The sequence below is a fragment of the Stegostoma tigrinum genome, chromosome 18 (genome assembly GCF_030684315.1).
Source record: "Stegostoma tigrinum isolate sSteTig4 chromosome 18, sSteTig4.hap1, whole genome shotgun sequence".
Lineage (NCBI taxonomy): Eukaryota > Metazoa > Chordata > Chondrichthyes > Orectolobiformes > Stegostomatidae > Stegostoma > Stegostoma tigrinum.
Genome location: NC_081371.1, coordinates 57,070,209 through 57,131,156, shown reverse-complemented (window position 1 = coordinate 57,131,156; position 60,948 = coordinate 57,070,209). Strand labels below are relative to the sequence as shown.

Genomic DNA, 60,948 nt, shown 5'->3' with positions numbered 1-60,948 from the left:
TTGGGTAAGAATAATGGTCCTCAATCAGCACGTGGACCAAAGGAAAGCTGTAACTCGCAAACAGAGTGGGAGGAAAATGTGCCCATCTCCCCAGAATGGTTGGAAAGGCTGGTGGGTTCTCTATCTCCATCAGGCATTGAAGAGACCTTGGAATCTGAGATGGACATTGCGGATCTGGCTGCCTCGATGGCTTTGCCGCTTGAAGAGAATGAATCTCTTCCAAGATGCCCCAGGTGCAAGAGACGAACTACTCTGTGTTACACACCATCATTATCCGAGGCAGAATCAGAGGAACCTGACTCTGTGCTAAAACGCCCCAGGAGGAGCTACAAGATAAAGAATCGACCTATGTCCATGGGCCCGCAGGGGGAGGGACATGGCGATTGTAAGGAGGTCATCCAGGAGGCCTTCAGAATGAGTTCCCTGATTGGAGCAGAAACAAGTTATGTTTTAACAGTGGGATAACGTGTGGCAATTTCCATAAAAGATGCTTCGGTGACAAATGGAGGTGACTATGACTGACATGAAATAAAGACAAATCTCAAAAGGCATAGATGGAATAATTGTTTCAGAGTATCTTTTTATTTACAATATTTACAGTACAATCAGTGTTTCATTGAAACAAGAATGTTGCATTGGCAATAATGGACTCTCTTTGTTAACAACCAAAGTCCCTCCATCCACATTGTCAGCCTTTCACAGTTAACGGCTTAGAAATATACATACAAAAGGTGACTTTTACATAATTCAGGGAAAACTTTTAACAGTGTCTGAAAATGCAACATACATGAATACATTCTAACCACATTAACTAAAAGAATAGGCTAAAAGCAGCAGACATGCTTTAAGCTTGCTGCACTGCATGTTTGCACTGATACAAATTTTTAAGGTGAATTATACAAGCAATAATCAATGCTAAAGCTAAAGCTCTGGTGTTTTTTTCAAGCATGAACTTCAGTAGTAGCCACAGTTCATCCATATGCATTTTGTAACATTTTTCCCCAAAGATATCTTATCAATTGGCCAGTGTTTCACTTTACAAAAGGGCATGTTTCGGGTTGTCTGTAACAGCAAATCCCTCAATTATTGATTTTCATTCGGTACAATTTACTCAAATCTCTTCCATCAGATATGGTTTCAACACAACTGAGGTTCTGTTTGACAGCAGCGACCAGTATTCCAGAACTTGCAATTGCTCAGTCACTTATTACAGTTCCACTGTGCCAGTTCATTCACCATTTTGGCATGATCACACTGTTTTAGCACTTGACATTGTATTAGATAAGTTTACGTGAGCAATGCACTGAAACAGAGCTCCTTCCACCAGTGGTCAGCTGAAGTTCTTCAAACAGCCTTTGTTGTAGCTTTTGCTGACTTGATGATAAAGAGTCCATTAACTGTTCACACAAGGACTTCATGGAACCATAACACCTCTTAAATATTGGCAATATATGTACACATTATCCAAGATTATATACATTTATATTTACATGGTCATAAATATGTTAAATTACACTGATATCCTCCAGGTCTATAAATATTCCATGACAAAAAGCAAATTAAAAAAAACATATCATCGTCAATTAAACTGTCATAGGAAGCACAATGTGTAACTTTTCTTTCAAGTAACCAGGGTGACAGCAGGATAACACTACAACACTGGGAGGCAGAAAATCAGTAAGGTTTTATAAACAAATACTGAAATACAATGCTATTTTTAATGTAGTTTCATGTTTTAGGTCCTCTTTCTGACTTCTACAGTTGCCATTTTTTCTCTACATGGTTGTCCTTTATCAGTGACAGTGTTAAAACTTCAGTAATGGTGATAGACAGCAGAGGAATTTTTTTTTTCCTTTATTCATCCATGAGCATTGCTGGCTAGGGCAGCATTAATTGCCCATTCCTGATTTGCCAAGGGTGCAGTTAAGAGTCAGCCACATTGCTGCAGGTCTGGAGTCACATGCAAGCCAGACCCAGTAAGGATGTCTCTAAATGGACATTATTGAATCACATGGGTTTTTCCTGACAATCGAATCATAGTCATCATTAGATTCTTAATTCCAGGTGTAAATTGAATTCACATTCCACCATCTGATGTGGTAGGATTTGAAACTGGTCACCAGAATGTTATCTGGGTCTCTAAATTAGCAGTCCAGCAATAATAGCACTAGGCCATTGCCTCCTCCCAAAGGGACAGAGAGTGAATAGTTAAGTGATTTGTTTACAGCTTCAGTGTTGATAAAGGTACCATATTCATTACAATAACACAATTTTAGTTCCCAACAATTGTTTGGTTTCAGACATGTGATATAGAAGGGACAATGTAGTGGTGGTTTGTCTGCTCATGCATTGTCATGAGTGCATTTTGTAGTGCCTATATTGAATGCTGCATAAAGTGTACTGCTGAGGCTTATTAGCACAATACAAAATGGCACACCACAAATACAGACCCTTCTCCCACGTGTCCAGCAACTGCTGACAGCAAGCTGGAAAGTTAGTCAGAACAGATTAATCTTTATGTAATTGAATAAATACCTGGCAGATCTGAATAAGGTCTGCAACTGTAATGAACATATAGTATGAAATGCATTTGAAAAATGCAAAATCAATTTCAGTCACTTTGTTAATTTAGACTCTAGATGCTAATTTTCTCATACTTATACACCTTGTAGCACTGTAACAAACAGCATTGTTAAACAAGAGTCCAGCTTCACAGAAATACTCTGAACATGCTAAATTTTCAACAAGGCACAATAACATGCTTAACTCTATACATTGTTTTCTCAAGCTCCAATTGTCTGTGCCTTGCGAATTAAGGGATGTTCAAGCACTTCATTCAGATAAGCTGGGCTGTTTCAGAGTAAGAATTTTCTGTTATCTTACCTAAATCTGTCAATGTGTTATTTTTATAAATATTACATTCTGAACCGAAGTAAACAACTCTCAATTAAAGATTCAGATTACTGTCGTAAAATTGAACTAGTCAATGAACTATACCCACATATAGCCTTTTCTTAAAAAAGGTGAAAAATATTATTATATGTTTACGTGCTACTTTTTAAACCTACGAATATACAGTGAAACATTCAGGCACAGCTACAGGAATTTAGATACTGTATCTTCAAATATGGGTTCTGTAATATTTTGTTCTGCCAAGCTTATGGCCTTATAAATACATATTATACACCAATTTAGTCCTATTTGGGTCCCACATTACTCAATAATGACATTTTATAAATAACCTACTCTTTGGAAAATGATTCCTATCTCTTAGGAAGACAGCACATGTGAAGTCTGCCTTCCTGATTTTGTTGGAATTTTTGAAGGGCGAGAAATAAATATGGTACTTTGGGAGAAGAATTTGTAGAACGCCTCTTCTTCCTTTGAGTTGAGTACGTGGTTTACTTCTGTAGCAGCTTAGTGCCCATCACTGGTTGGTGCATGGTGGGCCCAGTCAAGAATGATGAGTGTCATGCTTCCAAACATAACAAATATGCCACTGATGAGGAAAATTAATGCCTAGAAAAGAAAAGAACTATTTAAATACAGTATTTGCTTTCATGTAATCTATGTAGTTAAAATAAAGCTGTCAAGAAGTTATCACCAGGTGAGATTTTACCTCCATCAACACCCACCTACTCATGCAAAGTTAAAAATTAAATCCATGAATACTTTTGTGATTAAATATTATTATTCAAGTGTGCTGCACTATTGTTCCTGAAATCTTTAGAAGTGGCTTTACATTGCAATGACAAAACATATTGCGTGAAATTAAGATAATAAAAAAAAGAGTTGCTGGAAAAGCTCAGCAGGTCTGGCAGCATTTGTGAAGGAGAAAACAGAGTTAATGTTTCGGGTCCATTGTTCTGAGGAAGGGTCACTCAGATGCTGCCAGACCTGCTGAGCTTTTCCAGCAACTTTGTTTTTGTTCCTGATTTACAGCATTCACAGGTTTTTTTGGTTTTTATTGGGTGAAATTAAATTTGGCAGGGCAATAAGGTGGTCATGATTGGCCTGCCAATACCAAGCTCACTGCATTTTCCCTTACTTCTCTCAACTTCTTGGATAATGTAAGACCAATTTAAGATATCCCTCAGAAGAAATATCACTTGCTGCTAATATGCAATGGTGAAAAAAGGCAGTAAAAATTTAAGGACATCAGGAAATCCAACACGGAAAATGCTGGAGAAACTCAGCAGGTGTGGCATCATCTGTGAAGAAAAAGCAGAGTTAACGTTTCAAGTTCTTCAGAACACAGGACTCATACCATTAATTCTGTTTATCTCTCCAGAGAATGGCAGACCTGCTGAGTTTCTCCAGCACTTTATTTTTGTTTCAGATCTCCTGCAGTTCTTTGTTTTATATCAGGGAATCTACTTATCTCAGATGTTTGCTTTTATCAAACAAATTAGTTCAATGCACTCTCATCGTCAATTTGGTACATACCCCAATCTTCTGCATTGACTTCATAGGTTCTTTCTTTACAAGTTTGAGGTAAAACGCAGAAGGCAGAATGAAAATTAACATAGAAGCAGCAGAGGAGCCTGGAAAAAAAAGGGAGAACAAATTTAGAGTGGATGAACCAACATTGTTCAATTAAACAGTAAGTGCAAATGAATGGTAGTAAAAGACATTTAGTTTCATTTGTGCACATACCTATGAACCCAAAGATATCCCGAATGGTAGGAACAGAGATCACCAGGCAATTAATGGAACCCAGAATTATAAAAGTGATTATAGTGTGACGTATCCAACTAAATTCTTTGCTTGAAAATAGCAGCTGCTGAACAGAGGTACGAATCTGTGGGAAAAGGTTACCATTATTTCAATATTCTTGTATCCCACAAAATGTTTAACAAAACACCTAAAAGTGAAAAGGCTTGATTTTATGTCAGTCAACAAATGATAAGTAAATAAACAATGTCAAAACAAGCTTTCAAAACCAGTGCTACACTATTGCTAAAAATCAGTCATAGATTTAAGTGATTGCTTTAATGTGACTCAGAAAATTAGTTTGGGAATATCAAATGTGTTGGTGTTGACTTCGTAATACATTGTGCAAAGTCTGATAGTAAATCTATAACTTCATTTAAACTGCAAGAATAAGTGGTATCAAAATCCGCATTGATGCAGCAAGTGTTTCTGTTCTTAGGTCATGTTTGGGAGATACGAATAGGGCAGGTAAGTTCAAAATATAGTTCATTCAATTTGTGATGTAATGTTTCACCAAAATAAAATACAAGGTTAATGAACAAACTACCATCCTGAAGCAGAATGTAATATCCCATAAACTTTGTTGTAGCAATGGGATCCAAAGGAGTGAGAGGAAATCTGAACAGTTTGCGATGATGTTAGTCAAATACATGCTGACATCAATTGCATCAGTTACAACAGCAGCATATTTGAACTGCAACTTGCTCTATTTGAATCTCAGTCTTGTCTGCTTAACTTTAAAGGCATCAGAAAAGCATATGCAAAATGATTTTTAAAATGTACAAATATTTATGACATGAACTTGAATCAGGAGTCAACAGCAGACTTATGCTGATGGCAGACATAAGTGAAAGCACTAGGCCATACTCGAGAAGATTTATGTTCACTGAATGTACTTACTGGAAATAGAACAACTGGTACTGTCAGAATGACAGCTACGAGCACGGCCAGCCGAACAATAAGGAGGACAACATCAAATCTGTACACTTTTGAGTAAGTATGAAGCAATTCTGGCTCAACATTTTCTGCAAAAGCAAACACAAACATATTAGTTTTTGTTTTGTCTGATTTACTTTGCTTGGAAATATGCAATGAACAATAAAATGCTTCATGGCAAATTCAGAAACTGGCTAAAATTTTGCTGTGAGTCTGTCTCCTTTAATTACTAGCAATAAAACTGGACTCTAACTCTGGCTATAACATTTTGTCAAATCACTTCTTGTTATGACATATTTGATCTTTCATAACAAATAGCCATGTTATCACATCCATATGAAGAATTACTGTCAAGATTTGAAATTAGACAACTATACACAATAATTCATAGCATTCAAGCTTGAACTGCCTGCAAATTTATTTTTTATAATCTATTTTACTGATTCCATGGCTCGCTAGCATTATCAGGGCCACCACTTTGGACTAAAGTTTAAAACAAACAGACTTCCTAATCATGCATTTAGTGCAGTAAACAGTATCTCATTTTACTAGTAAAAGAGGTAACGACTCAAAATCCATCAAAAAGCAACGGAGAAATCCAACAGAAAAATTTACATTAATTTTGGCCTAAGCAAAACTTAGTACATGGTTTTAGACTGCATAAAATGTTAGCATGCACTGCCTGAAGCTCTGGAGAAGAAAAGGTTATTATTGAAATTTGTATGTCGAAGTAAAGGATAAAAGGATAAAGATTTTTACGTAGAACTTACCATTGAAGGTCAAGTAACCAAAGAGAGCAGCCGTCAGGTACATAACAAAAATAAACAGAAATGAAACATTGGAAACTCTCTGCATTTTCTTGCGGGACCGGCTAGAAGAGAAAAAGAATTTTATTTTGATTTCTTTGTTCACCAGAGTGATGCATTACCCCTTAGCAGAGCGTAAGTTTACTTTGTCAGAAAGCTGCATTTAAAGGATTCACTGAAGTTAATTTTTAAAAACTTAAAAGTAAATGACATGCACTTCAAGCTACTATTTCAAAATGTGACACTGAATATCTTATCTTGGAAATCACAAAGTGTTATATTTTCAGCAATCTCATGCTGAGTGTTAAGGATGTTAAGAACAGAAAGATATTTCACTCTGGGAACCCAGTGTTAGAAATAAACATTGCAGCATTTCGTATAACATGCGCCAAATACACAGAAAGATTTTTTTTAACCTGTCCCTTGATGTGTTTCAATGTCAACCACTAAACAGTCACTATCTGAATTTTCAATTCAATACATATACACGACTCTCTTTAAGTGGCTGTCCATTTCTCCAAACCTATGGGAAACTTTAATATATGCAGCCCAGGAACTGGATCAGACTAATTGGATCTGAGCATCTACTCTTAACAGACTGACTGGAACCCAAACTTATTTAATGCAGGGCATTTCCAGTGAGCCCAGAAAGGTGACTATAATCCTGGACTGAACATAAATCCAATAAAAGAACAGTCCTTACTCTTTCAGTTCTTCATAGATGGGAAGGACAGCAGGATGGCACACAAATGCAAATGTCAGAATTGGTACAGCATAGACAGTCTGAAAGACAAAAGGAGAACAGTTGGGTCAGTCACACATCAGCAAAAATAGAAAATACTCAATGTAATTTTTTTTGTGAATAGACTTCAGTAAAATAACTGCATTATAACATTGTATACACAAAAATAGAAATTGCTGGAAGAAGGTCAGCAGATCTGGCAGTATCTGTGGAAAGAAATCAGAGTTAATGTTTCATGTCCGGTGACCATTCTTCAGAACTGATTAGTAGCTGGGCAAAGATTTTTTTATTATAAAGGCGTAGGGTGGTGGGGGGATGGAGGGGGTGGAGGGGGAAAGAGGTTAAAGAGCAAGTGGTAGGTGGACATAGAGCCCATAGAGAAAAGGACAGTTGGTCAGACAAAGGAGTGGATAATGGTCAGCCATGGAGAAGGAATAGCTGCTAATGGGGACTATTAGTGCCAACAATGGGTTGAGTGTTAAAGCAGACCATGTGTCTACAAGGCCTGGTATGTGGAGTATGGGGTATGGACATGGGAGAAGGTACCTCAAACCCTAAAACTGTTGAACTCAATGCTGAGTCCAGAAGGCTGTTAAGCTCCCAAGTGGAAAATGAGGCACTGGTTCTTCCAGCTTGTGCTGAGCTGCATTTGGGCATTGCAGCAAGCCTGAGATCGAGATGTTGGCTAGGGAACATGGTGCTGTGTTGAACCGGCAGACAACTGGAAGCTCAGGGTCATTTTTTGTGCAAACAAAAAGGGTTGAAACGTTAACTTTGATTAGATTACTCTCCACAAATGCTGTCTGAGCTGCTCACTTCTTCCAGCAATTTTTTTTAAAATTTCTGACTTCCAGTTCTTTTACGTTGTTTTTCGTGAAATCTTATGACAGCATCACAAATACATACAAATATCTCGAGTTATAAATTGATAGACTCCAACATTTCAATCCATTAAATCAGTGTGAAATGACATATTATAAAATTTACTCCTATTTACCTGTGAATTGAAGATGAAATACTTTGGTTTGCAGGTTCCCTCATCTGTTGCATTGTATATGAAAGCAGCATCGGATCCACTTGTAACTGTTTTATATGCAGCTGTTGCTGCCATCATTAAGGTAGCATTCAAAGTTGCATTCTCGACTTGCTCCAGATCAGGCAAAGGACAAGGGATATGAGTGCTTTTGTGAATCACCTGCAAGTTTTCGTAAAGTGAAATTTGGGGTTAAAAAATACAAACGAGTGGCTACACTGCAGCATGTGATCAACAGAAAACATATTTACTGCTGGTCAAAAAAAAAACACGTTTCCTTCCTTAAAAGCTGTTTTAATTCCCCTGTCTCCCCAGGGTCAGTGAGTGCATAGCTAACATGATGTGATGCGAATCAGGAAGGTTTGGGTTCAACGCATGCTCTGCATTTAAATGAACTTCAGTGCTGGGGGCGGGGGGGCACACAGCAGTATGCCATCATTTCATTTCTGACCTTGATAGCTTTTAGTGGGGGAGGTCATAACATCAGCCACAGTTCCTGTTCTTGAATGCAACCAGAAATTCCAGCCCAACGAGTGCAAGGTAGACATTTTATGAAAACACAAATGTAATGGTTGCTATATCTAACATCTCTGACTCTCATGATCCAGGTTCATGGATGAAGAGTAGCCATCTATCTGAGACTAGATGTTAACACCCGCATGGCCCCATGTTAATGCAATAGGCTAGAACTAAGGTAGGAAAACAAACTGAATACATTAAATAGCTGAAGTCCACATAATATTTCCACATAACAGTCTCCCTTAATCTCTTATTATTGGGAGAGATTTCCCCATGTATAAAAGCACTACATTTGAAAGGGTTCAGAAAAGATTTACAAAGATGTTGCCAGGGCTGGAGGGTTTGAACTATAGTGAAAGGCTAGGCTAATTTCCCTGGAGCGTAGGAGGTGGAGGGTTGACCTTATAGAGGTTTGTAAAATCAGGAGGGGCATGGATAGGGTGAATAGCCAAAGTTCTATTTCCCAGAGGAGTCTAAAACTAGAGGGCATGGTTTTAAAGGTGAGGGTAAAATATGAAAGGCAACTGACAGGCAACTATGTGAAAAAGTTGCCAATGTGCAAGAATGGAATGAGCTGCCAACAGAAGTGGTATAGGTGGGTACAATTACAATATTTAAAAGCTAACTGGATGGGTATATGAGCAAGAAATGTGTACAGGGATATGGGCCAAATGCAGGCAGATGCGACTGGATTAATTTAAGATATTTGGTCAGCATGGATGAGTTGGAAAGAAGGGGTTGTTCCTGTGACCCTCAACATGAGGCTTTTGGTAGGGGAGATTCCTGTTTCAAATATTTGTCTCTGTTGCATCACAGAGAAGGAAACCCCAGGAATGCCACATCTGTGGATATCATGATGGGACTCAGCTTTGATTACCTCCACACAGTATTAATCTATAATCACCAACTTGCAGATAAAAGTCAGCTTGAACAGGACATAAAAAGGGGCCAGCTAGGATGAAGAGGAATCAGTGTAACATGGAGAAATTAGGAGTTAAAATCTTATTTCTGCTACACTGCAAACAAAGTAAATGCTATCCAACTTATGGTTGAAGGAAGATTCAAAATCCATAAACCCTCTGCAAAACTGACTCTGGCTTTCAATATTTTGCTCAGTTTGTGTTGCCTTTTCTAACAATATTAAGTCAATTTCATACTTACAACGATTAGAAAGAACAACATGCAAAGAAGTGACAGTCCACTGGTATAGCCCAGATAACCTGTAAAAGAAGAAAGATTATTATGATTCAAAGTCAATAATAAGTTTATGAACAGAAAAACAAGCAACAGAGTAACCTAGATAATAAAATGTGAGGCTGGATGAACACAGCAGGCCAACCAGCATCTCAGGAGCACAAAAGCTGACGTTTCGGGCCTAGACCCTTCATCAGAGAGTGGGATGGGGAGAGGGAACTGGAATAAATAGGGAGAGAGGGGGAGGCGGACCGAAGATGGAGAGTAAAGAAGATAGGTGGAGAGAGTGTAGGAGGGGAGGTAGGGAGGGGATAGGTCAGTCCAGGGAAGACGGACAGGTCAAGGAGGTGGGATGAGGTTAGTAGGTAGCTGGGGGTGCGGCTTGGGGTGGGAGGAAGGGATGGGTGAGAGGAAGAACCGGTTAGGGAGGCAGAGACAGGTTGGACTGGTTTTGGGATGCAGTGGGTGGGGGGGAAGAGCTGGGCTGGTTGTGTGGTGCAGTGGGGGGAGGGGACGAACTGGGCTGGTTTAGGAATGCAGTAGGGGAAGGGGAGATTTTGAAACTGGTGAAGTCCACATTGATACCATATGGCTGCAGGGTTCCCAGGCGGAATATGAGTTGCTGTTCCTGCAATCTTCGGGTGGCATCATTGTGGCAGTGCAGGAGGCCCATGATGGACATGTCATCTAAAGAATGGGAGGGGGAGTGGAAATGGTTTGCGACTGGGAGGTGCAGTTGTTTGTTGCGAACTGAGAGGAGGTGTTCTGCAAAGCGGTCCCCAAGCCTCCGCTTGGTTTCCCCAATGTAGAGGAAGCCGCACCGGGTACAGTGGATGCAGTATACCACATTGGCAGATGTGCAGGTGAACCTCTGCTTAATGTGGAATGTCATCTTGGGGCCTGGGATGGGGGTGAGGGAGGAGGTGTGGGGACAAGTGTAGCATTTCCTGCGGTTGCAGGGGAAGGTGCCGGGTGTGGTGGGGTTGGAGGACAGTGTGGAGCGAACAAGGGAGTCACGGAGAGAGTGGTCTCTCCGGAAAGCAGACAGGGGAGGGGATGGAAAAATGTCTTGGATGGTGGGGTCGGATTGTAAATGGCAGAAGTGTCGGAGGATAATGCGTCGTATCCGGAGGTTGGTAGGGTGGTGTGTGAGAACGAGGGGGATCCTCTTAGGGCTGTTGTGGCGGGGGCGGGGTGTGAGGGATGTGTTGCGGGAAATACGGGAGACGCGGTCAAGGGCGTTCTCGATCACTGTGGGGGGAAAGTTGCGGTCCTTAAAGAACTTGGACATGTGGGATGTGCGGGAGTGGAATGTCTTATCGTGGGAGCAGATGCGGCGGAGGCGGAGGAATTGGGAATAGGGGATGGAATTTTTGCAGGAGGGTGGGTGGGAGGAGGTGTATTCTAGGTAGCTGTGGGAGTCGGTGGGCTTGAAATGGACATCAGTTACAAGCTGGTTGCCTGAGATGGAGACTGAGAGGTCCAGGAAGGTGAGGGATGTGCTGGAGATGGCCCAGGTGAACTGAAGGTTGGGGTGGAAGGTGTTGGTGAAGTGGATGAACTGTTCGAGCTCCTCTGGGGAGCAAGAGGCAGCGCCGATACAGTCATCAATGGGCGGCGCCGATACACCTTCCTCAACAGAGTAACCTATTCAGGCACACGATCCTGTTCTCTGTTATTCTCTAATTAATGATTTAATAATTGTGCACAGTATGTATAGCAAAATTGGGAATATATTATTTATTCCCTGAGTGATGAACAGATGAAAGTATGCCAGAAGAAGCTGACTGATTATTAATAGCACTGCTGGATGTAGAATGTGCAATTACGTTCATATAGCATTTGGTATGCACACAACAACTGCCTTTTGTCAAGTTCAAAATGGAACAACCAACAGGATAGGTCTAGGACCAGGTGAATATGATGCGAAGCAAAAACAGAAATTGTTGGAAAACCTCAGCAGGTCTGGCAGCATCTATGAAGAGAAATCAGAGTTAATGTTTCAGGTCCAGTGTTCCGAGGAAGGGTCACTGGACCCAAAATGTTAACTCTGTTTTTCCTTCACGGATGCTGCCAGAGCTGCTGAGCTTTTCCAGCAACTTTATTAAAACTAACAAAAACAATGTTAATCATTATTTTGTGCACAACTTAGCACATAGAATTAAGTGAAAACATGTGAATTAAAGAATGCCAAACAAAATCTTAAGATGACGACTTTGGAAATTCCTAAATAATTTATGTAAAAAGAAAAAAAAATCAGACAGCTAAATATAAATAAGGTAATGATTGTCATAAATCAGGGCTGTTCTGCTATTATATTAATTAGATTTCCAGTGCAAATATTTACCTAGGTTCTTCAGAAGAGACAGTGGAAGAATTATGATTAAAGACACCATAAGGACCAAGTAGTTGCCATTCAGATACCAGTGTCTGAAAAAGAAAACAAACAAATTGCTATAAGTACTATTATGAATGCAATCACCAAAATTTTACTTAACAAATTTTAAGTGTTCATCCACACTAAAAGCAAATGTTGCATGATTTCAATAAATCCAGAATTTAAAAAAAGCTAATTGAAAGTCCATTATGTAATTTAAATTTCAATATTATTGCATTGCAGCTTTATTTAGTCTTCTCTCCCCTTTAAGGGAAATATCACAAGACACTGAAGTGGAACTGGTTAGAACCGGTTAGGGCTTATTCAAAAACAAAAACATGAAAATGGGAGCAGATAATACCGGTTCAAAACATTCATTCACCACATGCCACCTGAGGCCAAGTGGAACTGGAAACAGTTTGTAACTATTGTCAATCTGGCTGAAAGACACTGCATCAATTTTTCTTAAACAGGAAGATAGATAGCTGAAGTTTACAAATCTTATTCGCCTCAATAGTGATATGTTAAGTTGTGATTGAAGTGTATTCAACTATTTACGAAAATGTAATCAGAAATTTGTGATATTTGTTCAAAAGTAAACCCTGAGATACATTTGAATTGACACAAGTTGTTCTACAAGGCACCTTATGAATTTGGAGTGCCATGGCTTTCCTTGCTAGGTCATTAATTGTTTCACAAATCAGAGTGTCCCACTTTTCATTTTGCTGCCAGTTGTTTTTCAACTGCATATTGTCTCATCATTGTTAAAGAGGCTCTCTTTCATGAAGAAAGGGGAAACTGTAATTACAAGTGGCAATGCCATGTTATTATTCCTAATACCATTCTTATGGCTTGAAATAAACGGAATGACATTTTGATCTTAAGCATACGCTGGGGAGTATAGATTATTCACCAATTTATTTAACCTGCAACTCTATACGTATTCATGTGAACATGTTTCTGGAGGATTTACGTCAACTGATTTGTCACTGTGGCATGATACATCAGTTGACTCAAAAGTGAATCAAATATTTATTTGTAGAATTCATTTAAGTAAAAGCCAATACTGTGAAATGAAAATATTTTGTTACATGGTGAACAAAATGCAAAAGTAATTCTTCTGTTTGCTAAAACGTTGCTATGCCAACCTTTACTGTAAAAACATTCATATTTTAAGAAAGAATTTACACCATTTAGCCTAAAGCTAAACATAAGCCAATTTTCTAACATTACATTATTGCTTTTAAAGTAATTAGGTGATACCAAATAAAAGTGTTGGAAATTTCAGGAAGGCAACTCCATAATGGGATTTCCCATTCATTGATTTACGTTTCCATTATATGGTTACACATTCCGTTAATCATCTGCAAGCTTCAAATTATTGTATGTTTCTAATATGATTGACATTATACATTTCCATTGCAAAATCACTTCCATTTGGCAAAACAATGGGCCAATTTTTCAGTTACTAGTTTACTGACTGCACCAGCTATTCATTACACCTGCAATTGCTCATTGACGTTTATTTTGCATTGATACTTGAGATTGAGTTTGGCATAGCACCCTCTCTATTGCAGCTGTTTCTATGTTGAAATAAAGAACTGCGTATCTCCTTAAACAGGTCAAAATATTGTTGCTGAGGCTTGCATAGGTTGAAACAGATGGTGCTGGTTGGTACATTTACGTCAACACCAAAACATGTAGAGTGAGTGAAATAAAGGAAAGATGAGATTTAAGGAGATTGACTTGAGTCAGAGAGAAAATACTTAAATGAAAGTGTATTCTTTAAAACATCTGCAACAATGATTAAAATCTGTAAGAATGAGATTCCACATTTGTTTAATTAATTTCCAATGGCAAGAATTTGTTTGCTTGTATTCATTGACGTATCATGCTGTTAAAACGTACAAAGAAATGGATGAGGCCTAACATTTTCTGGCAAGTGTAGTGAGCATATATCATGTTGTGCAATACCTGCATGCCATTCTGAATATTCCATGACGTGTCTCTGGTTAAGATAATATCACAGCAAAGCTTCAGGAGGAGCAGAGCACCTTCTGATTTTCACATCTGATTCTGTCATTAAACGTTATCAAATTTATACTGTAATAATGTGAGATACCTCTTTATTTTCATCTGCAGAATCCAGGTTATCTATGTGTTCTATGGTCCAAGTTAAAAGTCATTGTTTTCTGGGGTAGAATTTACAGTGCTAGAGGCAATTTTGGAAGCACCTTAATTGGGCTCCACTCCTAAAATGCAAACTTGCCTGTTCTCTACGCAAAGATTGCCTAATGTGTTGAGCATTTTCATTGTCCTCCGTTTATTTTAAGTTTCTATTTTGCTTTTCTTTATGGCTTTTACTTAGGTTTGATTGTGAATATAGAATGAATATTCACAACTGTAACTCTAAAAATGTCTGCACAGATGTGGACTTGGTCAAAACACATGGTTGTGACTTGCAGATTTTATACTTCAATGGAAAAGTAGGATTATGCAATATACAAAACTGCTTTTGTCTTACATTCTGCAGGATGGTTAAAATATGTTGATGCCCTGTGATGTCCTACACTCACTGCATCATAGTTATGTATCATGCCTATTTACTACTTTATTTCAATTGTGTTTCAGCTGACTGATGCAGTTTTGGTTAGAAACCAGAAATGTTTCCATATATGTTAACTTAGTGTTTAATTGACGAATAAAGGAGGAATTTGTTAGTGATTCTACTGTACTCTTACAACTATATATAGTTAAGTTTTTTTGTGTGTGTAAAAGATGTATCAAGATACTCATATTGGGTCAAGTGTAGCATCGTACTTTCCCAAGGAACTGACACAAAGCAATTGTCTGAGCTAAATTTTGAAGACAGATTACTGTCAACTTTGCATTCAAATCCAAGCCTACATGATTTTTCTCATTATGTGATGGAGACTTTTAATTGTCAGGATAATTATGAGAAGGTAAGGGAGTTACTGAAAAGACTTATTTCTTGAAAAGTTCTGAATTAAAAAGGAGATGCCAAAGTGTGCCTAACATTATTAATCAACTCATTCAACGTACCCAGTGTTTTCCTCAAGTCCCAGGAAAGCTTGAATGACTATTGGTAGCTCGTATTTCACTATGTAGAGGTAGCTTGATGTAGCTGTAGTCAGAAAATGAACAGGGGGAAAAGAAACAAAACAAAAATTATAGACTCTCTACGCTGTGATATTTAATCTAAAAGTGCTCATGTTGGAATAAGTAGACATTAGTGAGGAAGTTGTCCTTTTTAAATGAAAAAAATGATAATTGAGGGAGGCACAAGAATTTTACCTCCAAAGTTCTGCATTGTGATTGAAATAGATGCTGCCAATTTCCCAGGCAACCCAAATGCTCTGAGACCCAGCTGTTCATAGACCAGTGAACCTAAACAAAATGAAACATATAAGATAAGGTAAAGGAAAATGTTGATAAAAACAAGTGTTGATTAGATGTCTCATTTGAGCAAAAAGCTTATGCATTACCTCCTTCTTTTGCAGTCTTCAATAAAAGATGTATGGAATATAATGAAAATATTGCTACAGCACTCAAAAGGATCCTGGAAAAGAAAGAAAAGCATATTGTAATTGAAATGTTTACAACATATTTAAATAAGATGAATTGAAACGTAAGCAACACAGTGAAACCTCCATAAAAATAGTGATTGGAGTTTAATTTACAATAGAATCAAAATACCTGGCTGTATTACTAACAAATTTAACTTTAATGCAATAAAGTGATTGTCAATTTATGACCATTGAGCTTGAAAACCAAATTGTTTATCTAGTTTGAAACCTGTTTGGGGTCCACAATGTTAATTCAAAACAAAACTTAAACTGTAGTGATTATGAATAGCTTAAAAAGCTGGACTCACTGCATATTTTACTATTATGGCTAACATCAGAAATGGTATCTGTTTGATTTTAAAGGGTTCAGCATAAAGCTATCAGTTTCAGGTTGAGTTTCACATACAAGGGATTCTTCTTCACAATCACTTCCCTGTATGTGTTAATTTTAAATATGCACTGCTCTAATCCATTGAAGATCCAGTTCTCAGAGTAGCAGATAATATGGATTAATTGATGCTACAGCTAAAGAACAAATAGCTCCTTTTGGAATAAAATGCAATCCATTGTCTCTGCTGCCAATGACACATTCCGCACCGCCCCCCCCCCCATTGGCATGTGTTATATAAATAAAATTAAACTCAATCTTTTGTTTGAAGTTTTAAAAGATTCTTATGATCATTACAGGAACTATTCAAAATGTTATACCAGCATGAGTAACTCCCATTCTTAAGATACATTAACCCTATTTTGTTGCATTGTGTTGCATTTCAAAATAAAACTCATTATCACAATTGTATTGGGCAACAGACATCCTTAAAAGACAATTGCCTTTCAAAAGAAAAATCCAAGTTTAAAAAGTTACCATGCACATCTAAGTAAATCTAGTAAGACCATTAGACCATAAGACAAAGGAGTGGAGGTAAGGCCATTTGGCCCATCGAGTCCACTCTGCCATTTGATCATGGCTGATGGGCGTTTCAACTCCACTTACCCGCACTCTCCCTGTAGCCCTTGATTCCTTGCATGATCAAGAATTTATCAATCTCTGCCTTGAAGACACTTAATGTCCCGGCCTCCAATGCACTCCGTGGCAATGAATTCCACAGGCTCACCACTCTTTGGCTAAAGAAATGTTTCCTCATTTCCGTTCTAAATTGACCCCCTCTAATTCTAAGGCTGTGCCCACGGGTCCTAGTCTCCATGCCTAACGGAAACAACTTCCCAGCGTCTACCCTTTCTAAGCCATGCATTATCTTGTAAGTTTCTATTAGATCTCAACCTCAACCTTCTAAACTCTAATGAATACAATCCGAGGATCCTCAGCCTTTCATCGTATATTAGGCCTACCATTCCAGGGATCATCCGTGTGAAGGTATTTTCTTCCTATTCTTCCACCACAGTTCAGGAACCGTACCCTTATTTGCTGAATTCAGACTGAATCTTGGCACATTAGCATGGCAGTAGCATGAACCATGTCTGAATTTTAACAATGCACAATTGAACATAGATGTGCTTCATAGTTAAGAAATTGTTGATATTTTCACTGATGAACTGCTTTGTAGTTGAAGTAGTAGTTTTGATATTGTATCAACATGGGTAACCTTACTAAGCGAAAGATCTGAGATGGCCACAGAAAGCTTAGAAGGTCCATAATATACTTTCTTCATTCATAAAAAGAAACACATTTTTATTTAGATTAGTCACTCCAAGCTAAATATTTCAAATGTTTAAGTTAATACATGGAGGGCATTCTAAACAATGTAATTTATATCAGTGGAAAGATATCAAACAAGTCATTGTTTTGCCATATACAGCCTGTATGTTTTCATACGTTGCCTTTTGGCATATCATCTGATAAAATCTAGTTTTACAATGTAATCCAACATATGACCATTAAGACTTCACAACACATTCGACAAGTCTGACCCTCTTAAAACAGGCTGAAAGATCTAATTCCATTCATCTATCCAACTGATTCCAATCAGTTACTGCTGAATGCTTTGTTTGTAAACATCCCTACCACACCTTCAAGAAAGCACAGTCATCCTGTCTTGTGCAATTACTCAAGATTTTCTTTAATAACTCACTGTTAGAAACACAAGGAAACCATCCTGAATTCCATTTATAAATGATTAATCAGATTAGCCACGATCCTGAGGAATGACGCAGCGGGTTCAGGGGCCGAATGGCTTAACCTGTTCCTATTTCTTATGGTCTTACTATCTTGAATTGACTGGACGACTCACCGATGCTGAACTGTCCCATGCTTCTAATGTCCAGTCCTCCCAACATACTCAAGATACATCTATCACTTATTGTTTTTGCGATTACATGCTAAGATTGCTTTTCAGGATGATTTAAAATATTAAAACTATCATACATACAGAATGGCTGAAGATAAAGTCAAGCAAAACATCATGTTCTAACTTTCCCATTTATTATAATTTGAAGTTTTAACGTGTAACTGCACCTACAAAATTGAATTGTTGGCAATCATGTGGAAGCTGTTATTAGCATTTTTCTCTAAGTGGAAAACTACTGATTCTGTGCCAAAATGCATCAGAGCTCACATTCCTATATGAAACTCTCGATTGTTGCTGCTCATGTTAGTCATCTGCAATAAGATTTTAAATGTTAGTAAACATGGCAAACCTGGTTGTATATTAAAATCTCATGATTTTAAAAGATTGTGGCATTTAAAATCCCACTTTAGTCAATTTGCTGCCTGGGGGAGGAGTCATTGGTAGGTAAGGCTCACAGTAAAGCACTGCATTAGGTTCTGCTGCAGTCATTGCTGCACTGCAGTGTCAGCAGGTTAGGAACTGCATCTTACAAAGCACGTGCTTTTTGTTTTGTCGTATTTCAAACACTTACACAAAAAGTGCAATTCCAGTGTTAGCCATGGCATAAGCCAGGCCAAGAATTCCGCTGCCCATGATTGCGTTGCTCAGGTTAAATGCAGAAATGCCAAACGAAGTATTCCCAGCCCTCTGGAGAAATAAAAGAATAAAACAGTCACAGCTGCTCTGCAGCAGTATGTTTTCAAATACATCAGAATCTCAACAAATGATTTCTAAAAAAGGATTGTAAACAGACTATAGAACACTTACATATTCTTCTTCAAATTTCTTTTTTCCATAGTACAAATTTGGCAGAAAATTTTGACTTTCTGCATCGATATCGACATACTGACTGCAAAGATAAAAGAAATTGTGGCGTTATACAGGAATGATTCACCAGTATTCTTCCATTAAATGTAAATCATTAATCTTTAATGCATCAACTCACGAGTTGAGAGATTTGAATTATTCATTAAGCCTTGTGTTGGGCTCTCATTTCAATGCAGTAAAAATAGCACAAAATAAATTTGTGTTGCAAATAATTTTCTTTGAAGCAGAGTGCACAGTATACATCTCTCATTATGGGAGATTAGCAGGTCTGCCTTACCTGCTGATCGGAACCTTTTTCGTGGTAGCATTTGCCGTGTAGTTGTATTCGTTGCTGTTCGTACTGCTGCTGTCGTCATCAGGACTAATGTTAAATTTGTTCATCTCCGTTATAGTCATGGTGGGTTTTCTGAAGCACTTAAAATGTATTTATCTCTGTCTCTACAGTTGTCGTTGGCAATTTCAATGCCACTTATCCCTTCTTCCCAGGGAGACGATGCTTCTTCTGCCTGTGCTTTGTCCTTTTGGTCCCTAAGGAAATAGTGAAACATCAATATCCAAGTAACCAGCAGAATCTCCTCCTTAATTGTCTCACCTCACATGACTCACGACGGGCAAAGGCAAACCGAATGGAAAAATACTGAATAGTCTTCTCAAAACTCGCTAGTAACAACGTGCTGGATTTTCGGAGCAGAGTTACAGAATGTAAACACAGCAGCAGAGAAAACTGGACACAGGATTTACTCTCATTCAAACCGAGGATCAGCTTGTGCACGACATTTATTTAGCCAGATCTCATTCACTGGAGAAATACGATGCACCAAAGCCTCCCAGTTCTGTCTTCCTGATACTTGAGATCTTCACTTGCAACTGCTTATCTCTCGCCCTTCATTTTAGGTTGCTTTTATTGTTCGTGGCCGCTCTATGCGACTCTAAAAATCTAACTGGGGATCACTACAACATTCTACTGAACGATCTCCCAAGCCCCGCGTAAGGCTGGGTGGTGTTCGAGTGAGTCATGAGGATGCAACAAGAATACAATTTCCCTTCGCCGAGCTGATTAAAGCGCCAACTGACTTAGGGAGACAAAGTCGAAAATACTGAGGAACCCAAATAAGATCAGATTTAGACTCTGGATAGATAAATGGTAATATCATTTGAAAACCATTAAAAAAAGCGCGAATAACAATCTCATTTTGTTACATGAAGTGTAAAATGCCAGAAAATGAAAAGGCGGCAACGCCAGCTGTTACATCAACCTAGTCTTCGGACTGACTAAGCGCACTACATATATTTCTGATGAATGTATGAAACGCTGATGCAATCGGAGACAAATCCGCGCGTTTGCAGGTAACAAAGTATCAAATCATTTGCAGGATGATACATTTAGCCAACTGGTTACACTAACAATAGTTCAAACACATCTTACCTTCCCTCCTCGATAAGGCGTTTATTGCTTCTTCAGTTACAATTCAAATCTCTTCACCAAGCGGGCGATCGCTATTTTGGCTCCAAAATATCACAGCGATAGGAATTCGACTTATTTCAAGGTCTGCGTTAATTCTCAGATAGCTAGATTTCAATGCTCGTCCAGCTGAAATCTATGTATATATTTAGAATCGTATGTTAAAAGGCTCAGGGAAAATCCGAACAAGCAATGTTACTCCGATGCGTGTCTAGTCTGCATTGTGGGAGACGTTCTTTCTAGCTGGGTATAAGAAGTATTTGGGGAATTGCATCAGATTCAGGGAGGAGCTATTATCATTTCCTCATTAGTAAGAGCCCGTCTCCAATTGTGAATGGAAGATGAATAATTTTAATGTTTGTAAACAAAACCTTACAACGATCACCGTGAAACATCTGAATTCCGACATTATATTAACGAATATAATATATTAGTGAATTTATTTTGAGGGTTAAAATTGACAGAAATCTTCCATGTGTCTTTTCTATGTTTCCTGCCCTTGTTCATAAAATGCTGTAGCAACGTAACTTATGAAAACAGACATCCGTATCAAATCTCCTCCTTAAAACCCGGCCTCGAAGATACGATAATGGAAGTTATGTTACCGGAACATGTAGACTGGGAATTGCATTGAACAAAGCAGAGGAAATGGTTTTCTCCGAGAGCCGGGGAGAGGAAACATTTCACATTAATGTGGCCAGAGCGATTGAGGATCACAAATCTCCCTTTTAAATACAGGCATTTGTTCGCAAAAGTCCCTTTTGTTTAACCAGGCAGGAAAATGCAAGCAGCAGGATGTTGAATGGGTAGAATTTAAAATTTATCACGTTAGTAACCGGGATGACAGCGAATGTATAATGTTTTTGACGATCCAATTACAGCCTCACAATACATATATGTTTCTTTGTCAGTGACAATGCTATTTTTTTAAATTTTATGGAGCCCCAATTAATTTTTTCGTCAAAGACTGTAGTGACCACTTTAATCCTGCCATTACTCATGAACAATTGATGCCAGGAATTCGTGCATCACCGTGACTCCCTCCTGCGACCACTCCTTGCCTTATTCCCCCATTCCCAGGAGAGTCACTCTCTTCGACATATTATAAAAAAACAATTGAAACACGAAAGTGCAAATATTAAACGATTGTTTGGAGTTGGTAGATTTTTATAGTATTCCTACCGTGGCCCAAAAAAGTCCGCTTCCCTCCGGTGTTACCCCCACGTCCCCGGCCAATTTAGCGTGGCCAATCCACCCAAACCGCATATCTTTAGGTTGTGGGAGGAAACCTACGCAGACACAGAGAGAACGTACACACTGCACACAGATAGTAGCCGGAGGATAGAATCGAACCCCACACTCTCGTACTATGAGGTAGTAAGGCTAACCATTGAGCCAGCGTGCCTTTCCAACAACCAAAGCTGTACAGAGCCACTTCATAAAACAATGCATTGAAAAGTACATTTATCAATATTATTTTACAGTAAATGGCACTATTTGTTGGAATATTGTAGCTGATACAAGAAGCACCGGCAATTGCATCAGCGAAGGAGGAGGAGTCTTTCTATGGTTACAGCGAGAATGAATTCGTCCCTCAATGTAAATTAAATTTAAATTTCAGTAAAATGCCGGGTGCAGCTGTGCCTTGCCCGGTTGGGAGTGATGGCTTGGCTTGAAGCATATATTTTTATATTTTACAATGGGGGTCATTTCAATGACTGGACCCCTCCAGTCGCTCAAATATATGTAAATAATATGTTACGTAAGAAAGTAATGCCTTTGGGTTTTGTTGGAACTGTCAGGAGAGACAAACTTCAATGTTTGTTCCTTCTCAATACACAAAGACTGCACAGAAACTTACTGCTCGAATGTCAATATATGTATATAAAGGTATTTTTATAAATAAAGTTTATTTTTGAAAATATACTTTTGTATTGATCCCCTGGATGTGGGCATTACTGGTCATTTATTGCTACAAGAGTAGATGAGAATCAACAACATGGCTGCAGGTTAAATACCGTTTCCAGCAATTTCTGTTTTTGCTTTTGGGTCTGGAATCACGTGTAGGCCAGACCAGGTAAAAACCATAGATTGTTAGGAGCAAGAAAGCTGACGTTTCGGGCCTAGACCCGAAACGTCAGCTTTCCTGCACCTAAGATGCTGCTTGGCCTGCTGTATTCATCCAGCCCCACACTTTGTTATCTCGGATTCTCCAGCATCTGCAGTTCCTATTATCTCAAAAGCCATAGATTTCCTTCCCTAAGAAGGCTAACCCTAGGGGTAGTATGGTAGTTCAGTGTTTAGCACTATTACCTCACAGCAGGTAGGTCCTGGAACCTGGGTTCACTTCCAGTGTTGGTTAACTGTCTGTGTGGGGTTTGCATGTTTTCCCTGTGTCTGATGGATTTTCTCCCACAGTCCAAAGATGTGCAGGCTAGGTGGATTAGTTGTGGGGGATGCTTCGTGGAGAGTTGGTGCAGGCTGAATGGCCTGCTTTCACACTGTATGGATTCTATAATCCTAACGGACATGAGTGAACCACATGGACTTTTTCCTGGCAACAGATTCATGGTCATAATTGGACTCTTAGTTTCAGACATTTTAAATTGAATTGAAACTGCACACCAGCTATGGTAGGATTTATGTCGTTCCCAGAACATCATCTGGACTCTTTTGATTAATAGTCAAACAATAATTAGTACCAGTGGGTCATCACCTCCCTGGTCATCCAATATGAAAATAATGCATTTAACCCCAGTAACTCTTCTGGAAATCACATTGTAAAGCTACACATCGAGGCCATCAGCATTCAAGATATTCGTCATGCTAATAATGGCACTTCGCATGGTTTTAAGTACACCTACTCTAGTAGGAACAGCGTACTGTGCTGACGATCAGTGTGATCATATTGAATGGCAGAACATACTCAATGGTCCACTCTGCTCCTATATGCTGTGTTTCAAGCACCATGCCTTAAGGACATTGGCAACATGGTCTTCCAGTAGTTTGATGATGTCTTTTACAATGTTTCCTGATTTAAAAATGAATTTAAATTTATAGATACTGCTGACCAGCAAAATTTCCTTTACTTAATCCCTGACTTCAGGAAGGATTTATAAACTTTACAAATTTGCAATGAACTTCCTGACGAAGTGATGGATGTGGGTGCAATTACAGCACTTAAAAAGATATTTTGATAAGTACATGAATAGGAAAGATTTTGAGGGATATGGGCCAGGAGCAGGCAGGTGGGACTGGTTTAGTTCAGGATTATGTTTGATACAGACTGGTTGGATTGAAGGCCCTGTTTCCATGCTGGATTCTATCATCGGAATGGCTGTTTTGTGAACACACCTTCTCTGTCATCAAAGTACTGAAGTGGTATTTGAACCTGCAGCTTTGAGCTCAGAGTAGCGATCCTCACACTCTTCCAGGAAGTCTCCGTTATAAACTAAGCTTGTCTAATCTTTCAGTGCAACAGATTGGTGCTATATGTCATTGATATGGGCCATCAACTGTGTTTGGACAAAGAATGTTCCATCACATCAGTCTAGCCCCCAGTCGCTCAGCCAGGAAAAACAGATTTTCTCCCTCATCTTTACGAACATGTAACACAAACTAACGAATAAAGCCTCTTTTCCATGCTCCTGAAAATTTTCTGCCAGGTTGCTTGCAGTGTTGTCTACGAGATTAAAACTTAAATTCCTGGAAATTCCAGGTCAGTTCAGGAGGATTAGCCGTAATCAACAAAGCAGATGGAAATTTGAACAATTCAAAAGAAAATCTCTGCAAAGTCTAGAACTCAAACAGGAACTTCAAAACAAAAGTAGACACATGCATTGGACAATTAGCATTGACAGGGCAACAATGGATGTGATTGTTTAATTATTTGGCTGGATGGAATGAAGACAAGTGCTTTGTTGGATTTTAACTTTGAGAGTCCTTGCATCTTCAACTACTGACACAACAAGGAAGTGAACTGGACTTTGTGTAATTACCTACTAATGGAACAGGGTTTGGTTAAAAGATGACCATAATAACTGAGATAACAAGATGTAGAGCTGGACGAACACAGCAGGCCAGGCAGCATCAGAGGAACAGGAGCGCCGACGTTTCGGGTCAGGACCCTTCTTCAGAAATGGGGAAGGGGAAGGGGGCTCCGAAATAAATAGAGAGGGGGGGGGCGATGATGGAAGGGGGACAAAGGAGCAGATAGGTGGAGAGAAGATGGACAGGTCAGGGAGGTGGGGATGGAGCCAGTAAAGGTGAGTGTAGGTAGGAAATTGTGTTGGGGGTTGGTCGGTTGAAGGTAGATGGACAGGTCAAGGATGCGGGGATGAGACTAATAGGTAGGAAGTGTGGGGTGCGGCCTGGTCAGTGAGGTGGGAGGAGTGGATAGGTGGGAGAAAAGATGGACAGGACAAGGAGGCAGGGATGAGCTGGGCCGGTTTTGGGATGAGAAAAGAGGGTGGGAAGATTTTGAAGCTTGTGAAGTTCACATTGAAACCATTGGGCTACAAGGTACCCAAGCGAAATATGAAGTGCTGTTCCTGCAGCCTTCGGGTGGCATCGTTGTGGCACTGCAGGAGGCCCAGGATGGACATGTCCTCCAAGGAATGGGAAGGGGAGTTGAAGTGGTTTGCGACTGGGAGGTGCAGTTGTTTGTCATGAACCAAGCGTAGGTGTTCCACAAAACAGCCTCCAAGCCGTTTTGCCGATGTAGAGGAAGCCACATCGGGAACAGTGGATATAATACACCACATTAGCAGATGTGCAGGTGAACATCTGTTTAATGTGAAAGGTTTTCTTGGAGCCTGGGATGGAAGTGAGGGTGGAGGTGTAGGGGCAGGTGTAGCACTTCCTGCGGTTGCAGGGAAAGGTGCCAGGAGTGGTGGGGCTTGTGAGGAGTGTGGAGTGGGCAAGGGAGTCACAGAGAGAGCACGGTCCCTCTGGAAGGCAGACAAGGGTGGGGAGGGAAAAATGTCCTTGGTGGTGGGTCAGATTGCAGGTGGCAGAAGTGGTGAAGGATGATGCGATGAATCCAGAGGTTGGTGGGTTGATATGTGAGGACAAGGGAGATTCTGTTTTTGTTGTTATTGTGGGGAGGGGGTGTGAGGGATGAGTTACGGGAAGCACGAGGGATGCGGTCGAGGGCATTCTCAACCACTGTTGGAGGGGAAATTGTGGTCCTTGATAACTGGACCATAATGACTGGTTTTGACGGCATAGGCTAGGAGGATACCCAAAAGCGATTGTGCAAACTGTCTTGAAAACCCAGGGCAAGAGAAGCTTTGAGAGACTATCAACTAAAAAATCATGGGCAGTTTCAATAGCTTTTCTGTGTTGATCATGAGAAACAATGGAAAATCAGTAGGAGAATGATGATTGTCAGGAAACATGAGAAAGAAGACATTCTGCAGACTGACCAAGTGCTTAGTGCACAGTCAGATAAGAAGTACATGAATAAGATATGGATGAATTATTAACCTCTTACCATGTAAGTTGTCAGTTGTGAACTAATCTTCAATATACATGAAGCACAAGAATCAGATTATGAGCTTCAAATAGTATTAGTGATTTAAAGATTGTGTGTATGTCTATCTATAATCTATTACTGTTAATTAACCATTAGTTGGAGAATTTAAACTCTCAGCGTCACAGCATCATTACCAATCAGAAGAAGGCTATTCAGACTGTTCAGTCAGGCCTATCTCTGCAATAACCCAGTTAGTCCTGTACCCCTACTCGATCCCTGTTGCCTTTTCAGTTTATTTCCTTCAACTGCCCATCTAAATTCATTTTGAAATTATTTATCACCTCCACTTCCACCCAACGTAAAGGTGGAGCGTTTTAGATTAGTACCATTCAATGTTGATTTCACATTTATTATCATCCTGGTGTTTCCGGGCAGTTCAAATAAGATTCCATAAACCAGATGCCTCACTCATGATGAAAAAGAACAGACTGAAGATATTTGTACCTGAGATGCTGCCATGTGTGGCAACTTTATACACTGTTCACTACTTCTGTCCTTTTGCACTTCAGTGCACACGACAATAAAATCAAAATTCAATCAAGAAATTAAAGTCAAAGATTTGCGGCTTTTCCACTTTCAAAGGCACAAATGAAATATGACCTCATAAGACCATAAGACGCAGGAGTGGAAGTAAGGCCATTCGGCCCATCGAGTCCACTCCGCCATTTAATCATGGCTGATGGGCATTTCACCTCCACCTCCCTGCACTCTCCCCGTAGCCCTTAATGCCTTATGAGATCAAGAATTTATCAATCTCTGCCTTGAAGACATCTAATGTCCTGGCCTCCACTGCACTCCTTGGCAACGAATTCCACATGCCCACCACTCTCTGGCTGAAGAAATGTCTCTTTATTCAGTTCTAAATTGACCCCCTCTAATTCTAAGGCTGTGCCCACAGGTCCTAGTCTCCCCACCTAACGGAAACAACTTCCCAGTGTCCACCCTTTCTAAGCCATACATTACCTTGTAAGCTTCTATTAGATCTTCCTTCAACCTTCTAAACTCTAATGAATACAATCCCAGGATCCTCAGCCATTCATCATATGTTAGGCCTACCATTCCAGGGATCATCCGTGTGAATCTCCGCTGGACACGCTTCAGTGCCAATATGTCCTTCCTGAGGTGTGGGGCCCAAAATTGGACACAGTATTCTAAATGGGGCCTAACTAGAGTTTTATAAAGCCTCAGAAGCGCATCGCTGCTTTTATATTCCAACCCTCTTTAGATAAGTGACAACATTATATTTGCCTTCTTAATCAGGGACTCAACCTGCAAGTTAACCTTTAGAGAATCCTGGACTAGCATTCCCAGATCGCTTTGTACTTCAGCCTTATGAATTTTCTCACCATTTAGAAAATAGTCCATGCCCGTATTCTTTTTTCCAAAGGGCAATACCTTGCATTTGCTCACGTTGAGTTTCATCAGCCATTTCCTGGACCACTCTCCTAAACTGTCTAAATCTTTCTGCAACCTCCCCACCTCCTCAGTACTACCTGCCTGTCCACCTAATTTCGTGTCATCGGCATACTCCACCAGAATGTCCCCAGTCCCTTCATCCAGATCATTAATGTATAAAGTGAACAGGTGCGGCCCCAACACTGAACCCTGCAGGACACCATTCGTCACCAGTTGCCATTCCGAAAAAGATCCTTTAATCGCAACTCCCCGCATTCTGTCAGACAGCCAATCCTCAATCCAAGCCAGTAGCTTACCTTGAACACCATGGGCCCTCACCTTACTCAGCAGCCTCCCGTGAGGCACCTTATCAAAGGCCTTTTGGAAGTCCAGATAGATAACATCCACTGGGTTTCCCTGGTCTAACCTACTTGTTAACTCTTCAAAGAATTCTAACAGGTTTGTCAGGCACGACCTCCCCTTACCAAATCCATGCTGACTTGTTCTAATCCGACCCTGCACTTCCAAGAATTTAGAAATCTCATCCTTAACGATGGATTCTAGAATTTTACCAACAACCGAGGTTAGGCTAATTGGCTACACAAGATATCCAGAAAGATAGAAAGTATACATCTGTACAAAAGAGACAGGTTTGAAAAATGAGATAACAAGGTGCAGAGTTGGATGAACACAGAAGGCCAATCAGCATCAGAGGAGCAGGAAGGCTGACTTTTGAGGCCTAGACCCTTCTTCAGAAATGGGGGAGGGCAAGGGGATTCTGAAATAAATAGGGAAAAAGGGGAAGGCGGATTGAAGATGAACAGAGGAGAAGATAGGTGGAGAGGAGACAGACAGGTCAAGGAGGCAGGGTTGGAGCCAGTAAAGTTGAGTTAGGGAGAGGATAGTTTGGTCCAGGGAGGACAGACAGGTCAAGGAGGCGGGATAAGGCTAGTAGGTAGGAGAAGGGGGGTAGGGCTTGAGGTGGGAGGAGTGGATAGGTGGGAGGAGAGGTTAGGGAGGCAGGTACGAGCTGAGCTGGTTTTGGGATGCAGTTGGGGGAGGGGAGATTTTGAAGCTTGTGAAGTCCACATTGATACCATTGGTCTGCAGGGTTCCCAAGTGGCATATGAGTTGCTGTTCCTGCAACCTTTGGGTGGCATCGTTGTAGCACTGCAGGAGGCCCAGGATGGACATGTCATTCAAGGAGTGGGAGGGGGAGTTGAAATGGTTCACGACTGGGATGTGCAGTTATATGTTGCAAACTGATCGTAGGTGTTCCCCAAAGTGGCCCTCAAGCCTCCACATGGCTTCCCCATTGTTGAGGAGGCCACAACAGGAACAACGGATGCAGTATACCACATTAGCAGATGTGCAGGTGAACATCTGTTTGATGTGGAAGGTCTTCTTAGGGCCAGGGATGGGGGTGAGGGGAGAGGTAGGTGTAGGGGCAGGTGTAGCACTTCCTGCGGTTGCCGGGTGTGGTGGGGCAGGAGGGGAGTGCGGAGCTGACAAAGGAGCCATGGAGAGAGTGGTCCCTCCGGAAAGCAGACAAGGGTGGGGAGGGAAAAATGTCTTTGGTGGTGGGCTCAGATTGCAGTTGGCGGAAGTGTCGGACGATGATGCATTGGATCCGAAGGTTGGTGGGGTGGTACATGAGGATGAGGTGGATTCTGTTTTGGTTTTTATTATGGGCAGGGGGTGTGAGGGATGAGTTGCAGGAAATGCGAAAGACATGGTCGAGGGCATTTTCGACCATTGTGGAGGGGAAGTTGTAGTCCTTGAAAAACGAGAACATCTGGGATGGCTGGGAGTGGAAGGCCTCGTCTCAGGAACAGATGCAGCAGAGGTGAAGGAATTGGGAATGGGGATGGCCTTTTTGCAGGAAGGTTGGTGAGTGGTGGTGTACTCTGGGTACCTGTGGGAGTTGGTAGGCTTGAAATGGATATTGGTTTCCAGGTGGTTGCCAGAGATGGAAATAGAGAGGTCCAGGAAGGAGAGAAAGGTGTTGGAAATGGTCCAGGTGAACTTAAGGTTGTGGTGGAAGGTGTTGGTGAAGTGGATGAACAGTTCAAACTCCTCTTGGGAGCACGAGGCAGCACTGATACAGTCATCGATGTAACAGAGGGATAGGTGGGGGATGGGGTTAGTGTAGCTTCAGAAGAGGGACTGTTCTACGTGTGCTACAAAAAGACAGGCATAGCTTGGGCCCATGCGGGTTCCCATGGCTGCCCCCTTTGTCTTGCGATTCCTCTCACGGGCCCAAGCTATGCCTGCCTCGTTGTCGGATACGTGGAATAAGCCCACTTCCTACTATCTCTGTAACAGGTTTGAAAAATGTTTTCTTCCCTTTCTACTGAGAGAATTGCACAAGAGGACATATTTTCAAACTTGTGAGCACAATTCTTGAACAGCTATTAGAACGTTCGCGATCCAACGATCCCTGGGATGGAGGGATTGTCTTACGAACAAACATTAAACAGAATTTAGAAGAATGAGGTGATCTCCTTGAGCCATATAGATTTGTAAGGGGCTTGACAGGGTAAATGTGTGAGGATGTTTCTGCTCATGGGAGAGTCTCAGACTAGAGGGCACAATCTCAGAATAAAAGGGCATAAATTGAAGACTGAGATGAGGATGAATTTCTTCTCTCAGCAGGTTGAGAGTATTTGCAACACCTTGAGGGCATAGTCTTTGTGTGTATTTGAGTCTGAGATAGATAGATTCTTCATCAGTTGGAGAATCAAGGGTCATGGGGAAAGGTGGATTTCACAAGCTTCCAAATCTGCCCTCCCCCCACTGCATCCCAAAACCAGCCCAGCTCGTCCCCGCCTCCCTAACCTGTTCTTCTTCTCATCTATGCCCTCCTCCCACCTCAAGCCGCACCTCCACTTCCTACCTACAAACCTCATCCCAGCCCCTTGACCTGTCCGTCATCCCCGGACTGACCTATCCCCTCCCTACCTCCCCACCTACACTCACCTCTACTGGCTCCATCCCCGCCCCTTTAACTTGTCTGCCTCCTCTCCGCCTATCTTCTCCCCTATCCATCTTCGATCAGCCTCCCCCTCTCTCCCTATTTATTTCAGAACCCTCTCCCCATCCCCCTTTTCTGATGAAGGGTCTAGGCTCGAAACGTCAGCTTTTGTGCTCCTAAGATGCTGCTTGGCCTGCTGTGTTCATCCAGCTCCACACTTAGTTATCCAGGAAAGTGGATGTGAGGAATGTCAGATCAGCCATGCTCTTATTGAATGGTGGACCAGGCTCAAGGGGCCGAACAGCCTACTCCTGTTCCTATTTCTTATCTGCGTATGACTTATCAAGGTACTGAGGTTCTTGCACGTACAGCATCAACATCCTTAAAGGAAGCATTTTTGTGATTGTTTCAAGTTGCTGTAAAGTGATACTTTACTTCCTGTTCACATTACAATGCTGTGTGTGAGGGTGTGCCACAACTTCAGACAGATTGCCAATAAACAAATTAAATACACCAATAGGATATCAAATGAACTGCGGCACCTGGTTTTGACAGGAGTGCCTCCTGTTCCCAGCAATATTGTGTCACCCCAGCAGACAGGTCCTGCAATAACCTGAAGCAGGTTCTGGTTATAGAGGAAAAGCCATGATTGAAAGAAGGAGGCAGATGTTAGTCCTGCTTCCCTTTTCCTGTGGGAGTCAATGTAGTACCAACTCTCTGGTGTTTTTTATTCTTCATTGGTTAGTGGATCAGCTGTTTTTCTTAATGGGTCTTTCTTGAAACAAAAAATTACCCAACCAGCCACTTGAAATTGCAGGATGGACTGAAATCTGGCTGAAACTGGATACGTGTGTATCAGAGATAATGGGAACTGCAGATGCTGGAGAATCCAAGATAACAAAGTGTGAAGCTGGATGAACACAGCAGGCCAAGCAGCATCTCAGGAGCACAAAAGCTGACATTTCGGGCCTAGACCCTTCATCAGAGAGGACTGTTTATACACCGCGTGTATGTTCAGGCCGACAATCCACATTGTGTAAAGCACAGAGTATGCCCTTTCCTTGGAAGGAAAAGTTAAGATGAAAGGTCAGGCTAAGCTCTTAATCCTCGTCAATTATTGTTAGTGGCATTCGTCTGAGAATAGGCGACGGCTTGAATCTTTGGTTCGGGCTAGAGTGAGATTTTGTGAACAATGTACAAACAGGGATTCAAATTATAAACTCAATTTAAGGGTTCAATCCATTCTCCAAGGCTAACTTCATAAGGACAATTCAAAGGGAGATAGTAGATATTAGGAGTGCTGCCTTTGGAGATCTTTCCCCTTGACTGGGATGGGAGATGAATATTCAAGCAGGATTACTTCCCCTGGAGAAGGGCCGGGAGGACCGATATCATCTGCGCATGACACATTGCAAAATTGTGAACTTGTTGAAAGAACACTTTTGGTATCCAAAGTGCACAAAGAAATATTTTCCTCTGATTGTTAAATGGCGACACTTGTTGAAAATTACACTGGACAAGATCCAGATTAATAAAAACAAGGTCTTCCCCCTTGTCAGTACCTCAGGGTCGAGGATGGCTTGTTTCCACTCTGGGCGGTGGATGGGATGTAGGTGATGGCGGGTTCTGTAGTGGTTGAATAGTCCGATCCTGGAGCTGCAGACTCTGCCACAAGTTGGGGCAGGTGGTTTTGGATGAAGCAGGTGGCTGTGATGCTCTGGATTCTGGATACTTGCACTTGACCTCCACATGCTCCACTTGGTGATGCTTGAAATGGCTGCTGCTGGAGGTCCGAAATAAAAATAGGAAGTGCTGGAGAGGCTCAAAGGTCTGGCAGTACGAGTGGTGAGAGAAACAGAGTTGTCATTTTGCATCCAATATGACTCTTCTTCAGACACTGGATCAGGACTAATTTTTATTAATGATATGCCCCCTTCCCAGGTAGCATTTACATCAAAGATTAGAGCATAAAAAATGACACCTAGCCAAAAGTGCTGTGACACTGAACTCAGGTATAAAAGAAGAGAATAGGAAAGTGGAGAAAATAGAATTAGTATTTGCATGTCCCCAGTATTTCTAATGTGTAGTTGTTGGAACCCATTGGATCTCATTGACTTATGAGAACGCTGGTTGGATTTGTTAACCTGGGCCAATAAGGAAGCCCTGGCTGACCAATATGACCAGGGAATTCAGAATCTTCTCAGTTCAGGAGACTGACTCCGAGCTGGCTGATTGCAGCCCGTGTACTGTGCACAAGTAACTAAAGGGGTACTTGGTGATGGGATACTGGCCTCTGTGCAATTATTTCATGTTGTTCTGCTCTTTTTATTATTGACTTGTGAGTTTTGCTGGCTGGGCCAGCATTCATTCACTGTCTCCAGCTGCCCTTGAGAAAGTGGTGGTGAACTTTCCAACTCACGGCTGTTATTTTGCTTCCTCGTTTTCATGTTACCCTCCATCTCTTTACAGCACTTTGAATTTTACTGGGGTTACATGTCCATTCCTTTGTTCACCATTTCTTACCTTATCCACGTGCCTATTCTTATGTATGGGACCAGAGCAGTCAATGTTACTGGTCTATTTATATTAAGGGAGGGACCGTGGTGATTTTCCATTCCTAAGGGGTGCTTTTCATATTGAGGGTGCATTTAATAATTTCTGGTGCTTGGAACATGTGTTTAAATATCTGTTCTTGACAGGTGAACATCTCAACAGCAGCAGCAAAAGCAGCGGATTAGTCTTCCATTCTTTTTGGTGTTATTTATGATTTCCAGGATGAGAATGCATGTGCATTATGTGTTGATGTTTGGCGAGTGTATTAATGTGTCATCTAATTTATACACACTCGCTTTGTATTGTTGGCAAAGATGAAAGTAAGCCTTTCATTTACACTTTGCACAATCAAAGGATGTCCAAAAACATATTATGTCCAATGAACAACTTCTGAAGTGTTGTTGCTGTCCATAATGTAGGAAACATACCAGCCAAGTTACATACAGCAAACTCTCAAAACGTATCATGGGAAACTGACCAACTAATCTGCTTTTCAGTGATGTACGAATGAGAATGAATGTTGATCATAATGCAGGAGATAAAATCCACATGCCCCTTTCTCATCACACTCATCTTTATAACATCCCATGATACCCTTTGCATTCACCTAAAATGTCCAACAGGGTCTTGGAACATGTCATCCCAAAAGACAACCCCTATGACAGTGTGGCACCATCTCAGTACTGCACTAGAGTTTCACTCAAATACTTTGTACTCAAACCTATAAATGGAAGTTGGACTGGCAATCTTTTTGGGCACTGTGGCGAGAATGCTGCCAAAGATGCCATAAGTTGGGTGTGGTCTTTAAAGACACAGTGACTGAGAATCAGTTTAGGGGTGGCAATATAAATCTGCTGGGTGGGAACTGCCCTACCCATCCAGGCCTAATGTGAACGTTCACTCCTATGTAACCAGTGGTGGGTGCTGGGGTCACTAATTGCATGTCAGAGGCACGCCGTGGCTGAAAAATGTGGCATTGTTTGTCAGTGCTGGGAAGGAGATGTCACATGTTATTTTAAAACTTTTTGATGCCTTCTTTGATCCTGAGGAAGTGGAAACATAGGAGTTCATAGCATTGAAGTGGATCCCATCTTGTTACCTTGTATGCAATGGAAGCTCTATTTCTTACAAAACCGGTGGAATCCTAGTGTTAAACCAGGACATTTTAGATCCCAGAAGGAGTTAGATTCTTTGAGGTGTCACTCTGTAGACCTATGATAAGATACTCTGGAGATGCCATGAACTTTCAACTCTACATGTTGATCAGTGGATAGCAAGAAAGGCTGGATAATTAGTGACGGTAAAAGACGCTTAAAGTCCCTTTGATCATTGTAATCTTGTCTTGGGAAGTAAGGTGTTCATTAGCTGAGGAGGGTCAGTCATAAAATCAAAAGAAGAAAGAGGTCAGTTCTGAAGAAGGGTCACTGGGCCCGAAACGTTAACTCTGTTTTCCCTCTACAGACATTGCCAAACCTGCTGAGTTTCTCCAGCAACTTCTGATTGTGTTTCTGAGGTAAAACTTGCTTTGTAGCAAAGGATTTAATCCTAGCTAATCCCAATTTAATAGCTCAGAATATCAAAAGTTAACAATTATCAACCATTCCAAAAATCAGATGCTGACTACAGAAGTATCATTTAGTTTTCCACTCACCGCCGGCCGCTCCTTTCCCATGCTTGTGAGGCAAAATGCAACACAATAAAGGTTACCACATAGCTCCTAACATATCAGATTAAAGTTAAGAGACACAAACCCTCTCACAGGGTTTTAGACAGATTTATGCACAAATCAAACAAGGAGTTCTGCATTAAATTAAATTGATGATTATGTATTGAATGCATTGTATATAAGAAAATCAACTAAAAATTGTAGCAAAATGCAAAAAGTAGCAGATAACTTCTTACGTACCTTAAATCTAAGAATTTGAAATGAATGTGCAAAAATTTAAATAAGAGCAATTTGGGCAAGATAAGTTCAAGCTAAGAGAATTCAACATAATGTGATAAATTGGACTCCAGTCAGATTGTTTTTAGTTTTTTTTCAATAAATACATGTTACCAGAGGTTTCTAAGCTCACCCTGTTCATGCCAATCAATATTGTAAAAGTTTTTGTAAACTGAGGTAAGCATTCGCAATAATCTGGGGATGTTGAATTTGGAACTCAAGCTGATCAGCCATAATATTTTTGAATAGCAGTGCATGCTTGAAGGGCTGAATGGCCTTTTTCTGCTCCTAATTTATATTTTCAGGTGATCATTATGAATTGCACTTTAAAGCAATTTTACTCAATTAAAAATATCAATGGAATATCAAAATTACAAAATGAAGGTACAGTTTTAGTGAAGAGTGTGTAAAATTAACATTAATGAGACTCAAATTCACGTCTAAAGTAGGGACTAAAATATTTCATTTGTACAATTATAACTGTTCCCTTTACTTCATATTGACTGACCACATTCTTCCAAAGCAAATTATTTCACACTTCTCTCAATGAATTTTATTTGCCACTTGCCACTATTTCATTTACTTTTTGAAGTTCAACGCATCCTTCTCATATCACACATTTGCAAGTTTTGAATCATTCACAACTTTTGAATTGTATCCTGTACGTCAAGATCTAGATCATTAACATAGATCAGGAAGAATAAAGGCCCCAAAACTAACAACAGACCTTCCTCCAGTCAGGAAGGCATCAATTAGCCACTGTCTGTTTCCTGCCTTTCACCTGACTTTGTATCCATGTAGTTACTGTCCCTTTTATTTTCATGAGCTAAATTTTCCCTACAAACCTGTTGTGCAAGCTTTATCAAATACTGTCTGAAGCTCTGTGTATGCCACAACATTGTTAGCCTTATCAAAAAACTTCAGCCAGCTTGTTAACCGTGAATTGCTCTCACCATACTTCTTCTGACTTTGCTCAATGAGTCCATATTTTGTCCGAGTGTCTATTATTTTTGTTCCAAGTTATTCGTTTTTGGAAGCTTCCCCACCACTAAATTGACTTGTTGATGCTGGGCTTCTCTTTATATTATTTCTTTGAGCAAGGGAATAATAATTGCAATTCTCCATTCCTCTGGCACACCCCTCTCTATCATTTCCCTGCTGCTGATTTCAGAAGTTCATACATGCCAGATGTGAAAGCTGCTCACTGGTGTCCCGATCGATGTGAGAGTGCTTCCCAGCGTCATCATGGTGACATATCTTCGAGGAAACCATTCTCAGGATAACTGGGAAATTATGGTCAGTGACTCCACAATTTCCGCTGCCATTTCCTTCAGCGTTCGTGGGTACTTCCCTTCTAGTCCTTATCAGCTCCAACTATAGACAACTATCTGGTACCTCCTCCATATAAAGTTCTCGGAATTCTTGTGATGTCTACAAAGACTTCCTGAACATTTTAACATAGTGTCAAATTCCTGGTATTCCTGGTAGTTAGAAGAGACTAAACATCCCAAATTGATATCCCACCCTCTTAATCACTGGCCACACAGAGAACAATATTGGTTGGTCAAATAGGAGTTTGTGGTCTATCTCAGAAACACCACTTTAAATTAAGATGGTGAAGACACTCTGCAAAACTTTTGCTGACGAACTAATGGAAGAAGGCTGTGGATAGGGCGAAACATTTTGACAATTTACTGACATCTTTAGCTTTCTCGTTCTGTTACAGCCAATCAAGAAGATATGGACAGCCAAGAGGATAAAATGGTTCCGCAAACATCTTCATTGTCAAGCTTGGTGGAATCCAGCACAAGATCCAAAAGACAATCTTGATGTCTTTAGCAAGAAGTGGTTCAGAGATGAACCTCAGTTGTGAGGTAAGATCAGAGAAGTCGGGATATTTTTCCTTGGGGAGGAGAAGACTGAGAGGAGATTTGATAGAAGTATTCAAAATCAAAACAAGGCTGGAGAGAATAGATAGGGAGAAACTGATCCTATTTGTAAAAGAATAGTGAATCAGAGGGCTCAGGCTTAAAAGTGTTTTGCAAAAGAAGGAAATGTAAGAAGAGGGATAACGTTTTCAGATATTGCATGGCCTAGGCTTGGATTGTGCTGCCTGGAAATATGGTTGGAAACAGATTCAATTGAGCTTATCATGGAGAGGAGAGGTGATGGCCCTGTGGTATTATTGCTAGGCTGTTAATCCAGATACCCAGGTAAGGTTCTGGGGATGTGGGTTCAAATCCTGCCATGGAATTTGAATTCAATAAACATCTGGAATTAAGAGTCTAATGATGACCATAAATGCCAATTAATGGGGGGAAAACAACTGGTTCACTTATGCCTTTGAGGAGCAACTGCCATCCTTACCTGGTCTGGCCTACATGTGACTCTGGGCAATTAGGAATGGGCAATAAATGCTGACCTCGAAAACAATGCCCTCATCCTGTGAGTGAACTAAAAAAAACTCTGTAGATAGATCCACAATGCCATGAGGGAGGGATTCCTGGAGCTCTTGACCAAATGTACAAGCCCTTCTGGGTCACATGTCATTATGGTGGAGGACATAAGGTCCTTTGTTTTTCTTGTGGTGGTTACAGCATTAGTTGCTTGCTCACCTCATATCTCTACCTACTGTAGATAAGTTGATAGTAATTAAAAGTCACTTTGATCTGTGACTGTTGTAAGATCAACGACTGGTTTTATTACTCCTACTGTCATGTATAAGAGGTATATGTTTCTTTCCATAGCCCATGATTGATGTATTAGTCTATGTAAGAACTGTGTATTTTCTCAGCCTCAGACGGTTGGTCCTGATTCAATCATTCCCATCAGCAGGCCTCTTTGTGGATTTAAAAAAGATATATTGTTTGTTATCACACACGTAATTTAAGACACAACATCTCAGTCACTCGTATCACATACACTATCACATATAAGGTTGGTAACAAATGAAGATAAGACATTATGATGACTATTTATGATTATCTCAGCCTCTTTGAGGCAAGTCTGCAGTTATTGTTTCGATGAGTTGATGCTTTAGTTGAAAGAACGGTCTGTAATGAAGAGGATTCTCAGTAAACTGTGGGGCTTTCTGCAATTTAATTTGAAGGAGGTTGGTTTTTTTAGAATTGATTCATAGAATCCTTACAGTTTGAAAACAGGCCATTCAACCCAACCATTCCATACTGCCAAAGAGCATCCCACCCAGACCCATTCCCTGTGAGGCAGTAGAGCTAACCACTGCGCCACCATGCCACCCCTAAATGTTATCTGGGTCTCTGGATTAACACTCCAGCGATCATACCACTACACCATCGCCTCCCCCGTTCTCAAGTGAACTCAAAGTTGTAACGGTACAGAGTCCTTCTGCTACTTTCAAGGTATTGCTGTTAATTAACTTGCCTGTTTAGATGATTTGAAGCTTATTCAAAAGCTTTCTAGTGGAACTCTGTCAGTTGAATAGCTTTTTGCTGTTTTAGAGGCTTGTTGTTACACTGTTTGACCTGTAATAAGTTGAAAGTTCTTCCTAAATAAACTGGATGGTTCAGTCAATGATGCATCCTGAATTCTGGATTTTGTATATTGAGAGTTTGAGAGAGCCAGTTTCTTTAATTTTGAAAGACACATTCGGTAACTAATAACTTTTTGAGTTCATGATAGGAAAAGATAATGGATCAATGTGAGCCTAGGAGCTTACTTCAAATCACTCTTGAGACGGCAGAGGGATTCCGTTCTGCAGAAGAAGTTAGGTGATCCCGGGTGTCCAACATTTGCAGTCACTAATTGTTAGCTGCAAAATACAAACATTAGTTCAAATTAAGTAGAAAAGATACAACAATTCAACAAGTTGAAATGACTTAAATCAGATTTGAAAGTAACTGCAAAATTCAGTCTAACACACACCTGATACTTTGGTGGTGGCTTTTAAAACAGAAGGATGTAATTACAGTTTATGCACTTTCATTAATAAGTCAGATATATGATCAAACTGAAATCTATCTCATGCTTCTGTGCTCAGTTGAAAACAAACAATCATGTCAGCCCTGCTTTGTGCAAGATTTTACATGTGCTGGTAAAATTTCCTTGTATCTAAAGTCAATTATGCACCAAATATCCTACTTTTCCGTACTCCAGTATGTAGCAGGCAACTATTCTTTCTGGACTGCTGAACAATTTGTTCCATGTTAGGATCAGGACTCATTATTCTGAGCCTAATTTAGAATGGCATAGTTCCATTGAGTACTATCCTAATACTTCATGGTTATGTGCACTTCAGAATATTATTAGGACTTCAAAGTCATATGAAACCTGGCTATGTCTAGACAGGCCCACTCCAGAATACATGTAATTGCCTGCGATGAGAAAAAGTTTCAGGCGATAGCCTTGCTTTAGAAACTGTGCAGGGATCATATATGCTTAGCATCATACCTTGAACTGGAATGATCTCAACCGCACACCTGACTTGGGGGCAATAATCTCTATTCCTTTCAATTTTGCAACTGAATCCCATGCCTCAAACAGTTGAGGTGGGTTTTTATTCAATAGAAATTCAAGGATTTATTTATAGCACAGGCATCAACTTTGAACAGTCAGTTTAAATAAACTATGCTTGGATCTGGCACTTTTGTAAGGAATAGTCTGAAAATAGTGAAATATCATATTTGCTGTAGTAGTTAATCTGTGGCAGACTGGCTGCTGACACTTCGATACAGTTCTTAGCGTTAAATGGATCAAGAGGTATGAGGTGAAAGCAGTACTGAGTTGGATGTTCAGCCATGATCATATTGAATGGTGGAGCAGGCTTGAATGGCCAAAGTGGGTCATGAAGTTATATAGCACAGAAACAGACCCTTTGGTCCGACTCATCTGTGCCAATCGGACGTCCCAATCTGACCTAGTTCCTTTTGCCAGCATTTGGCCCATATCCCTTTAAACCCCTCCTATTCATAAACTCATCCAAATGTCTTTCAAATGTTGTAATTGTACCCACATCTACCATTTCCTCCGGTAGCTCATTCCATACACACTGCATCCTCCTGCTTCAAAAAGTAACCCCTTAGAACTTTTTAAAATATTTCCCCCTCACCTTAAACTTATGGCCTCTAACTATGGACTCCCCTACCCTAGGAAAAAGAGCTTGGCTTTCCACCTTATCCATGCTTGCTATAATTTTATAAAATGGTTATGTAAAATGACCTGCTCCTGCTCCTATTTTCTATGTTTTTATATTGTAGTTCTTAGGAGTAGAGGGATGAAAGGCTCAGGGGAGAAAGTGGGAACAGGGAATTTGTACTGACTAAAAACACACCTTGATTGTTTGAGACACGGGATTCAGTTGCATAACTGAAAGGAATAGAGATTATTGCTCCCAAGTCCAGCGTGCAGTGAGATCATTCCAATTTAAGGTATGATGATAAGTATATATGATCCCTAGGCAAGGCCATCACCTAAAACTTGTTCTCACTGCAGACAATCACATGCACTCTGGAGAGGGCCTGTCTAGACATAGCCAGGTTTTATATGACTTTGAAGTCCTAATAATATTCTGAAGTGCACATAACCGTGAAGTGTTAGGATAGTGCTCAATGGAATTATGTCATTCTAAATTAGGCTCAGAATAATGAGTCCTGATCCTAACATGGAATACATTGTTCATCAGCCCAGAAAGAACCTTTGTCTGTTACACACTGGAGTACGGAAAAGTAGGATATTTGTTTGGATGATGAGCCATGATCATATTGAATGATGGAACAGGCTCAAAATGGCCTGTTCCTGCTCTCATTTTCTACGTTTCTACATGAAGACTTTTGGCAATCCTATGGTTTTATTCATATACAACCAGAAATCATTGAGCTAAGTCTTTGGAATAATACTGGATGGAATAGAGGTAATGGGAATTGCAGATGCTGGAGAATCCAAGATAACAAAGTGTGGGGCTGGATGAACACAGCAGGCCAAGCAGCATCTTCGGAGCACAAAAGCTGACTTTTTGGGCCTAGACCCTTCATCAGAGAAGGGTCTAGGCCCGAAATGTCAGCCTTTGTGCTCCTAAGATGCTGTTTGGCCTGATGTGTTCATCCAGCCCCACACTTTGTTATCTTGGATGGAATAGAGGTACAGGTTTTCCTAACATTGACTTGGGAGCCTGAGAAAAGTTATTTAGAGGGAGAGTTAGGACAGAAAATGTAACTTTATGATTGAAAGTACAGCACCTAAAACTGGATCACTTTTAAAACAGAACGATCATTCAGGGAGGTAAAATAGTGGATTCAGCAGAAACAAATCTTGGGGATTGTTGTAATCATTTTCTCTATTGAAAGTGGGTTCAGTTGCAGTGGGTAAATGGCAAGTGTAATGAAGCATAAAGAAGCAAGTGATATGGTTAATAATTAGCAATTCTCTAGCTAACAGTGGGACAAAGTTTACTGACCTCAGAAGGTCATTAAATGTAAGTCTTCTGGCTGTTAACTGCTTTTAATCTATATTTGCTACAGTTCAGACAGTAGGCCCACATCTGTTTTATACCAATTCTGAAGTTAGCGAACAGTAAAGTTGGAATTTGGACCTGGATCCACTCACCATTTCCCTTGGGTGAGTTGGCTTGAGATTGAGGGCCTGATTCATGTTGTAGGTGTCAGTCTGATAACATAAAAGACGCTCAAATAGTTTAGTGAAAATGCACAGATACAATTCCTTACTTTGTTCTTCATTTTATGTAGAATGCGGCTTGTAATTAATGAATGGACTGTTATATTTATTTGTACAAAACACAAATTTATATATAATGTACAATATCCACAAGGGGTCAATTGATAATAACCTATAATTGTGGGAAAGTATCTTTCAAAGTCATGGAGTCATATTGTCATAGAGATATGCTGCATGGAGACAAACCCCTCAGTACAACTTATCCATGTTGGCCAGACATCCCAAGTTAATCTAGTTCCATTTGCCAGCATTTGGCGTATATCCCTTTGAACGCTCCCTATTTAAGTACCCATCCAGGTGCCTGTTATAATTGTACCATTCGCCACCACCTCCTTATTTCATGCACGCACCATCACCTGCATGAAAATGTTACGCCTTAGGTCCCTTTTATATAATTCCCTTCTCACCTTAAACCTATCCCCTCTAGCTTTGAAATACCTTGAAAAAGACATTGGCTTTTCACCCTATCCATGCCCCTCATGATTTTATAAGCTTCTGTAATGTCATCATTCTACCTCCGATGCTCCAGGAATAATATTAAGTTACTCCCTTTGGCTCAAACTCTTCAATCCTGGCAACATCCTTGTAAATCTTTTCTGCTTCCTTTCGAGTTTAACAACATTTTTCCAATAGCAGAGGACCAGAATTGAACACAGTATTCCAAAAGTGGCTAACTAATGTCCTGTATAGCGACAAGGTGACCTGCCTACTCCTATACGCAATGCACTTACCAATAAAGGCAAGTGCACCAAACGCCTTCTTCACTACCCTATCTACCTGTGACTTCACCTTCAAAGATCTAATGAACCTGCACCCCAAGGTCTCTTTGTTTGGCAATACTACCCAGGACCCTAACATTAAGTGTATAAGCCCTGTCTTGATTTGCCTTTCCAAAATACAACACCTCACTAACATAACAAAGTGTGCAGCTGGATGAACACAGCAGGCCAAGCAGCATATCAGGAGCACAAAAGCTGACGTTTCGGGCCTAGACCCTTCATCAGAGAGGAAGATGGGGTGAGGGTTCTGGAATAAATAGGGAGAGAGGGGGAGCCGGACCGAAGATGGAGAGAAAAGAAGATAGGTGGAGAGAGTATAGGTGGGGAGGTAGGGAGGGGATAGGTCAGTCCAGGGAAGATGGACAGGTCAAGGAGGTGGCATGAGGTTAGTAGGTAGATGGGGGTGCGGCTTGGGGTGGGAGGAAGGGATGGGTGAGAGGAAGAACAGGTTAGGGAGGCAAAGACAGGTTGGGCTGGTTTTGGGATGCAGTGGGTGGAGGGGAAGAGCTGGGCTGGTTGTGTGGTGCGGTGGGGGGAGGGGATGAACTGGGCTGGGTTTGGGATGCGGTGGGGGAAGGGGAGATTTTGAAACTGGTGAAGTCCACATTGATACCATTAGGCTGCAGGGTTCCCAGGCGGAATATGAGTTGCTTTTCCTGCAACCTTCGGGTGGCATCATTGTGGCACTGCAGGAGGCCCATGATGGACATGTCATCTAAAGAATGGGAGGGGGAGTGGAAATGGTTTGCGACTGGGAGGTGCAGTTGTTTGTTGCGAACTGAGCGGAGGTGTTCTGCAAAGCGGTCCCCAAGCCTCCGCTTGGTTTCCCCAATGTAGAGGAAGCCGCACCGGGTACAGTGGATGCAGTATACCACATTGGCAGATGTGCAGGTGAACCTCTGCTTAATGTGGAATATCATCTTGGGGCCTGGGATAGGGGTGAGGGAGGAGGTGTGGGGGCAAGTGTAGCATTTCCTGCGGTTGCAGGGGAAGGTGCCGGGTGTGGTGGGGTTGGAGGGCAGTGTGGAGTGAACAAGGGAGTCACGGAGAGAGTGGTCTCTCCGGAAAGCAGACAGGGGTGGGAATGGAAAAATGTCTTGGGTGGTGGGGTCGGATTGTAGATGGTGGAAGTGTCGGAGGATGATGCGTTGTATCCGGAGGTTGGTGGGGTGGTGTGTGAGAACGAGGGGGATCCTCTTTGGGCGATTGTGGCGGGGGCGGGGTGTGAGGGATTTGTTGTGGGAAATACGGGAGACGCGGTCAAGGGTGTTCTCGATCACTGTGGGGGGAGAGTTGTGGTCCTTGAAAAACTTGGACATCTGGGATGTGCGGGAGTGGAATGTCTTATCGTGGGAGCAGATGTGGCGGAGGTGGAGGAATTGGGATTAGGGTATGGAATTTTTGCAGGCGGGTGGGTGGGAGGAGGTGTATTCTAGGTAGCTGTGGGAGTCGGTGGGCTTGAAATGGACATCAGTTACAAGCTGGTTGCCTGAGATGGAGACTGAGAGAGTTCCGGAGAGACCACTCTCTCCCTGACTCCCTTGTTCGCTCCACACTGCCCCCCGACCCGACCACACCCGGCACCTTCCCCTGCAACCGCAGGAAATGCTACACTTGCCCCCACACCTCCTCCCTCACCCCTATCCCAGGCCCCAAGATGATATTCCACATTAAGCAGAGGTTCACCTGCACATCTGCCAATGTGGTATACTGCATCCACTGTACCTGGTGTGGCTTTCTCTACATTGGGGAAACCAAGTGGAGGCTTGGGGACCACTTTGCAGAACACCTCCGTTCAGTTCGCAACAAACAACTGCACCTCCCAGTCGCAAACCATTTCCACTCCCCCTCCCATTCTTTAGATGACATGTCCATCATGGGTCTCCTGCAGTGCCACAATGATGCCACCCGAAGGTTGCAGGAAAAGCAACTCATATTCCGCCTGGGAACCCTGCAGCCTAATGGTATCAATGTGGACTTCACCAGTTTCAAAATCTCCCCTTCCCCCACCGCATCCCTAAACCAGCCCAGTTCATCCCCTCCCCCCACCGCACTACACAACCAGCCCAGCTCTTCCCCTCCACCCACTGCATCCCAAAACCAGTCCAACCTGTCTCTGCCTCCCTAGCCTGTTCTTCCTCTCACCCATCCCTTCCTCCCACCCCAAGCCGCACCCCCATCTACCTACTAACCTCATGCCACCTCCTTGACCTGTCCATCTTCCCTGGACTGACCTATCCCCTCCCTACCTCCCCACCTATACTCTCTCCACCTATCTTCTTTTCTCTCCATCTTCGGTCCGCCTCCCCATCTCTCCCTAATTATTCCAGAACCCTCACCCCATCCCCCTCTCTGATGAAGGGTCTAGGCCCGAAACGTCAGCTTTTGTGCTCCTGAGATGCTGCTTGGCCTGCTGTGTTCATCCAGCCTCACATTTTATTATCCTCAATTCCCCAGAGTCTAGCTTCTTGATAAAACATATTAACAAAGGGTTAGACCAGAACCAAGGGAAAAAATGTGAAGCTCATTCAGAAACAGAGAGGTCTTATTTTAGCTGAAAAACAATCAGTGGAAGCTCCTGCAGTAAAGAAGGCGTCGGTAACGAAAAAAAATTTAATTCCTTACTAATTGCTCATGTTTGCAATTGCATGTTGCCAGAAGGAAAGGATGTGAATTAAACATTACAGCGGAATACTGGCGAAAAGTAGTGGCACTGCTGTGGTTTCATCCAAACAACATTGATGCAGCAGCCAATTACTCAGTTATCTCTCAGGATAGAAGCAGCTGGATGATAAGACATTAGGCAAGAAATAGGAAGTATTAGAATTTCAGGAGCAAAGCAGCCTTCAATGGGTGTTTTGCAACACAATACTTACTTTGTCATGGTGGAGGAAGTACATTTAAAGACTCAGGCTTGAAACCAACTGCAATGTATAACATAATGTGTAAAGAACTGTAAACCATCTGCCAGACATTTCCCTTTGGCAGTTAGGGTCATTACTACTGCAGAGAGCTTCCAGACATGTGAATCAAATAGTTTGTGGCTTTGTCCTTTTGCCATCTTTTCTGCTCATTGAAAGAATGAACTGTATTTAAAATATAGGCTGTTTTGTTTAATCAGAGTCTGGATTGTGGGTTTGTAGGAAATTTAAATAGACACAGAACTGCGGATGCTGGAAATCTGAAATGAAAACAGCAATTGCTGGAGAAACTCAGCAAGTCTGGCAGCATCTGTGGAGAAAGAGGCAGTCAACGTTTCAAGTGCAGTGACTGAGTAAGGATCACTTCTTCTTGTGGAGAGGAGGACGAGAGATAGAGAGTGTGCTGGACCAGGTGGTCAGTGGCAGCAATGTTCGTTGGGGGCGCATGTTTGGTGCATGGAGTGGGAAATATAGGCCACATGGGGGAGTTTGCAGGGTGATCAACAGCATTGGGAGCTAGGGCGATCCTGGTTAAAAGAGATTGGTTGGCAGTAATGAAGGATCCAGCAGATATGCACTGACCTCTTGAATTCAGCTGTCATTTTCCTTTAGAAAACTCCCTAGGCTGATAATTACAGAATCCTTACAGTTAGGAGAAAGGCCATTCAAACCATTCAGTCTGCACCAACCCTCCGAAGAACATCTCATCCAGACCTAGTCTCCAACCTTATCCACCTAACCCTGCATTTCCCATGGCTAATCTACCTTGCCTGCACATTCCTATACACTATGGACAATGTAGCATAGCCAATCCACCTAACTTGAACTGTGGGAGGAAACTGGAGGACCTGGTGGCAACCCACATGGACACGAGGAGAACATGCAAATTTCACACACATTCGCCCGAGGCTGGAATCGAACATGCATCCTGTGAGGCAGCAGTGCTAACCACTGAGCTACCATGCTGCCCAATAAATGTGGATGGCCAGAGCCAAATTGGCATACAGGTGACTTGCAGCTGCCAGCCTGATTGTAAGGTCTATGTTGCTATCCCATTGCCGGGGAGCAATATAGATCCTCAACGCTGCAGATGTTGGAAGTAGATTTTCAAACTCAACAAGCAACAGTTGTTTTAGCCACAAAAACAGAAGTTGCTGGAAAAGCTCAGCAGGTCTGGCAGCATCTGCGAAGAAAGAAAAATCAGAGTTAATGTTTTGGGTCCGGTGACCCTTCCTCAGAACTTCCTCCGAGGAAGTTCTGAGAAAGGGTCACTGGACCTGTAATGTTAACTCTGATTTTTTTTTCTTCACAGATGTTGCCAGACCTGCTGAAAATTTTCAGCAACTTCTGTTTTTGTGGCTAAAACGACTGTTGCCTGTTGAGTTTGAAAATCTACTTCCAACATCTGTGGCTGACTCATGCAGCGATTCCAATGCCAGAAGACCTCTGTGCTGAACTCATGAAGACAGATTCCATTCTTAAGTGGAAAATATAAACAGTAACAGTGAAATGTGGTCTGTGCATCGAAAAAGGCTATGGGTTACGTAGACACTTTATGAATTGTTTTGAAAGTGACCTGTGAGCCTCAGAACTCAGTGCTGTATCTTTTCAGCCAATAGCAGGCGGAAAGACCAGTGGATATTGAGCCACTCGTCGTATTAGTCAGAGGAGCTTGTGGTTAAGCATCATGTTTTGGTTGAATTGCATCGTGCTGTGATTTCCAAGTAACAAGACAAAAATTCAAGTGCTGGAAGTACTGTGAGAAATGCCATAATGTGGATACTTGGAGGGTGAATGTTTAACTATTGGCCTGGTCAGGATGAGGGCTTTAGGAGGGACTGGCGAGTTAAAGAAGAGCCTGTGCGAAGACCTTATAGCACACCGAAGCATCAATAAAACATCAACAACATGTGCCAGATGCCAGTGCGGCAAACACATTGTATGTTCAGTCAAACCAGTAGCTGTTGGGGGCTTGTCCTCAGCTCAACCACAAGTGGGGCCATTGTCTATCAGGGATCCCAGTACTGTAAGTCTAGGACTCAGTCCGCACACAGTCCCGCGGCTTGACCACTGTCAGCTGTTCACTTGGGATGCTTATCAGCAGAAGTCATAGAATCCCTAGTATGGAAGCAGACCATTTGGCCCATTGAGTCGACACTGACTCTTCGAAGAGCATCCCACCCTCCTGCCCTATAACCCTACATATCCCATGGCTAATCCACTTAACCAACACATCCCTGGACATTAGGGGCAACTTAGCACGGCCAATCCACTTGACCTGCACATCTTCAAACTGTGGTAAGAAACCACAGTGCTTGGAGGAAATTCATCGCAGACACAGGGAGAATGTGCAATCCACACAGACTGTCGCCTGAGGCTGGATTTGAACCCAGGCCCCTGGAGCTGTGAGGCAGCAGTGCTAACCACTGAGCCACCGTGCTGCCCCAGAAGGTCTGTCTGACAACAGTTCAGGGAGTAGGTAATACCCAGTATTGTACAGCAGACTCAGCAGTGAGGGGCATTGTATATCATCACTGGGGAGCTGCAAACAGTGGGCAGGGGACTGGTCAGTCAAGTCTAGAGGCTGCTTACAAGATAACAAGGTGTAGAGCTGGATGAACACAGCAGGCCAAGCAGCATCCGAGTTGCAGGAAGGCTGACGTTTCGAGCCTAGACCCTTCTTCAGAAATGGGGGAGGGGGAGGAGGTTCTGAACTAATGAGGGAGAGAGGGGGAGGCAGATAGAAGATGGATAGAGATAGGTGGAGAGGAGACCGGTCAAAGAGGCAGGGATGGAGCCAGTAAAGGACAGTGTGATTGGAGAAGTAGGGAGGAGATAGGCCAGTTCAGGGAGGACAGACAAGTTAAGGGGGTGGGATGAGGTTAGTAGGTAGGAGATGGGGTTGGGACTTGAGGTGGGAGGAGGGGATAGGTGGAAGGATAGGTTAGGGAGGCAGGGACGAGCTGGGCTGGTTTTGGGATGCATTGGGGGAGGGGAGATTTTGAAGCTTGTGAAATCCACATTGATACCATTGGGCTGCAGGGTTCCCAAGCGGAATATGAGCTGCTGTTCTTGCAACCTTTGGGTAGCATCATTGTGACACTGCAGGAGGCCCAAGATGGACATATCGTGACATGTCCATGACAAGGAATGGGAGGGGGAATTGAAATGGTTTGCGACTGGGATGTGTAGTTGTTTAGTGCGAACCAAACATAGGTGTTTCACAAAGTGGTCCCCAAGCCTCTGCTTGGTTTCCCCAATGTAGAGGAGGCCACAATGGGCACAGCAGATGCAATACGCCACATTAGCAGATGTGCAGGTGAACATCTGTTTGATGTAGAAGGTCTTCTTGGGGCCTGGGATGGGGGTGAGGGAGGTGGTGTGGGGGCAGGTGCAGCTCTTCCTGTGGTTGCAGGGAAAAGTGCCAGGTGTGGTGGGGCTGGAGGGGAGTGTGGAGCGGACAAGGGAGTCATGGAGAGAGTAGCCCCTCCGGAAAGCAGATGAGGGTGGGGAGGGAAAAACGTCTTTGGTGGTGGGGTCGGATTGTAGATGGTGACGGTGTCAGAGGATCAGTGTCATTGGATCCGGAGTTTGGTGGGGTGGTACATGAGGACGAGGGGGATTCTGGTTTGGTTTTTTTATATTGCGGGGGCGGGGTGTGAGGATGAGTTGCGGGAAATGTGGGAGACACGGTCGAAGGCGTTCTCAACTACTGACAGGGGAAAGTTGTGGTCTTTGAAAAACGAGGACATCTGAGATGTATGGAAGTGGAATGCCTCATCCTGGGAGCAGATGTGGCAGAGGTGAAGGACTTGACAATAGGGGAAGGCATTTTTGCAGGAAGCTGGGTGGGAAGAGGTGTATTCTGGGTAGCTGTGGGAGTTGGTAGGCTTGAAATGGATATCGGTTTCTAGGTGATTGCCTGAGATGAAGACAGAGAGGTCCAGGAAGGAGAGAGAGGTATTAGAGATGGTCCTGGTGAACTTAAGGTTATGGTGGAAGGTGTTGGCAAAGTGGATAAACTGTTCGAGCTCCTCGTGGGAGCACGAGGTGGCGCCGAAACAGTCATCAATGTAATGGAGGATGAGGTGGGGTTTAGGGCCAGTGTAGGTACGGAAGAGGGATTGTTCCATGTATCGTACAAAGAGGCAGGCACCACCTATGCTTGGTTCGCGCTAAACAACTGCACCGCCCAGTTGTGAATCATTTCAACTTGCCCTCCCATTCCTTAGATGACATGTCCATCCTGGGCCTCCTGCAGTGCCACAATGATGCTACCCGAAGGTTGCAGGAACAGCAACTCATATTCTGCTTGGGAACCCTGCAGCCTGATGGTATCAATGTGGACCTTACAAGCTTCAAAATCTCCCCTCCCCCCACTGCATCCCAAAACCAGCCCAGCTCGTCCCCTCCCCCCACTGCATCCCAAAACCAGCCCAGCTCGTCCCTGCCTCCCTAACCTGTTCTTCCTCTCACCTATTGCCTCCTCCCACCTCAAGCTGCATCCCCATTTCCTACTCACTACATCATCCCACCCCCTTGACCTGTCGGTCCTTCCTGTGTTAGACTGTCTCCTCCCTACCTCCCCACCTACATTCACCTTTACTGGCTCCATCCCTGCCCTCTATCTTGTCTATCTCCTCTCCACCTATCTTCTCCTCTATCCACCTTCGATCCGCCTCCTCTTTTCTCCCTATTTATTTCAGAACCCCCTTCCCCCTCCCCCATTTCTTATGAAGGGTCTGGGCCCGAAAAGTCAGCTTTCCTGCTCCTAAGATGCTGCTTGGCCTGCTGTGTTCATCCAGCTCCACACCTTGTTAGAACAGTGAAATGTGGTGTTATTGATTAATGAAGATGTTTCAACAAATATTAATGCTTCATAATGTTGTTAAGTTTAATGAGTTGAATTTAATTATAGCTCTCCTTTGGGGCTAGCATTTAGTCACCTGAAAAGCAGTTTCAAATTTGAATATAAAACACATGAACATATTGATTAAGACCTATTTAAATGTAAATCTATCACAACAAAAACGTAAATATTCACTTCTTTTCTTGGTCCTACTTTTTGAGCTCTATATCTGTGCTCTTTACCTTTCATCATGTTAAATCAATGATATAAATGAATGAATTGCTTACCTTCTGATGTTGTCTTTCTTGAGATCAAGATGAAACAAAGGATGAGAAGTAGGCAGAGTGGCCGAGATCTCACAAATAAGGAAGGGGAATGTTAGGAACAAAGAAGACGTAGAAGCAGATGAATTTTCTTTTATTATTCACTCATGGGACGTGGGCATGGCTGGTTCGGCCAACATGGATTGCCCCAGTTACCCTTGGGAAAGTGGTGGTGAACTACTTTCTTAAACCACTGCAGTCCAGTTGTTGTGGGTTGACCCACAATGCCCTTGGGGAGGGAGTTCCAGGATTTTGACTCAGCGACAGCAAAGGAAAAGCAAGATATTTCCAAGTCAGGACGGCAAGTAGCTTGGAGGGGACCTTGCAGAATTAGATAACCATTCCTTGCTCACATTGAAGATTTTGACGGCAATTCTGGACTTTCCTGTAAATCAGCAGAAAATGTTGTTCGTGCAAGAGTCTTTTATTGTATTGGATTTTTATGGGAAATAAATATTTGCAGAGTGACAAACTTTGAAATTCAAAACACAAAGGCAAGTGCACTCAAATACCTAAAAGAACGATATTCTTTGTTGGAGTGAATAAGGGCTGCTGTTATTTTTTTCACATGTTTATATGTTTAAATGAGTCCTGTTGGGTTTGAAAGTGACAATAGTTTCACTTGCCTTGCAGTCTGATCCTTTAATGACCCATTAGTGAACTTATGGTCAAAACATTTGTAGTCTATTCATAAATAAACATGAAATAGCTGATGTGTCACACATTCAATAGTAGATACATCAGCACCTCAATGATTTTCACAATGTAGCATTCGCTATTAACTATCTGCGTTGGCATGCTATTCTATCAAATAGAATAACATATTTTCAAAAGTTTCCGCACACCTAGCTTGTATATGCCTGTACCTTTGTAACCTGAATGTTACATTGTGCTCAACAAATAACACTTAAAACTAAAAATTTAAAACCCAATCAAAGTGAATTGCTTGTGGCTGAATGGAAAGCGATACATTATTGAGGCATTTCATTCCCTTTATTTAATTGTTTATCTTTTAGAAGGCAAAACATAGTTATCATAAATGCATCACAATATGTGCATTCCAGTAATACCCCTTGTAGAATCAATTGGTATCCTTTCTCTATTATAAATGTATTGTAATGCCAGCAAGAAATGTGATCATTAACAGTATTCAGCAACAAATAAAATTAAATGTACCAAACTGGGTTCTTACTTTGATTCGGCAAACTTAGCTTACTTCAGAAGCAAAGAGAGAAATTGCTTGAGAAACTCTCAGACACCAGGTTATAGTCCAACTGGTTTGTTTGAAAAGAAAAGCAAGCTTGTGATTTCAAATAAACCTGTTGGACTGTAATCTGGTGTCATGTGATTTGCGACTTTGTCCACACCAACACTGGCACCTCCACATCCTGAGAAACTGTGGCAGCATCTGAGGAGAGAAAACTGAACTGATGTTTCAAGTCCAGTTACCCTTCTTTGGACCAGGACCCGAAACATGTTTCTCTCTCCATAGATCCTATCTGTCTTCACTGATGCTGCTAGACCTGCTGAATTTCTCTAGCAGTTTCTGCTTTTGCTTCAAATTTCCAGAGTCTACAGTTCTTTGTTTCATTTTAGTTAATTTCAGCATAATCATGTTTGGTAGGCAGCACGTACACAGTGACAATAACATGTGATCATTGTTCTTTCTGACTCCAAGGTAGGATTCAGTGCAGGTGATACACATATAAGTGTACATTACCAAGTCTTTTTTCAAATATAAGTACCTAATGACATGTTCAGAAAGGATATGTTGCTGAAATCTCACAGATTAGGGTTCCAGTTCCATGTCATCTCATGTTACGTTGGAGTGGCACGGTGGCGCAGTGGTTAGCAGTGCTAGGGATCCGGGTTTGATTCCAGCCTTGGGTGACTTGTTTGCACATTCTCCCCGTGTCTGTGTGGGTTTCCTCTGGTTTCCTCCCACAGTCTAAAGTTGTGCAGGTTAGGTGGATTGGCCATGCTAAATTTCCCGTGGTGTCCAGGGAGGTGTAGATTAGGTGGGTTATAGGGGGATGAGTCTGGGTGGGATGCTCTGAGGGTCGGCGTGGACTTGTTGGATTGAAGGACCAGTTTCCACCCTGTAGGGATAGCTTCTCTTGTACCTGCTCAGTAGCTATCCTTAGGTATAATTAACCCTTTACTGTCCTGGTGGGAGAAGATGAAGGTGAAAGCTTCAATAAGGGCCCAATCATTCATGTAGTTGACATAAAACCAGAAGGCTAATATTTCAGAAATCCAACCTTTCTGAGACATTATAAACATATAAAACTTGCAAAGTGCCCTTCACACATTTTCTATTCTGTCCGTACTGTGATCTTTTCTGATAAAGGGTCACTGGATCTGAAACATTAACTTGCTTTCTATCTCCACAGGTGATGCCAGACCTGCTGAGTTTTTCCAGAAATTTATGTTTATGTTTATGAAACCTCAGCCCTGCAGTCAAATGCATGACATTGCTCAAAATGTTGGCTCAGTATCTCAGTGGTTAGCACCGCAGCCTCACAGCTCCAGGCGCCCAGGTTAATTCCAGCCTTGGGTGACTGTCTGCGTGGAGTTTACACATTCTCCCTGTGTCTGCCTAGGTTTACTCTGGGTGCTCCGGTTTCCTCCCAGTCCAAAGATGTGCAGTCTAGGTGGATTGGCCATGTTAAATTGCCCGTAGTGTTCAGGGGTGTGTGGATTATAGGTGAATGGGTCTGCGTAGGAGGTTTCAAGGGGTGGTGTGGACTTGTTGGGCTGAATGGCCTGTTTCCACACTGTAGGTAATCTAATCTAATCTAATATAATAAAGCAAAAAAAATGCTGAAAGTCTGAAGCAAAAGCAGAAAATGCTGGGTAAAGTCAGCAGATCTGGCTGCATTTGTAGAGAGAAAGCAGAGTTAACATTTTGAGACTGGTGACTTCACAGGACACAAAACGTTAGCTCTGCTTCCGCTCCATGGACTGTTTATTTATGATGGTTGATGTAGGTTTTGCCTCCAGTGAGGTATTTTAATGCTTGTTTAATCCATTGTGGATGCCGTGGTATTGAAAAATTCAACAGATATTTATTATAATTAACTACTATGAGCACTACTTTCACAGCAGTGTGTGGGCTAATATTATGTTATTAATTTACAACTGGAATATGCTTCTAGTGGCCATGCTTCAAATGATCCGAAATAAGGTAGAAGCTGGGATCTTTCTATCCTTAGGTCACATATTATGATACAGTGAGCATACTGATGTACTGTATCTCTTAAACATACACTTAAATACTAACTATGAGACATCACAATACATTAGCTGTCTCAGATTCTCCAAAGTCAGAGAGGTTATGTAAGTTCCGATGGAAGATTTCTTCCGTAGTTGCTGAAGAAAGTTGTGAAATGTAGGCAACAACTTCATTTACACTACGTCTATGACACTGCTCATTGTGATGTATATTGCTTTGAACTCGTCTTTTCGAGGAACTAAGTGTAAAATTTCTCCACATTCACATTGTTGGGTCATTTTTGACTCAGTTCGGCTTAGTGTACAAACTGTACAACTTGAGATTTGCATCATAGCATTTCCTCACAGCATCCTGTCCGCAGTTTCCAAGTCTCACAGTATTCTTTCACTTTGTTCAGCGAGAGGTCATCGTAATTGATGTGAACTTTGTCATTCCAATTATCATTCCAATCCTTCAACATTTCCCCAAGTTACAGCCCCTGTCCTGAAAGTAAAACCAAGAACTGCAGATGCTGAAGATCTGAAACAAAAAAAAATTAGTGAAGAAATTCAGCAGATCAGGTAGCATCTGTAGATAGAGAAATAGACTTAACGTTTTGAGTTCAGTGACCATTCTCAACTAAAATTTTAAATGGGGGAGCAGGCTCAAGGGATCAAATGAACAACTTCTGCTCCTATTTTCTAAGGATTAGTATTTTGAGTAGGGGGAATAGGCAGAGAAAAAGGGCTTCTCTGAGAAAAATATGTCCAGCTAATAACAGTTTCACTCAAGGTTATAAAGAAACTTATACTGATTGAGAGTTGTTAATGTTTCAAGATCTCACTGAAAATCTCATGGTAGAAAAACAGACAAGAGAAAAAAAAATTGCCTGGATTTGATTATAATTTGCAGTCATTTTGAAGTTCTAGAGTAGGGCTGCTGTTTTCAATTCTAGGGAACTGAGTGGTATTTAATAAAACTCCCATCTGTTATTGACAAGCCTCAATTAAAACAGAGCAGCAACTGCAATATCACTCTTGCTTTCTCTTACTGGATTAAAGGCTATAAACTTATCAAAGAAAATCAACAATTCTCTTAACGTTAATCTCCTGACTGGCCTGCTAGTTCACATTGCTTTCAGTATTTGGCTGGCTGATAATGTATTAGCAGTGCTTGGGATTAAAAAACGTACAATATTTGGTCCTCAAAGCTGTAAATGAGATTAAATCAGAATTAAGTCTTGTCACAATGGTAATAGCCTACACCTCAGTTTAGAGGAATCTGCACAGTGAATGGTCCAGAAACTGTCTTCCCCAGATTAATGTGCAATATTCAAAGATGAATAACACCTTCATAAAGTTTGTTGACAGAACTGTAGGAGTGGTAGTATTTTGTCTGTCTGAACAGAAATACCCTATAGAACACAGGAATACACATACTCTGATTTTTCTTAATAGCATTGCATTTGATCATCAGCTTATACTCAAAAGGATTTTAAAGTCATTATAATTTGGCTTCATTTAAACTCTGTGAGAGTCTCTGAATCTAATGAAGTTTGAGAGTGTTTTCAGTCATAGAATCTCAACAGTGTATAAGCTGGACATTCAGCCCATCAGGTCCACACCCACCCTCTGAAGGACATCCCACCCTGACCCAGTCCCCCCTATCCTATCCCTAGAACCCTGCGCTTCCCATGGCTAATCCACCTAACCTCCACATCCCTGGATACTATGGGCAATCCACCTAACCTGCACATCTGTGGACTGTGCGAGGAAACCAGAACACCTAGAGGAAACACACACATGGGGACAACATGCAAACTCCACAGAGACAATCACCCAAGGGCGAGTTTGAACCTGGGTCCTTAACACTCTGACGCAGCAGTATTAACCACTGAGCCACCATACCACCCCCTTTCTACATTAAAGGAATCTCAGTTAACTATAACGTGCACATTAACCTGCAGAGTAAGAACCAAGATTAGTTTTAGCCTCTGAGAATCATTGAGTTTCCCGTGGAAGCAAATAAACTTGGCTCACATGCATGCACGAGATAAGGAAAGTTATTTGTCTTTTTCTTCCAAGCAGTGTGTTGTAGTAAGGGCAACTGCCAAGCAACTTGTCTCATTGCTTTGATCCTGGCCTTTCCTTGAAACCTAAAGTAACACAACAAAAATGAGCAAAGACCAAGTCACAGTTTCCCAAAAATAGAATATACACTCCAAAAGTCCTGGATCAATAAAGGAGTTTGCAGTTGAGTTTTTACGTTTAAGGAACATTTTCGAGTTTGCTACCTGAGTTGAAACCAATGGATCTGGTTGCCACCTGAAAACAATAGAGCAGGAATGAGGTGGAGTCTGTCAATAGATTGCCCTATTCTGTTGGATTGCAATGTTAAAAATAACTCCTTGATTTAAATAAAAATTGAAAGAACTGTAGATACCATACATCAGAAACAGAAATAGAAACTCCTGGAAAAGCTCAGCAGGTTTGGCAGCGTCTGTGGAGAGAAACCAGAGTTAACGTTTTGGGTTGAGTGACCCTTCCTCAGCATCAATGGCCCTTGATTCATATAATGCCTGACGTGGAGCTTTGCAGGTCGGATAATTAATGCCCTTTAGCTTGTTGGCAATGCATACTTAGGAATGTACAAAACCAGAACAGGAAGAATAAATGAGAAGCACGTTATTTAATGGTGAAAGATTGAAGAACTCTGAAATGCAGTGGGATCTGGTGTCCTAGTGCATGGATCTCAAAATGTTAGTACGCAGGTATGAGGAGAACTTGGGAAGGCTAATAGAATGTTATCATCTATTGCGAAGGGAATTGAATACAGGAGTAGAAAGGTTATGCTTTGGTTATACAGGGCATTGGTGAGATCATTTGGAACAAATACCTTTTTAAGAAATTATGTAAATGTGTTGGAAGCAGCTCAGTGAAGATTTACCAGAATAATACCTGGAATGAATTAGTCATCTTACGAGGAAGATTGAGCCATCTAGGCATGTATCTTCTAGAGTTCAGAAGTGTGTGTTCAACCCGTGCTATTGTACTTATGTTTGTATGTCATTATGGTTCATTTGACCAAAGTCGATATCACACTCTATTTCATTCACTGAATTGGTTTGTTTATCAATGGCTCTGTTTTGGATTTTACGAGGCTAATTTCCATCATGGATATTCTATTCAGGCTGTTCTGCACATTCACTATCTGCTGTGCCAATTAGTTAAATCTGAATTGTCTGTTATAACTCTTCTGAGCTCAGTTATAACATTAAAGATTTATTCAGTTTATTGTCATTGGAGTTACTATATCTCACAGAATTTTGAAACCTTCAAAAAGGCTGAATTTTCTTTTCTCATATGTTTATAATTTTATCATTGCTCTGGCACCTGATCTTTACGCGCAAGATGTTATTCTTCTTTGCACCCCACGCAAAGCCTCTGCAAAATATAGGTAAAGTCATCATGGTCCCACTCTGTCACTAGAGAGAGACACAGATGGTATCAGAGATAATGGGGACTGCAGATGCTGGAGATTCCAAGATAATAAAATGTGAGGCTGGATGAACACAGCAGGCCAAGCAGCATCTCAGGAGCACAAAAGCTGACGTTTCGGGCCTAGACCCTTCATCAGAGAGCTCTGATGAAGGGTCTAGGCCCGAAACGTCAGCTTTTGTGCTCCTGAGATGCTGCTTGGCCTGCTGTGTTCATCCAGCCTCACATTTTATTATCTCAGAGACACAGATGGTGGTGGTTTAACCTGAGGGCCACAAAATTCAGGCAAAGGGAGATGGCAAGAAGGAGAATCCTTCATGGTAACCTCGGCCAGTGTGGGAATTGAACCCGTGCTGTTAGAATTACAAACCAACTGTCCAGCCAACTAACCCCCCAGTGAGGTAACCAGAATTACAGACACTCCCTTTGTCAATTACAGGTGGGAATAGAACCAATGCTTGCTACTAACATCCCATGACTTATATTCTGTCCCTTTGGCTATACATTCTCCATCATCAATAGTCACTGGATCAGCCCAACTGCAAGAGATGGGCTGAGACATTTTAATCATACTCAGCCAAAAGCTCTGAGTGGATGCTCTATCTCGGCCTGCTCCCAAATCTCGATCATCAAAGAAATCTGTCTCCAACAAATCAATTTTTTTTATAACCAGAACTGCTCTTACACACAACTGAATAGTTTTTCCTTCTCCATCACCAAATTACCTGTTTTTTTTAGCACCCATTAACAACCACTAGTAAATCATTTGCATTGATTAATTTACAGGCAAGGACAGTTAATGGCCCAATGAATTCAAATTTTTTTATTAACCTATTTTTCTAATCTACCTGCTCAGAGATGTTATTGGACACCTCTGGAGCAGGTGGGACTTGAACCCTGTCCTCCTGTTCCAGGGGAAAGGTTACTATCACTGCACCACCAAAGGATCTCCCAGTAAGTTCAGTTATTTTGTTTTGACCAGGAGTTGCTGTTTTCAGCTATTTTCCCCCTAATCAACCTGATTTTATGACACCTCTGGAGCAGGTGGGACTTGAATCTGGGCCTCACTGTCCAGAGACAGGGACACTACGAGCGGGCCCCTTTACGTGTCACTGAATCATTCTGTTCAACAATGTTGTTACATAATGGAGGAACAGATGGGAGTTGAACCCAGCCTTCCCAGGTCAGAGGTAAGGATATTATCACTGCACCACAACAGCATCCCTCAATTAATTCAGTTCACTTGATACGGCAAATGCTATATACATTGACAGTATCCCTGGTGTCGCACTGAAAGCCTGTGTTGTGGAACGACCTGCATTTCTTGTTCAGCACAGCTACAACATTGGCCTCATTGTTTGTTGAATTTTCCTGCTGCAAAGGTTGTATAGGTCATTCATATGCCTATTCAGGAGATTGACAGTTTTTCATTGCAACTGACCATAAGTTTTGAGGACAATGAAGTCTGTCTCCAAGAATGTGTAAATGTTTCCATTCTCTCCACCACATTGAAAAACGCAGGGGGTCTGTTCTCTCAGCTGGCTGCACAGCTGGTCAGTGATGCCAACTGTGTGGATTCAATTCCTCTACCATGAAGCACACTCCTTCCATTCCACACTCCTCATCTGAGGTGTGGTGACTCTCAGTTAAACCACTACAACTCATCTCTCGTTCTAATAAGAGAGCAGCCCTGTGATCTGGTAGGGCTATGACCAATTTAGTTTGGCCAAGAAAGGTCAAGAAATAGATTTGTCACTTGATGCCCGACTTGTCTGTGCACAATAGATGAAGCTATTCTTTGTTGAAGATTTGCAGCTGGTCCTATACTTTGGGCAAAATTTCGGCTTTGGCACAAACATTCCTTCACTACTCTTGTCATTTAAAACTCACAAATATGCCCATTGTATTACTTTAGCTGTTTTTTCTGTAGCATAAAACCATAAGATCATAGGATAAAGGAGCAGAAGTAGGCCACTCAGCCCATCAGGCCTCTCTGCCATTCAATGAGGTCATGGCTCATCTGATAATCCTCAACTCCATTTGCTTGTCTTTTTTCCCATAATCCTGATTCTCTTTACTGATTAAACATCTGTCCACCTCAGCCTAAAATAATACTTAATGACCCAGTCTCAATCATAAAGAATTCCTCAGATTCACATTGGTCTGTGAGAAGAAATTCCTCCTCAATTCTGTTTTCAACGTTTGACCCTTCATTCTGATTTTATGCGGGAGCACAATGTTTCCAGTAACAAAATATCTTTTAATTCTTCAAGGAAAATTGTTTGGTTCTTGACTGTCCTGCAGGAGAAACAACCTCTCCACACCTAGTCTGTCAACTTCCCAAAGAATCCAGTGGGTTTCAATAGGTTGTCTCTCTTCCTTCCAAATCTGAGTGAGCGCAGACCCCATTTATTCAACCTCTTCTCAAGAGGCTGTCCTTCCATATTTGGGATTATGGCTCAATCATTAGCACTGTTGCCTCACACACCAGACACCTGGGTTTGACTCTAGCCTCAGCCTACTGGCTGTGTGGAGTTTGCACGTTCTCCTATGTCTGCATGGGTTTTTATCCTGGTGGTCTGTTTTCCTCCCACAGTCCAAAGATGTGCAGGTTAACAGGATTAACCATGCTAAATTGCCCATAGTGTGCAGGGTTGTGCAGGCTAGGGGATTAGCCAGGGGAAATGCAGGGTTAAAGGGAAAGGGGAAGGGAGTGGGTCATAAATATTGATTTATGAGTATGATTAGGCTGGGAAGGATGCTCTTTTGCGGGGCAGTGTGGACTTGATGGGCTGAATGGCCTGCTTCCACACTGTAGGGTTCTATGAATCTAATGAGCCTTCTCAGGACTGTCTCCAATACCAATGTGTTTTTCCATAGATAATGGGCCCAAAACTGATCTCCCTATTCCAGCTGTGCTCTTACTCTATTGTGCATAATAAACAGTTTTCCTCAAAGAGTTAAATAAATGTTTTGTTTCTAGAAACAATATGTCTTCCTGCTTCTAAACAGAAGCAGTGCCAGCCAGCTTTCTGTGGCAACAGAGTAAGCCCAAGGTTCCTTTTCCACAATGCTTTTGCTTCTTGACATCATTAATGAGGAGTGTTTTGATAACGTCATGGCTATGGCATCTATTTAAGAATAAGCCAGTTCAAACTGGTGGGGTCCGCAATACTCAGATAACATCTTTCACTTCCTCTTAATCATCACAACCGTAGGTAACTAGGACAAACTGTTTGCATTGGATACGGAAATACTTCTAATTTCAAACTCTATTATTACAAACTTTGGAAAGACGTTAGCTTTTTAAAGATTAATTTGCAGAATGAGGCAAAATGACCCATTAGAAACACTTCCTAATATGGAAATTCCACCGGCTTTACTTTGCAACTTACAGAATTGTTATGGTGCAGAAGATGGCCTGTGTTGGCTCCTAACCCATGTCTATTATCTAGGGCCATTCTCCCTCCTTTTCCCTGTAACCCTTGTGCATAATTTCTACCCAAAATAAAAATCCAATCCTCCTCAGTTGAACCATCCTCCACCAAGTTTCCAAGAAGTGCTTTCCAGACCCTAACTACTCGCTGAGCGAAAAGATTTTTCTCACAATATCCTTGCTTTGTTTGCATTTCACTCCAAAGCCTGTAATGATCTTATTTATTGCAAGTAATCTTTCCTGCCATGGGAACAGTGAGGAGGGGAATCACATAGTAGC

General features: G+C 41.7%; 1 protein-coding gene across 1 annotated transcript; it reads right to left on the bottom strand.

The window, feature by feature from the left end:
* Positions 1 to 551: 551 nt before the first annotated feature.
* On the bottom strand, positions 552 to 21,848 carry LOC125460786 (sodium-coupled neutral amino acid symporter 2-like). Its single transcript, XM_048548701.2, has 17 exons — positions 21,725 to 21,848; positions 20,507 to 20,678; positions 19,358 to 19,608; positions 19,021 to 19,102; positions 18,785 to 18,900; positions 15,827 to 15,900; positions 15,636 to 15,728; positions 15,384 to 15,465; positions 12,291 to 12,373; positions 9,911 to 9,969; positions 8,195 to 8,392; positions 7,159 to 7,238; positions 6,420 to 6,520; positions 5,614 to 5,738; positions 4,657 to 4,801; positions 4,447 to 4,544; positions 552 to 3,519 (listed from the first exon to the last, which is right to left on the bottom strand). Exons 3-17 carry the CDS (start codon positions 19,474 to 19,476, stop codon positions 3,418 to 3,420), a joined length of 1,557 nt encoding a protein of 518 aa, XP_048404658.1. The 5' UTR covers positions 19,477 to 19,608; positions 20,507 to 20,678; positions 21,725 to 21,848; the 3' UTR covers positions 552 to 3,417.
* Between the last annotated feature and the right edge of the window lie 39,100 nt (positions 21,849 to 60,948).

Bases quoted from the DNA above. Each gene is read 5' to 3' on its own strand.
- LOC125460786 (XM_048548701.2), bottom strand. From the start codon at position 19,476: ATGACTATAACGGAGATGAACAAATTTAACATTAGTCCTGATGACGAC. The intron at 15,466-15,635 runs GTAAAATTCTTG...TTCTGACTACAG, and splicing joins CACAATGCAGAACTTTGGAG to CTACATCAAGCTACCTCTAC. The intron at 9,970-12,290 runs GTAAATATTTGC...CTTCTTTTACAG, and splicing joins GTCTCTTCTGAAGAACCTAG to GTTATCTGGGCTATACCAGT.